The 59676-nt window shown below is 34.8% G+C and overlaps 4 protein-coding genes and 1 pseudogene across 4 annotated transcripts; 2 read left to right on the forward strand and 3 right to left on the reverse strand.

The window, feature by feature from the left end:
• Positions 1-10786: 10786 nt before the first annotated feature.
• LOC112751562 (uncharacterized) lies at positions 10787-15225 on the forward strand. The gene is made up of 5 exons (XM_025800732.2): positions 10787-11058; positions 11363-12305; positions 13076-13242; positions 13558-13818; positions 14452-15225. Exons 1-4 carry the CDS (start codon positions 10808-10810, stop codon positions 13763-13765), a joined length of 1569 nt encoding a protein of 522 aa, XP_025656517.1. The 5' UTR covers positions 10787-10807; the 3' UTR covers positions 13766-13818; positions 14452-15225.
• A 220-nt stretch (positions 15226-15445) lies between these two features.
• LOC112751563 (alcohol dehydrogenase-like 6) lies at positions 15446-18371 on the reverse strand. The gene is made up of 10 exons (XM_025800733.3): positions 18204-18371; positions 17954-18090; positions 17832-17869; positions 17293-17615; positions 16710-16792; positions 16528-16603; positions 16370-16431; positions 16116-16211; positions 15852-16013; positions 15446-15666 (listed from the first exon to the last, which is right to left on the reverse strand). Exons 1-10 carry the CDS (start codon positions 18244-18246, stop codon positions 15550-15552), a joined length of 1137 nt encoding a protein of 378 aa, XP_025656518.1. The 5' UTR covers positions 18247-18371; the 3' UTR covers positions 15446-15549.
• A 1390-nt stretch (positions 18372-19761) lies between these two features.
• On the reverse strand, positions 19762-22380 carry LOC112751564 (uncharacterized). The gene is made up of 5 exons (XM_025800736.3): positions 21862-22380; positions 21116-21258; positions 20705-20889; positions 20111-20224; positions 19762-20018 (listed from the first exon to the last, which is right to left on the reverse strand). Exons 1-5 carry the CDS (start codon positions 22123-22125, stop codon positions 19891-19893), a joined length of 834 nt encoding a protein of 277 aa, XP_025656521.1. The 5' UTR covers positions 22126-22380; the 3' UTR covers positions 19762-19890.
• A 1491-nt stretch (positions 22381-23871) lies between these two features.
• On the reverse strand, positions 23872-27593 carry LOC112751565 (uncharacterized). Its single transcript, XM_025800737.3, has 2 exons — positions 24758-27593; positions 23872-24448 (listed from the first exon to the last, which is right to left on the reverse strand). Exons 1-2 carry the CDS (start codon positions 27414-27416, stop codon positions 24036-24038), a joined length of 3072 nt encoding a protein of 1023 aa, XP_025656522.1. The 5' UTR covers positions 27417-27593; the 3' UTR covers positions 23872-24035.
• Positions 27594-53125: 25532 nt separating this feature from the next.
• Positions 53126-55457, forward strand: LOC112749328 (uncharacterized; annotated as a pseudogene).
• Positions 55458-59676: the final 4219 nt, after the last annotated feature.

The raw sequence follows: 59676 nt of genomic DNA on the forward strand, positions 1-59676 counted from the left end.
CTATGTGACCTTTTGCGGGACTCTCGGGTGTTCTTCACTCATCAATGATGTTGCGTTCATCAACAAGAGCTTCTCTGCGCTTCTTTCCGCACCAATCTCAATTTGGTACTCTTTCTCGTCCCAAACCCTTCCTTTTCCCCATTACTCTCTCTTGTACCACTGATATTGATGCCATCAAGGACAGACCCCATCTCGTAGATTCTATTAGGAATCTCCAAAACCTTGATTCTGCTTTGCATCTCTTTCACAAGATGGTTTCCGTAAACCCTTTGCCATCTGTGAAGGACTTTACCTTATTGTTTAGCTCTATTGTTAAGATGAAGCATTACACAGCTGCCATTTCGTTAATCAAACACTTGTTCTCCTTAGGACTCAAATCTGATACCCATACACTCAACATTGTTGTCAATTGTCTGTGCCGTTTGAATCACACTCCCTTTGCCTTCTCTGTGGTGGGGACGATGTTCAAAATCGGCTTGGAACCCAATGTGGTCACATTTAGCACCATTGTTAATGGTCTTTGTATTGAAGGCAAGGTGGATCTTGCTATATGGTTAGCTGACCACATGGATAACATGGGGTATCAACCCGACGCCCACACATTTGGAGCAATTATAAATGGATTGTGCAAGATGGGCAACACCCCTGCTGCCATTGCCCTTCTGAGGAAGACGGAAACAAGAAACTGCAAACCAAGTGTTGATGTTACGGGTTATAACGCAATTGTGGATAGTCTTTGCAAGGATGGGCTGGTATCCGAGGCTTTGAGTCTATTCTCCGAAATGACAACAAAAGGTCTTCAAACCGATACTATCACTTACAATTGCTTGATTCAAGGACTCTGTACTTTCAGCAGATGGCAAGAGGCTGCGTCTTTACTCAGCGAGAGAAAACAAAAGGGAATTATGCCGGATACACATACTTTTAATATTTTAGTGGATGCTCTTTGTAAAGAGGGAAAGATTTCAAGTGCTAGAGCCACACTTGGTCAAATGGTTCGAATGGGAGAGGAGCCTAACGTTGTCACCTATAACTCAATGATTGCTGGTTATTGTGGCCAAAATCAAATGGAGGAGTCCATGAAAGTATTTGATTTGATGGTACACAAGGGATGCCTACCAGACGTCAACACTTATACTTCATTAATCCATGGATGGTGCAAGATCAAAAGGATTAATAAGGCTATTTATCTCTTGGATGAAATGATCAATAAAGGTTTAAATCTGAATGTTGTGACTTGGAATACTCTTATCCACGGATTTTGCGAAGTGGGTAAACCGTTAGCTGCTAAAGAATTGTTTTTTACAATGCACAAATTTGATCAATATCCTGATCTATGCAGCTGTGCCATTATATTGGATGGCCTATTCAAATGTCATTTGTCTTCTGATGCAATATCATTATTTAGAGAAATGGAGAAGAGTAAGTTGGATCTTAATATTGAAACTTACAATGTGGTGCTCCGTGGGATGTGCCATGCCGGAAAACTAAATGATGCACTAGAACTCTTCTCTTGTCTGCCAGCAAAAGGCTTGAAACCTGATCTATATACTTATACAATAATGATCCAAGGTCGATGTAGGGAAGGACTTGTGATTGATGCTGAAGAGATGCTGATGAATATGGAAGAGCATGGGTGCTTGCCAGATAGCTGCACATATAACGTCTTCATCCAAGGATTACTACGACGAAATGCTGTTCTGAAGTCAATAAAATATTTTCAGATTATGAAAGACAAAGGTTATGCAGCAGATGCTAGAACCATGGAATTGCTTGTAGGTTGCCTCTCTATGCACAAAGGAGAGAATGCTTTTCAAGAATTTGTGCAGAAAATTGTTTGAATATATCAATATAACCTCTTAGTTCTTTATTTGAATTGAGGTTTTGATGTTTGTGTAGAAACTGATACTTTCATGCTGCTTTTTGTTTTCAAATTGGACCCAGCAGAGCAAGAATCTCCTTCTTGAGAAGATTATGCAATGTATTATTCTAGTCATCTTCATGACTGTATCTCTTTTTTTTTTTTTTTTCTCACAACTCAATAGACAGTGCATGATGCTCTCAAATTCTTTCTGACAGCAAGAGCAAAGGGAAGACATCAATGAAAATATATTATATAAAATATATTAGATTTAATATGAGATATAATAATTAAAGGAAAAAAAAAAAGACAAATAGATCATGATTTTTTTAACTCTACATAAATTAGTCTTTGAGTAAATAAAAATGTAAAACATTTCTTATTTTTTAAAATATGAAATAACTAAGTTTTTTTTGTTTAAAATATATAAAGAAAAATAAATTATCTGAAATTTAGATATTTATATTTTAAAAGATAAAAGATATTTTTATATTTTTAATTGAACAACGCTAAATAAATATTATCATTTTTAGTCCGTACTTGATCAACAATAATTTGTACTTATATTTAGTTATTTACATATGTTTTATATATACGAAATATATAATTTGTATCTATATTTTTTAGAATTTTACATACATAAATTTATATAATTTATACCTATATTTTTTAAAATTTATATATATAAATTAATAAAATTTATTTATTAAAAATAATTTAATATTTATACTGACTAAATAATAACAAAAAATATTAAAATTTAATTGTCCTAGAGAATTTTTCATTTTAATTAGCGAAAAAGTTATTTATTTTTTTTCTAAGATAATTACTTTTATTTCTTGAATAAAGTTGGTCCAAAATCGGACATCACACATAATAATGACCCACATGAAAAAGTTTCACCAATCAATTAAACAACTATGTAATTGAAGTAATGAAAGAAATTGGTAAGGTCATCTTCAAGAAGGAAAAATGGAGAGGCAACAGGCCATGCACTCTTCCATGAGCTTTCGAGCAGCATGAACAACTTTTACCGGCAGCTTCCGCTTACTTTCAAAAATTTGCTCATTTTTGGATTTTCAAATCTGCCATGCTAGGTTAGCTACAAGTTTCTTTATCTCCTTCAATTGTCTCGTCCTTTGTTCTGATTTTGCGATTCTTCCCACCATCGCCAAGACTCATCAGTAACTGTTGGGGGATAAATACCCAATAGCCTCCAAGCTTCTGCTGAATCTGGACAGACCCACAAACAATGTGAAATCGATTCATCTGCTAAGTTACACCGCGGGCATATCGGGTAAACTTGGGGGATTCGAGTGTGGAGCTTTAATTTGACTAGTAATCCATTATGCATTAGCTTTTATAAGAAATTTTTTACCTTGGGTTGGCTTTTAAGACTCCATATTCCTAACTATATGGATTTTTTTTGGCACTGGATAGGAAAAAATTCCACTTGAGGATGATAAACCTAAAATGCGATTTTATAACCAGATGAGACTGAATAACTTCCTTTATTCTCCTTCAGCCAGGTAATGTAGTCTTCTCCTTCTACAATTTCTATGCTAATAATTGCCTCTGCTATTGCTGGATTGGAATATTCTTTTATTTTTGTTTGATTTCATTATCTGTTTAGTAGCATTAGTTCTGTAAACTATTGTGGAATGTATTCTGTATTTGCATTAGTTATAGGTGTTATGGCAGTAAATTTTTTGACCCATGAGTCCTGTGTAATACTTATCATGCTGCCTCGTCCTATTCTTTAGAGGATGCTTTTTTCCAGAATTTTTTTACCCTCCAACATGCTCTTCTAACCCATGAGGGGTTGGTTCCTGTCTTAGCCCGTAGAAAACTAGAAAATCTATAGTATTTACTTTTATAAATCTTAGAAATCAGGGAATTAGGTCTAGTCAGTAGTCTCCACCCTTGCTTAGCTAATATAGCAAGGTTGAAGGCTTTTAGATCTTTGAAATTGAATTCTCCTTGTTCTTTTGGCCCACGGGTAATTCTCCAATTTATCCACTGCATCCTCCTTTTGCTTCCCTTTTGTCTCTACTAGAATTGTAGAATTGCCCTCTAAATTTCTTCGAGCAGCATTTTTGGCAGCTTGAAACAATTTAAGGTGTAAAGTGGTACAACAGTTGCAATGCTTTTATTAACACCTCCCTGCCACTTGATGAAAGTAAAGCCCTTTTCCAATGTTAAAGTTTTTGTGTAACCTTATCCTTTATGTAATTAAATGTTGCCTTTTTACACCTTTGGATGACTGACGGGAATCCTAAATATTTGTCTTGATTGTCAATATGAGGAACTTGGAGTATGTTAGCTAGGGAATCTCGCGTATGCACTAGTGTATTTCTGCTAAAGAACACTGCTGATTTATCCAAGCTGACCTTCTGATCACTTATCTCCTCATAACTCTATAAAATATGAATTAGTCTCCGACAATCCTCTTTTGTAGCCTTACTAAATAGTATTGAGTCATCTGCAAAAAATAAGTGATTAATTTTGGGACATCGGTGATTAAGTCTCAATCCAAAAAATTTCTGTCCCTGTTTTTCTCTATGGAGCAGATGGAAAGTCACTCTGCATAAAATAGAAAAAGGTAGGGAGAGAGAGGGTCGCCTTGCCGCACTACTCCTCTACATGGTTTAAAGAAACCGTGAGGTTGACCATCCACAGTAACAGAATAAGAAACTGTCGTCACACACTTCTTAATCCAGTCCACTCATTTATTACAAAATCCCAACTTTCTCATCATAGACCATATGAAAGATCATTTCACCCTATCATATGCTTTACTCATATCGATCTTCAAAGCAAAATCATGACTCCCATATTTCTTGTTTTTTAGAAAATGCATGAATTCATGTGCAATTAATACGTCATTACTAATCAGTCTTCCTTTAACAAAAGCATTTTGTGTATCACTGATCAATCTATTCATAACAAACTGCAACTTATGCACCAAGATTTTGGATATAATTTTATAAAACACACTACTAAGGCTTATAGGTTTAATCTGCTTCATATTCCTAGAATTTGAAATTTTAGGAATTAAGCAAATATTTGTATAATTAAAAGCTTTAAGTAGTTTACCTCCAGACCACCTACCAACCCAATTGGGTCCACTAAGAACATAGAATTATATCCGACTCTCCACAGCACATCCTCCACAGTCGAGGAATTGTTCTTTGTCTCGCATAAGAACAAAATCTCGGGAGAATGAAATTTAAAAATTCCTTTGATGCTGTGAACTATCCGCGACAGTTCCACACTCCAATCTTTATGTCTCTTGGGGTGCCAAATTATGGGCGGCACCCTTTCCCTTTTCAGACAAATGTAATTTTTTCGAACATAGTTTTTTATTTTGTGATCCTTCACCAACATCTTCAGATTGTCGCTTAACCCTCGAAATTGATTTGAAAGAATATTTTCTCCTTGCTAGATATTTCATATTCTTCTTCCTACTTCCCTTATTACCTACAGATTCTTTCCCTACTCCAATAGAAAATACATAATTTAAATAGCTTTTTTGTATTTGTTTAGCTCTATTTTCTTCTACCTTCTCTTTGTCTCCAAGAATATGTTGATCCTCCCATGTATCTCCATTTTTTCTCGCTGTACTATTATCATTCTTTCTGCTCCGTACTTTATCTTCTTCCTCCCGCACCTGTGAATTATTATCCTGGACAGATAGATTAGCAAAACCTTTGATTAAACACACCGGTATTGGTTTGTTTGATCTCTCTCTCCCTTCTCCAGCCATGTTCTTTCAATTCGGGTGCGGATGTTCCTTTTGGTTTTCAGTTCTCCTCCCAAGTTGTTCAGCTCGTAGCCAAGGTTCTCACTATTCCTCCTGTTGACTTTCCTTCACCGAGTCCTCCAAATATTGGCTGCAAGCTCTGATTTCATGTCCTACATAGCCACAGTAATGGCAAAAGTTTCCGATTCTTTCATACTTGATTTGAATCTCTATGACTTTGTTATTTTTGCCTGCAATTTTTAAAGAGTGAAGTACTAACCCGGTCCCTGTCCATTTTTAAGAATGACAACGCGACCCCTCAAAATAAAATCGATCCACTTCGGTCCCTGTCCCCTGATTCCGTCACACAATGCGGTCTCTGTGGGTATTTTTCCGTCAACTCTGAATGGAAAATGCTGACTTGTCAGGTTCAGAAATGGACAGGAGTCTAATTGTCTCTAAATTTAAATTGGTTAGGGGTTTATTTGTCCTTATAATTTTTTAAACAATATTTTTTTAGATTATTTTTTTATTTATTATATTAATATTCTTTTTTCAATAAATTATTGAATATATGGTTTAATAAGTACAAACTAATTAATAAATTATTCAAATTTAAAAATATTATTTATTATAAAACTAAATAAATAATTCTTAAATATAATTTTTAAATATATAAATAATTAAATAACAAACATTAAAATTCAGTTAATATATTAATAATAATAACTCTATGATATACTATTAGTATTATGATCTAGATATTTTTTTACAATAAAGTAAAAATTAATTAACACATTATTTGATATATAGTAAAATATTTTTGAGTAATAATAAATTTAATTTTTTATCTCTTTAAACTAAATTAATAATTCTATTTGATATCTTTGTACTAAAATACACTATGAGCAAGCAACTAATACTAAATGAAATAATTAAAATATATAACCTTTAATGAAATAATTAAATACTAATTGAAATAATTCTATTTTTTATCTCTTTAATTGAATTTTAATATACTTACAATTTTAATTAATCTATATTATTCTTATATTGATAAATCTTTATCAATCTATAACCTTATGACCATATGTATTATTAATAGATTGATAATATTATTTATATTTTAAATTTGTTGAGTTTATAAATGGTCTCCATAATATATATATATTAGTAGTTTACTCATAGTGTATTTTTAGTACAAAGATATCAAATAGAATTATTAATTTAGTTTAAAGAGATAAAAAATTAAATTTGTTATTACTCAAAAATATTTTACTATATATCAAATAATGTGTTCATTAGTTTTCACTTTATTGTGAAAAATTATCTAGATCATAATACTAATAGTATATCATAGGGTTATTATTATTAATATATTAACTAAATTTTAATGTTTATTATTTAATTATTTATATATTTAAAAATTATATTTGAGAATTATTTATTTAGTTTCATAATAAATGATATTTTTAAATTTGAATAATTTATTAATTAGTTTGTACTTATTATACCATATATTTAATAATTTATTAGAAAAATAATACTAATATAATAAATAAAAAAATAATCTAAAAAATATTGTTTAAAAAATTATAAGGACAAATAAACCCCTAACCAATTTAAATTTAGAGACAATTAGACCCCTGTCCATTTCTGAACCTGACACGTCAGCATTTTTCGTTCAGAGTTGACGAAAAAATACCCACAAGAACCGCGTTGTGTGACGGAATCAGGGGACAGGGACCGAAGTGGATCGATTTTATTTTGAGGGATCGCGTTATCATTCTTAAAAATGGACAGGGGTCAGGTTGGTACTTGACTCATTTTTAAAACCCTTCTCAAAAGTAAAACCTTTTCTCAAAGGCTTAGTTATGTCCAATAGTATTTGAATTTTGAGAATTGTTTTTTTTTTCCCCTCATAGTGAACACATAAGCATCTATGACCTTTCCCATCTCCTCTCCTACCTTTCTCCCTAAACGTGCCGTTTTGTGTTGTTTAGGTAGTCCTTATATCACCCATATGAGAACCAAAGTAAATTCTTTTTCATTAATCTCAATCTACTGACCACTTTTGTAAGTTTAAAATGTAATTTTTAAACAGCCACGATTGCCCCTTTCTCTATTTGAACTAGGTCAATTTTCTTTTTAAAGAAAAATTGAAATAGATTTCTTCCATGATCCACCACCTTAAAGCCCTTTGGTTGTCTCCATATAGCATATAGCGCCACTTCAAGAGTTCTAGCACTGAATTGTCAGTCTGCCATGAGTATACCCACCAAGCTCTTTGTGCATTTTTTTATTCTTTTCTTAATATCTTCATCCTCAAAGTGAAAAATCTGATGCTCCTCATTATCATGCACGAATTTGTCGTGATTCTGATTAACAGTCGAAGCTGCTATGGTTATTTTTAGGCGCTCTACGAACAAACCTTATAAATTTAGGATTTTTCTGCAAATCCTAGCAGAGCAAGAAAATAACCCTACCAGCAGGGCAATTTTTTCTGAAGAATTAAAAGGGTTTTAAAAACTTATTTATTTTCAAATTAGAAACTCAAAGGATTTATTTTTTATTTTCTCGTAATTAAATTATAGAGTATTTAACTATTTTGGTCCTCAAAGAATTTTGGACCAAACACTTTAGTTCCCAACTAAAATTAATTACTCAATTGCTCCCTAACAATTAATTCCGTCAGTCACTTAGGTCCTTGGTTCCGTCAACTCTAATAGAAGACAAAATGATCCCTGATAACTCTAACAGGGGACAAAATGATCCATGACAACTCTAATAAGGGACAAAATAATTCCTTACCCCTTTGTTTGAAAACGACACTGTTCTTTCCTAATTCATACTCTACTTCTTCACCTTCACAGTATTCTTTTCCATCTTTTCATTCCTCCGATCCTCTTCAACTCCAAGATCAAGCCATGGTGTAACTGTCACATGTATCACACCTACCTCAACATGTCATGGACCACACACTTCCTAAATTTCTGTGACTGGTATACCCACCTCTTCCGCACTTCACCCACTAGAAGCATCCACTTCCACGTTTTCGGTAACATCACCTTTAATTCTGCCACATCCTCAAGACCAAGTTCCACAACTACCTCAAGGGCACGCTTTTCTCCACTCTCTGGTAAAAAATATAGATTGTTGGACATTAGAACATCATGAGAAGATTATTCTTCTACATCATATGCAAATTCTCATTTGAAATGGACCCCGAGTGCTTCATTCCTTCTTTTCCGGAGTCCAAGTTGGCAGACAGTTTCGATCTCGCATCCAAACTATCAGTACAACGAGCAATGTTGCCGTTGCCGCTCATAGAAACTGAAGCGATTACTGAACATTGATTCGGAGAAGTTGAAGGAAGCGATTGGAGTGGTGGACAATGTGATGATGGTGATAATAGGACAGAAGAGGAGGGAGATGCGACGACGACGACGGGTCTTAACAAATCAAACTTGCTATCTAGATTCAGGGATCCATCGAAGATGACAAGTACTTGAGAGACATAGTCATTAGTTTCTTGAGTATGAATTGGTTGAGAACAACTTGATGATTTTTCTTCTTATGAACATTGAAGTTGCAGAGTGTGCATTGTCTAGCTTGAAGTTACAGTATTAGACTGTTAGTGTTATGGGAGATATGATAGAAATTGGGAGAGAACAATGTCCTTTCTGACCAAAGGAGGTCAGAGACTATTTTGTCCTCTATTAGAGTTGTCAGGGACTATTTTGTCCTCCGTTAGAGTTAATAGAACAAAGGACATAAGTGACTGACGGAGTTAATTGTGAGAGACCAATCGAGTAATTAATTTTAGTTGAAGACTAAAGTGTCTAGTTCAAAATTCTTTGGGGTCCAAAATGGGTTAATACTCTAAAAATTAATTACGTCAGTCACTTAGGTCCTTAGTTCCGTCAACTCTAACGGAAAACAAAATGGTCCTTGACAACTCTAACAGGGACAAAATGATCCTTGACTCCTTTATTCGAAAATGACATTGTTCTTTCCCAATTTTCATTATATCTCGCATAATCCTAATATTCATACTCTCCTTCTTTACCTTCATAGTCTTTTTTCCCATCTTTTTCTTCCTCCTCTTCACCTCCAAGATCAAGTCATGGTGTAACTACCACGCGTGTCGCACCTACCTCAACATGTTATGGACCACACACTTCCTAAATCTCTGTGGCTGGTACACCCACCTCCTCCGCGACCCACCAGAAGCATCCACCTCCATGTCCTCGATAACAGCATCACCTCCAACTCCGACAACGTCTACCACATCCTCAAGACCAAGTTTCACAAATACCCCAAGGGCACGCCTTTCTCTACTCACCAGCATATAGATTATTGGACATTAGAACATCATGAGAAGATTCTCTTTTGACATCATATGCAAATTCTCATTTAGAATGGACCCCGAGTGCTTCGTTCCTTCTTTCTCGAAGTCTAAGTTGGCAAACAGTTTTGACCTCGCATCCAATTTATCAGTACAACGAGCAATGTCGTCGTTGCCGCTCATATGAAAACCGAAGCAATTACTGAACATTAGTTCGAAGAAGAAGCTGAAAAAAGCCATAAGAGTAGTGGACAATGTGGTCATGGAGATGATAGGCAGAGGAGGAGGGAGATGGCGGAGACGACGACGGGTCTTAACAAATCATTCATAGGATCCATCGAAGACGACAAGTACTTGAGAGACAAAGTCGTTAGTTTTCTGAGTATGAATTGGTTGAAAACAAGTTAAGAATTTTTCTTCTTGTGAACATTGAAGTTGTAGAGTGTGTATTGTGTGACTTGAAGTTACAATGTTAGATTGTTAGTGTTATGCGAGATATGATGAAAATTGGGGGAGAACAGTGTCCTTTCCGAACAAAGGAGGTCAGGGACTATTTTGTCCCCTGTTAGAGTTTTTTGGGACTATTTTGTCCTCCGTTAGAGTTAATAGAGCAAAGGACCTAAGTGACTGACAGAGTTAATTGTTAGAGACCAATCGAGTAATTAATTTTAGTTGAGGACTAAAGTATCTAGTCCGAAATTCTTTGAGGACCAAAATGAATAAATACTCTAATTGTTAAAGACCAATTGAGTAATTAATTTTAGTTAGAGACTAAAGTGTCTGCTCCAAAATTCTTTGAGGACTAAAATGGATAAATACTCTTCTCTAAATTATATTTGACTCTGTTTTATTTACAATGCGGTGCGGTTCTGTAGTCTGTACTGTCTCCATTGACGAAGAAGCTCGAAAAACCAAAATGGAGGAGCAGAAGAGGGTTGCGCAGGTGGAAGCGGCGAAGCAGAGGTGCAGCTCCGTCATCGTCGCTATTCAGCACCTGCCACGTGGCTCCACCAACATCACCGATTCATGCAGGCGAACACTCCTCAAATCCGCACGTGCCGAGCTCTCTTTCCTCTCTCGTCCCTCTTCCTCTTCCACACCCCTCAGGTAATATTTGATTCATTCATGGTTTGATTTTCACTGGTCAATATTCACCTGGATCCTCAACGTTATGTTCATACTACAATTAATTAGAAAAAAAAAATTGTTTTTTCTTCTTTTCAGTACATAACAGTTTACTTTGTGTGGATGTGGGAACATAGGGTGAAGAATTATCGAGGTTTTGATAACTTAAAAAGTGTTTGGATCATGTTTTCATTTTTTTGGTATAAGTGGTCTTGATGAGAGTAAGTAACTGTTGTTGTATGCTTGATTGCTTCATAATTTTCTGAGTGTTTGTATGTGACAACAGTGTCAACATTGGGCACCTTGAGGCAGTTGTATATATTCTTCAGCAGCCTTTTATAACCGGAGTTTCTCGAGTTTGCAAATCGATCCCACTCGTACCTTCAGCTAGAAGTAATGAGCATTGTTGTTCCTCTCTGAAAGACATTCATGTTGATATAGTGTGTACCCTCAATAGGAAGCCAGTTTGGATTATAGTATCTGATAGAAATCCAAAGTACATTTCTTGGAACAGATGTCATAGAAGTAAAGGATTAAAATTTCGCGTTGAACAAGTCCTTGCTGCTGCCCGGTCGACCTTATCTTTAAGACCTTCTTCGGTTATTCTTTTCTTTGCCAATGGGCTTGACAACCATGTTCGCAAGAAACTTCGGGATAATTTTGCGGCATCTGAAATTGGCTTGCAGTTTTCGGTTTTCAGTTCTGTTGCATTGGAAGAAACGGAAGGTGACTGGATAAATGTTATTGCAAGATCATATAAAGATGCATGTGTCCTTGAAATCGACCCTGCTGTTGACAAAGAAGTTGCTTCAAATACAAGTTATAATGGCCATGGTTCAGGTGCTGACTCTTCTCAACTTGAGCTTTCAGTAGCAAAAGCTGAAACTCAGGTGCACCTTTTAGAAGAGAATGCCAAAAAACTAGGGCTTTCAGTACGGAAAGCTGAAATTCGATCAAAACCTTCAAAAGAGAATGCTGATACAAACTTAGGGGATACATTCTGTTCAATTGTTATGGGAATGAAACAAAACTCCTTTAACAGAAGAAATTCTGAATCGACTGAACCTGAAAACCTTTCATGTGAAGGTAATCTAGTAAATTTTGATACAACAGCTCTAATAGCTTTTGTATCGGGGATTAGTAATGGTGGTACAAAGAAACTGTTGGCCACTCCAGAATTTGAACTGAGACAACGGTTCAAGGGAAACTATGACTTTGTGCTTGGCCAAGTGAGTTATTGAGATTTCTGCTACATGCTTCTTGTTATCTAATTATTGTTGACAGTATATGTGTATAAGTTATTGGGGCAATGGGATTTTCATGTTCTTACTTTTTGCATGCTTGTTTCTATGCTCATTTGATCCTTGCAGTTGACTCCACTTATTTGTAAAATGGCTTTATTGTTTTTCTTATTGAATGTGAACTTGATGAAATATGTGATGAGCAACCTTTATTTTGTTATGAAACAGAATCATTTAAATTCCAAAAATTTTGTATTCTGAAGGCTTCAATGGTCTAGTTTTGAAGTTACAGTAATATTTTGATTCTTATTTTAGCATTGGAGCGTTACTTGTTCCTTGATATTATTTTCATGTTGACATTTTGTTTGCATTATCTAAATCCCAGGTAACTGTGTCCTACTTTTAAGATCCTATCCCTATTTATTTTTGAGGGAGTTTAGATGTACCCCTGAATTAACTTATTCGCCAGTTGTGTTATTTTCGATATTGCTGCCTTGAAATGTTGTAAGGCCTTTGTTAATTCCTCTTTGGCTTAACTAAGTATATCATCCCGTACTTTTACATATTTCATTAAATTCATTGTATTGGCTAACTTTTTATTCATTTTTTTCTTCTAATGGGTAGTTCTCTAAAGAAAGGTTATACAGTGGAATAGTTCATGGTGTTAAACATGTGCATTTTATATAGCTTCATAAACTATTCTGGCTTTTATCGGCATCAAGTGAATTGGCTAAATCATTGCCCAATTTTGTTCCCAGGTAATGTCCGAACTTGAAAGTCCAATCCATGTACAATTTGGTAAAATCTTATATGGGAAAACAGGAATAATTTGTCAGAGTGTTAATACGGAATTTAAGGAGTTGGTATTGATGTGTGGAGGCCCCAATGAGAAACTCAGAGCTGAGAAGCTAATAAATTGCGTCAGGTCAGTTTAATGAGCTATAGTATCTTCATCTCACCCAGTTTAATATTTGGAAAAGAAAAAAATTGCAATGGAAAATTATTGTTTTTAGTATGTATTAGTTTTCTGATCATGGATACATCATCTGTTTTACGAAATTATTAGGCGTGTTTGACCATACTTATGCAGTTGCACTTTTAAGGGACTTTTTTCCTAACCTTTTATTTGTTGCGAAGTTCACCCTTGAAAGTTTATTTATTGATTATCTTTTTATTTTATTTTTTAAATTGATAATCCTTAAAATAATATTTGCAATAACAAACTGGAGGATCACCACAGGGTTGTTCCTGATACACCTTCAGAACGCATGATGAGCCTCCCAACCACAAGGAAGCTGGCATTGAAAAACAAAATTGTCTTTGGCACTGGTGATCATTGGCATGCTCCCACTTTAACTGCAAATATGGCATTTGTCAGAGCAGTTTCACAAACAGGGATGTCACTTTATACTATTGAGCACAGACCAAGGGCCTTAACTGGTGACTAGTTTCATGCATTCTTGACAAGTCTTGAGGCATTCATTCTCACATAGAAAACCAGGTAACAGTGTTATCTTGTCAATGACACATAAAATGGGCAAGAGGAAAGAAACTTATGAAATTATCCTTTCTCTAAATCTATGCCATTCCATTATCAAATTGTTCTTTTGAAACCAATTTTTGGTGAAGGGTACTTTTCAATTTCAATTGGTTCAATGTAGAATGATGAGACTTCGTAATTGGCATCTGCTTGCAAGATGTTTATAACAAATACATAAGCATTGAGATAATAAAAACCTAGGCTTAGCTGAAGTGTCGCGTAGAGATACTTGAGCTCAAGTAACTATAACTACACTTTAATTTGTAAACTAAATTTTTAGCTTACCGCTATCTATACATAGTTTTACACTTTCCTTAAATGAGTATTACACAGAAAGAATAGCTTATCTGTAAATGTAAAAATAAATAATAATTAAAAACACAACCAATTTTTTAAAGAACTGTTAATATAGCTATTTATTTTTATCATTATTAGTTTGGTAATAATAAAGCTGTTTATTGTTCAGAGAAGTCTAAATCTTGGAAACAACATGAAATTTTGCAACTATAGGATAATATTCAGAGCATAATGCCAACTGAAAAGGAATTTTTCATTACCACTGATAAAAATTCAACCAATGCTTTCTTTCCTCAGTTCCAACCTCTCAAGCTTGATGTCTATTGTGGGGGGACTTCAATGGAATGTCTCCTGTCTGCTGTTGTAACCAGCAGTGGGATCTTCAAGGTGCTTGCAGACTGTACTTGTCCAGTGAAGGGCACATTAACCACTGTATTGTTCTGATGATCTTGGAAAAACTGTGGCATAGACCTTTCACATAGTCCAGTGTTTTTGTATCAATCTTGGTCCTTTCTCACTGTAAATATTTGTATCTGGGTTGTGTGCTTTGGACTTCACAACAAACTCTGCGTTGTCATGTGAAAAGTTAGTCTAAGATTACTTATCCTGTGCTGTCAGTTCAGAAGTTGGGAAGATTTGACTGAAGATTAGGTAATGGATTCAACAAGGGGAAAGTGCACTTGCAAAAGCAACCTCTTTAAGTGTATTGGCATAGATTTTTCGTAATGGAGGATGATATGAACTCATGCCGTGCCCCTTGGGAACTACCAGGGGAGCTGTTGGTGGTCATGGAATCAAGGTGCTTCCACCTCTACACTGGAGATCCTATCTTTGATTATCTATCATAAATATCAAAAAGGGTGTTTCTGTAGTTTCATCTTTTTGTGATTACATTATTACAACCTTTAGCTCAGTTCAGTTGAACAATGGATGAAAATAATGTAATGTTGCTGCTCTATGTTGAGCTTCCTTATCTGACTCTGACTTGTGAAAATACCGTTAGCGTTCTTTTTAAAGGAAACAACCTATATACTTTTTGGTTGAAATACATATAGTTATAGTTCAGTCTCCCTAATTTTTATTGTGCAATGAGTTGCTGCCATTTTACATCCTTTTGGTGCTAATGCTTAGTACCAAGTTATGCCATGCTAAAAGATTGACATGTAACTTTTTATAACCGCCAGATGAAGTTTCTATATTCCTTGGAGGAAAGATAAAATATTTCATATTCCAAAGGGTATTTTAGAAATTATCTTTTTAAAGAATTGCAATTCAATTTGAAAAAAAAAAATTAAAAGAGAATAGCTCTTATATAGTTATATTAGTTCCTTCTACAATGATTTGGATTTTGGACTGTTTTCCTTGAAAGAAAATACTAATAGAAATCCACAGGAATTATCTTGGCATATGAATAACACAACGCAGACACTTTCCTTCCTTCATGAGATCAAAAGCATTGTTAATGTCATCAAATGGCAAATTGTGTGTTATGTAGTCATCAATTTGAATTTCCTGCATATTAAACATCATATTAGTACATATTTCTTGCTGAAATATCAAATTTAAAGTAGGTTGGAGTTTGGAACTTAAAAGTTATGAGAGTGAGGCCTTGAAGTGAAGACCTGCATGTTCCACATGAAAATAAACATAGACAAAGCAATGATCAAACAAAATAATCAGGGTACTCTTGCTATTACCTTGTTCACATACTTCTCTACTAATAAAGGAAGATCTGATTTAGGTTTCCATCCTCCAAATAGAGATCCCTTGAGTGTTCTTCCCATTAAGAATAGTCCATAGTGAGCTGACATCTCAGGCTTCACCTTTGGCACACCAAGTGTTACTGTCAAACCCCATCCCTAGGAGAAAAAAGGGGAAAAAAATACAGAATGAAATTCAAGTCTATTAAATAAAAAGCCTTTAAATTTCACAAGGAGAGTTTTGGCTACAATGAGTATTACATCACAACAGGACTGCAATGCAGTGGTTATCATGTCAGTGTCGCCTACACATTCGAAAGAAAAATCTGCTCCACCATCAGTAATGCGCTTAATAACCTGAAAATTTTCAACATATAAACGATTGTTACAAATAAACTTGTTTCACAGACATGTAAGTCTTAACCTAGCAGCAGCTATTTGATATAATATATGACCGTGTATATATATTATCTGAAAGGTTAAATTGGATATTTTCTGATGAGATAAACAACAACCTGAGCAATAGGTTCTTGGTAGGAACTCGGGTCAACAACTTCTGTAAATCCAAAAGCTTTTGCTGCGGCAACAACAAACACAATAACAAATAATGAACCAAGGATTGTGCTAGGTGAGAAAACAATATTCAAATCGATTTCAGGACTGATTTTGGCACCTTTTTCACACTTCTGTGGATTGTTATCCACGCCAATTATTCGAGATGCTCCCCTTAGTTTTGCACCTTGTGCAACCTAATTAAAGGAGAATTGATAAATTATCTTGTAGTTTGGAAATGATAATTAGTAATCAATTGAGAACTGAAAAGTTAAGACAGACAGAGTTGTTCCCTGCACTTACAGAAAGGCCAACAGTTCCGAGACCAAATATCACCACAGTTGATCCTTTTGTCACATTAGCAACATTCCATGCTGCGCCTAGACCTTCCATGAGTGACATAATCAATCAGAAACCAAGAATTTATCAATGGAATTAAGAGTTATGAATTTATGATACTCTACTCTGAGAGATTGCATTATTGGGTATTATGGCCCTGACTAGTAGAACAAAGAGAAGGAAAATAAGTTCAACATTTCTGTTATGGCCTACCAATTCATCCAATGCCACTTAAGCTAAAAGTTTCTTCAATGCTATTAAACCTGCAACTCTATCAGTTTCAATCTCTCAACTCTACTAGCTTTCGCATCTGATTTTAAATATTCGCAGTATATGCAAGTTGCTTACATATATCATTCAGGAATTACTTTGGCTCTTTTTATGATTGAATAGTGCCTCAACAATACCAAAAATCTTGTTCTAAGTGTTGGATCATTAATGAGTTCCAATTAGCTCAACTTCTAAGTTAAGAAATAGGAAAAATTTTATCTATACTGGCCATTACCCCTTTCTTTCCTATAACAAAAGATTCAATTGAAACATTTACCTGCAGCAACTCCACAGCTCAGAAGGCACACTTTCTCAAGAGGTACATGTGGGCTAACTTTCACTGCACATCCGGAATGGACTACCGTATACTCACTGAAACTTGAAACAGCACAATAATGATATACAGGCTTCCCTTTGACAGAGAAGCGTGTCTTCTGATCACTATGCATCAAACCTTTTCTCTCCAATCCCAAAACTTGACAAATGTTGCTTTTACCGGACGTGCACGGCCTGCACGCCTTGCATTCTCCGATGAAGACTGTTAGCACATGGTCCCCCTCCTTGAATTCAGTCACACCTTCCCCCACACTTTCAACAATCCTGCAAAGCAAAACTATTAGAAATTCAATATCTACCTAGCAAGCAACACCTATTGCACTAACTTATTAGTTCCTAAAGTTATATCCATAATGTTAGATATCTACCATCATAAAAAAGGAAAGATTTTTATGATATCCAAAGAAAAATAACCAAACCCAAGAATCAATTTTTGACTTCAATGCATCAATCCGTAAAGGGTAGTTAGTTATAGATTACCCTGATGCTTCATGACCAAATATGCGAGGAAATATAGCCTGCAAAAACAAGAATCTTGCATTAATGTTGAACCAAATGTAGAAGCTTTTCTTAGATTCATGAAAAAAGTGAATGTTACATACATGAGATTCCCAGGCTGCAAGGTCGCTGCGACAGAGAGAGGTGGAGACAACTTTAATACGAATCTCCATTGAATTTGGAGGGCTGACTTGAACTTCCTCCATCACCAATGGCTCTCCTGCTCCCCATGCCACTGCAGCTGTTCCACAATATAGTATCCAACACAAACATTATCATATCAACACTCAATTATTATTCATGTTAATATGGGAAAAAAAAAAAAAAAAAAGAAGAATGGTAGATGAATTTTACCTTTGCAGGTTATCACTTGAGGGTTTGGTGATGATGATGACATGCTGCAGATTGAAGAAGAAGAAGATGAAGAAGAAGAAGAAGTCAGCTCTGGTCAGATCAAAAGAGAAGGTTGGTAAGCTCTGGACATATTTTTATTATTATTATTATTATTAGGATTTAATTTAGACCCAATTTAATAGTTAATACTATAAAATTTTTGCATGTAAGCTTTTATATAACTAAAATGATAATAGAAGAATGTTTAGTTTTATAATTAGTTCTAAATAATTTATATAACTTTTAAAATAAAAAATTATATCATAATAAATTCTATAATTTAATACAATGATATAGTAAATAAAAATTAATTCTGACAATCTAGTATATATATATTTGGTTAAGTAAAATTTTTGATAAAATATTAAAAAGAAAATCATTTTTTTTTCTTAACATATAAATACAAAAATAATATATTAACAATTTAACACTTAAACGAAGTTATATTTTTACTTCATTAAAAATATTTTTTATCATCGAATAAAATTCTACAAATCATTTATATAAGTTAAAGAAAATAAAATTATAAAAAATTAAAATAAATTCAAGTCTTTTTGTCACAATTCTTCTTAACATGGTTGAATATCAATTGACTTTTCAACTTATAATTTTATTTTAAAATTCAAAAATCTATTAAAAAATAATATATAGGTTATTGGACCTATATAAAATATATGAAAAAATATTTTAATAAGCAGAATTATTGACAAAGAAATAATAGGATTAATTTTTTTTAGAAAATAATGTAATAATAATATTAAATTCATTAATTAGAAGATAATATTAATAGAGGTTATTGATTTAATTTATATTAATATCAATTAGAAGATAATGTTAATGGAGGCTATTAAATGAAGAGAGATAAATAAAAAGTTAAATTAAAAAATTTATAAAAATTATATTTTAAAGAAAAAACTTATGTGATAATATAATAATAGATGAGATGTCAATTTTTAATTGTGGTAAAATTTGTGTATCAATTTTTATATAGATAAAATAAAACAGATAGATAGATAAATGTCCTAATGACATTAGTTAAAGCTTAAAAGATTATGAAGTTGGAAAATTTTGTTTTTTCTAATACATTTAATTTATAAAGAAGTACCAAAAAATCTTTACTAAAATAGTCGAATAAAATTTACTCATAATTCAACTACTTTGACAGATGTTCTCTATCTTTGTGACTAACTTTTAATTTTGAATTTCTATTGATAGATAATTAGAAAGTAAGTATGTATCTAGCTTTAGGAGTTCTTTGATCAACACTGAACTTTACTTTGTATTACAATTTACATGTTAGAATTTAAGTAGCCTTTGTTCCATATTAAATATTTTGGATTCACAGATTATCCTTTGATGATAGCCAAGCAAGAATTGGAGTTTTAGTTGTTCCATCAAGCATTACAATATTGTGTCTTCTTAACACTGGTTGTGAATGAATTCACTGAAAATGGTTCACAGATCATAGTCCACTTTTATCTGTCAAAACAAAATTGTTAGGCTTCTCAAAAAATGAGCATGATATCAAAAAAATATATATGGAAGGAGAATATCTTTTACAATGAATTCTAGCATAGGAGGGTCACACTCTAGTAGAGTATAAACTATAAAGTAAGTAAGTAACATAGTTTCATTAATTCTGAAACTTTCATTTCTTCACAAGAACATAAAGAACCACTCGGTTGCTGCGATAATCAGGATGCCACAGATTTTGATCGACGCGACCAATTCTGAAATTGTTCATTGCAGCTTCTAGGAAGTACTCAAGAATGGCATCTGAAACCAGCAAAGAAAAAAAGATCTCAGAACTCATAATACTTGTGAGGATTAGGGTCCAAAAATGAAGTTAAAAGGAACAAATCCTTCACCATTTCGAAGTTCGCCAGCCAAGAAGATAGTTGTATTAGGCCCGCAGAGCTGCCCTAGCGTCTCTAGCAGATCCTCGACGGCCCCCTCACTGTAAACAACATCGGATCCAAGCACTGAAAAGAAGACATCAAATAAGTATTGAGTTGATAATCGATTGGTATATTAACTCAAAATCTTGAAACATCTTATGGCACTCTTTATCTTTATATTCTCCAGTGCCCTAATATACCAAAATGGATCTTTCTTAATCATGTCAAAAGCCATAAATCCCTAGCATTAGGCAAAATTATATTTGTATTATGAATTTGGTAACAATTGCCTATATTCATAAGACCATGGAGGCATAAGTTGTAAAGAAATTATTACATGATAATAATACCACAAAACAGTTATATTTGTAAATAAATGTGAGTAGTGATCGATGACGGTATTTTTACCAACAAAAATTTTAAGTATCGCATGAGACACAGAACACAGATGTTGAACAATAAGGGATACTATAAGAAGGAGAAATGATGGAGATCATGCGGCAACATAAACTGACTGCTACATCCCTACAAGTTTTCTAGTGCCAATAGTTGAATCTTTATTACCATAATCAGGCATGGGCTTAACAAGTTCTGGGTCAGCATCATCTCCCCATATGAGTTCGGTTGCTGTCACAGATCCGCGTAGACAAAATTGTTTCATGTTGGTTTCAATGTTCTTTCTAAGTAGCCTCAGCCTATCGGGCAGATCAGTAAGAATGACTTCACCACCCAAAAGAGCTGCAATGCAACTAAGGAATACAAAATAAGAACAGTGCACTATTATAAACTGAGTAAGAACAATCCGAAAAATTGATACTTCACTGGTTTCTAAACAAGAGTCAACACAAGAGATCATAGTTCTACTTTTGTAGTTCATAAATCTTCGTCAAACAGGTTACAAGCTAATTTAAAAGAAAATAAATGGCAAACTATATCAATTCGGCACCAACAAATTGATAGTAAGAACGTAATTACCCGACCAACCCACAACCAGATCCCAATTCAACAATCTTCTTGCCCTGAAGAACAAGCACCCCGGAATCAACAGAATGCTCTAGAAACTTCCCCAATACAACTCCACTGTCCCACATCACTGATCCAGTTACTCCAGGCGTGCCCTTAAAATCAAAAGTTTAAATAGGTATAACTGTGAGCTTAATTCAACAATAAACAATTCATGGTACATCAATTTCACGAACTATATAAATTTTAATCAGTAGCTTGAAAAGATGAAAGCTGTTTAACGAGGCTCCAAGTTTATACACACTGAATCTCAAACCATGAAATATGAAGCAATCCACAAATTAAACTCATGCTATTTAATCTTATTTCCTGATCAATCTAAAAACTGATATTCCAACCTGGTACACAGTAACATACTAACATCTCAATATTGATTGGCTACTAAATCAAACTATCAGTAAATCACATCATAATCATAGCATAGAAGCGGGGATTATGCACGAAGACAGAACCAGAGCTTACAACTAAATTATCAATGAATGAACATCACAATCCACAATAAATTATCAGCATCACAAGCTTCAAACTTTAACCGCCAATTATCACTAACAGAGCATCATACCAAAAGGGTCATCAAATTTGAGCCAAAAATACAAAAGGGTCATCAAGTTAGAACTCATTACCACATAAAAATCAAAGATTTTTCACCAAATAAAATAAATTACAGGAAGAACACCGAGAGAGATGATTAGGGGTACCAATGAAGAAGGAGACTGAAGAATGGAGAGAGAGTGTCCACAAGAGTCGATGGAGAGTTTCAATGAAGACTGAGAAACAAAGGAGTTGGGTTTGGAAAGGGTTGGTTGTTGGATTCCCCATAAAAGCATGATCTCTTCTGCAGCTGATTCCTCTCCATCAACCACCAACCTCACTTCGCCACCATAGGAACCCAACTTCGCCATTGTTGCATCCTCTCTTTCTTCTTCTTCTTCTTTTACTTCTGCTGCTTCATTGCTGGCCATTGTAATTTGTTTGCGCTTTGCACGCACTGCATTTGTTTCCACTTTGCAGTTTCCAGTGCTCCACTTTTTTCCTTTTTTTTTTGTTTTAGTTTTGGGTCATTGAGAAAAGGCCTTTTTTAATTTGTATAAAAAATAAAACCCAGTTAGATGTACAAAATATATTTAAAAAGCCTATTGGATCCAAGGAGAAGGAACAATGGCAAATTGACACATTTCTAGAGTCTAGACTCTAGACCAAGTCAAAATAATAATTGTATAATATCCAAAAAGAAAAATAATATATATAGGATAAGGATGTATTTTCCAGAGGATGTATTTTCTAGAGGATCTGTGTCCCAAAAAAAAAAAGATAAGGATGTATTTTTGAAAAATAAAATTTAGGTGAATTCTATGATGCATTTTATTATGATGCCTAAATTGCCTAACTTACTTTTAAAAGTAAAAAATAAAATATTTAAAATTTATTAAATATTATCTATTTATCTTTTTTAATAAGTTACGCACAATAAAAAAAGCACCATAGCATTCACCTAAACTTTAATGCATCTATCCAAAGTTCCAAACTATTGCCGGAATGAAAAACTATGTACAGAAATGTATTTTGATCATTCTTTTTTTGGGATTTAACAGACACGTGTTATAGTTGTCAATTAAAATTTTTTTATAAAAATATATAAAGTTTAATTTTAAATATATTTATTAAAATAAAAATTTAAAAATTTTATAAATAATCTTAATATACAGTATTAAGATGCGCAATAGCTAAACTCATTTTCCCTTTTATATAACAAAAAAGCCATAAATAAATAAAAAATAATAAATAAAATAATAAATAAATTTTTAAAAAATTACTCAAATTAATTTCTATAATTATTTTTTTAAATTTAACCTATCTAAAATATAAATATTTAAAAATTTATTTGTCACTCTACTCTTAATTAAATAAATCCAAGCATGATAATTATTCATGATACACGCTAAAAACAAGTGATGGGCACTTTGGACAGTTAATGTGGGGAAGGAAAAAATGTCCCAGCATATTCATTGTTTATTCTTGGTCAATTCACACTTAGTGTGAATACAAGCATGGTGTGGAGTGTGGACAAAAGTTTGATCTATCAGCTTTGTTGTTTCTTTTTTGTTCCAAGTTTGCAACTATATTTCATAATTAATTTCGGCAGTCAATATTGACCATAGAATTTGCCAACAATAAAATCCACTTTTCATTTTTCAAAAACCATGGCCTTTAAACAAGTCAAGTCAAACCTCATCTACACACCCACCAAATATGTCACTTCTAGAGTCTTAGTTTATTGCTAATTCTAAGAGTATTTCTAACCCTACCTAATTCTAAGAATATCTCTATCACTATATTTAATTTTGATTTTATTTTTTTTGAAATAAAATTTAGATTTTATTCTAAGTCTTATAAAATAATACATAAATATTTATAAAACTATATATTATAAATAATAATTTAAAATTAAAAGTTAAATTTATTCTTTCAATATTTAATCTTAATTTAATTAAAATTTTATATTATTTTTAATTATTTTATCAATATAATTATACAAGTAAAAAAATTTATTAATTCTCCATTAAAATGATACTATATTTCTAAGATGATATCAATTTCATTTCATCAATTAATTTCAATACAAATTTCAATTTTAAATCAATTTATTTTTTAAAAATATCAAAAATAATACTTTAAAAACACTCTATTAGAGATACTCTAAACTATAATTTGATAAATTTCACATTCTATTATCTTATGAAGTATGAACTAGAATTGTAACTAAAACTAACATCCTTATAAGTCCACTTCTATAATTGTACTTATAACAAATTAAATTATATTTTTACATAAACATCCAATCGTGTGTATAGGTATATCATCAAAATTCTATTTATAAAGTATCAACAACATCCAACCTTGTTTCACTTTTTGAATCCTTAAGAAGAGGAACAACATCATAATGGCCTAACTTACTGTCTCCTCCATAATCAAATTGATCTCTGCAGAGTTGCAACATTTGCAGCACCTCCTTCATGGAAGGCCTAGTAGAAGCCAATGTTGAAGTACACATCACCCCAAGTTTGAAAACTGTGCACATTTCATCCAAGTAGCTTGGTTCCATGACATCTTTGTCTAGAAGCTCTTCTATGTTGCTTCCTATCTGAATGTGGCGCCACGCCCACTCGGCCAGAGACAAGTGTTGGTCTCCATCATTCGCCTCTTTGCCAGTTGTTAGCTCCAACAGAACAACACCAAAGCTAAACACATCAATCTTTTCAGTGATCCTTCTTGTTTGAGTATATTCTGCAATTTCAAACATAAGGAAACACATATATACATTAAGAAACTTAGGCCCTAAGGCACATAGAATTTAACCAAGCAATGTACTTGTTATAACAAACTAGAAGTGCAGATTATGATTACTTGCTCTTCAAGTAAGACATTTCTCTTGTGTTTGTGTCGTTGATTGTGCTACTATTTTGAAATATCAGTTCTCTTGGACAAATTAATACCAAAACAAAAGTTCAACTACATTATTCTTTTAATGTATCAATTTTTCCAAATAGACTTTTTTTTTTCGGTTCTGAACTAGAATATTGGGATTTCACTCACCAGGAGCAATGTAGCCAAATGATCCAATCACAGTTGACATGGTGTTCAATTGACCAGGCTTGAGCAACATCCTAGCCAGACCAAAATCTGCAACTTTTGCATTGAATTGAGCATCCAAGAGAATGTTGCTTGTTTTCACATCTCTATGAACAATAGGTTGTGAGCAATCATGGTGCATGTAGCTCAAACCTTGTGCAACTCCTATTGCTATTTGCAACCTCTTTGGCCAATCAAGAAAAACATGATGCACTGCTGAACTTGAGAAATTGGAGGCCTTATTATACTTCTTGTGCAGCCACTTATCTAGGCTACTATTTTCCATATACTCGTAAACAAGGAGCATAGATTCCTCATTTGAAATGCAGCACAACAACCTCACAATGTTGGTATGGCGAATATTGCTCAGCGCATTAACTTCAGCGCGAAACGAGCTCTTGAGCTTCTGATCTAACTTTCTGTCATTCCAAATCTTTTTCACAGCAACATAGCCGAAATCATCGACAGGGCAACGATAAATTGCACCATATCCACCACTGCCAATAATATTCTGCTCAGTTAATGAGGAGAGAATGTCTGATTCTGTGAAATTCAGCCTTTGAAATGAAATTAGCTTCCATGAGTTATCAAATTCTTGCTTTCTTTTTCTGTAAAGCCTCATAATCAAGAGAGTTGCCAACAAAGCCATTAAGAAGGCTGCTACAACAAGACTTGTAATCAAAGAAACAGACCAAGATGAACCCTTGCCTGATCTTTGTGGAGTAGAATTACACAATGCAAGGTTCAGTTCCGGAGTATCAGAACAAAGGCCAGGATTGTCCAAAAAGCTGGTGTCAAAGGCAGAATTTTCGAATTCATTCGGAACTCTTCCTGTCAAATGATTGGAAGAAAGATTGAGATTGGTGAGTCTTGGAAGCTGAGAAGGAACTTGGCCAGTGAATTGATTTTCTGAAAGGTCAAGCTGGCTAAGCACCGGCAACCGGCCGAGTGCATCTGGTATTTGTCCAGAGAGCTTGTTCTGTCTCAAATTCAGAGTCACTAGATTCTCCCAATGGATTATGTCCGAAGGAAGCGGCCCAGTGAGCTGGTTCTGATCAAGCAATAGGGTAGTTAACTTTGGAAGAGAAGTTAGCTCTTGTGGAATGCTTCCATTCAAGTTGTTCTTACTTGCATCAAACACTACCACATTAGTCCAAGAAGACACAGTAGCTGGAATTCTACCAGAAAGTTGATTGTAACTTATCTCGAGCCGCGAAATGCTAGAGGACAGCATCTCAGGAAGCTCACCAGTGAAATTGTTATGGCTCACCATGAAATTTGACAAATTCAAAGATGTCCAAAGACCACTAGGAATGTTACCAGAAAACTTATTGTTGTAAATTTTCAGATCAAGTAGGCTATTACAATTTCCTAGTGATTTTGGCAACTCACCACTAAGATTATTGTCATAAACAGTTAAATTAAGTAACCTGCCATTGTAACATAAATTCTCTGGTAAATTTCCACTAAGACTATTAGATGAAACCAGAAAGGTTTCAAGCCTCGAGTAGCGGCCGAATTCGGATGGAAGAGTACCTGACAAATTGTTGGAGAACATGCGAAAATCCACCATAGCTGGAAGACTACCGAAGGCTTCTGGAATCTCCCCTGACAACTTATTAAGTGACAAGTTCAACCAAGTAATGTTCATAAGCTTTCCAAGAACTTCTGGAATTTTCCCTGTGAGGTTATTCTGTGCAAGATCAAGATCAACCAAATTCAATGCTTCAACAACTTTAGGTATCTCTCCGGAGAGATTGTTCTGGAAAAGGTACAATATGGTCAGATTCTTCAGCAGGAACAAGCCACTGGGAATTCCACCAGTTAAACCATTCTGTGACATATCCAAATTCTCCAAATCCACCATTTCTCCAATGTTCTCTGGAATTTCACCAACCAAGTTTGTAGCATACACATGAAAGAGTTTCAATTTGGTCAATTTGGTAAAGTTTGATGGCAATTTCCAACTTGGGAACATGGTGTTGTAAGACAAATCCAAGTACTCAAGATTGGACAAGTTTCCAATCTCAGCAGGAACTGTTCCATTGAATAAACAATAATGAAGCTTAAGCTCTCTCAGTTCCTTTAACCTTCCAATACTAGAAGGAATATCACCAGTGAAATTGGTAGAACCAAGATTAAGGTACCTCAATTCAGATAAATAACTGTGCATATCATCAGGAATGTTGCCAACAAAATTGTTCATTGAAAGATCAAGGTACTGAAGCTTTGAACAATTGTATAGTGATGTTGGGAACTCACCAGGGATGAAGTTGAAGCTGAAGTCAAGAAAAGTGAGGTTCTTGAGTTCACAAATGAAGGTTGGTATGGCTTTTGTGATGTTGGAGTTGGAGAGAGTGAGTGAAATGACAGAATTGCCATTGGTGGTGCAGTTTATTTCAGGCCAAGAACAGTGGTTGTTATTGGAAGTTGATGATTGCTGTGTCCAGTGGCTTAAAAATGGTGGGTTTTGAAGGTACTGTTTTATCTTCATAAGAACTGCATGTTCTTCATCATAGAGCTGATGAGACTGAGAGTTTGCAACATGACTCATCATAATCATGATGATGAAGAAGAACAAAGTCAGAGTATGAGAGTAGAATGAAGGTTTTGAGATTTTCATTTTGGAATTTTTTTTTTTCCTGGTTTTGTGTGAAATATTGAATATGTCTTACATTTGCAAGGAAGAAACGAAGAAAGAAGATGAAGAAGATCTGAATGCTGATGAGTGATGACAACTTTATCGTTTGCTTTGCTTCCAAAATTGGGCTTTTATATATTTATTATATACACCATCAATTTGAATACGCCTATTATTATAGTCAATGTATATTGAATTTTAGTATATCTGTCATTATAATAGTTATTGTGATCATGTAAATATTATTAAAATTATAACTATAATTTTTTATATTTTATTAAAAATATTATTAAATAATTAAAAAGTATTATTTTAGTTTTAATAATATTTTTTAAAATATTATATAAATCGTAGTCACCGTAATAATAATAATAATATATTGAAAAAATGTATTTATGAAGATACCGTTTGGGTGGGTTTTATTGGGGAATTTTTTTTTAAGTATTTATTAAAATTATTTTTATATACTTTTAAAGTGTGTGGATATAACTTTAAGAAGGTATTTTTATTTTAAAATAAAGTAAAAAAATTCTTTTAAGCAGTAGGTTTTCTTCAAGTATATAGTATTTGATGATTTTGGTTTGATAATTAATCTTAGCATAATTTAAATGTATGTTTGTCTTTTTAAATTTACTTTAGTCTTTTGTAAAATTTAAAATACTTTATTTTGATCCTTATTATTAATTTTTAATTTTTAATTTTTCTTCATTAAAAGTTTATGTATGTGTCATTTTGTTACATCAGGTTAATTAATCATAGGAAGCCAACAAATTAAAGTTAAAAACATTAAAAACCAAAACCACATAAAATATTACAAGAAAATAAATATGCATTTTACAAGGAGTAAAAACTTATTTAGACTTTTAAAAATTAATTATTTAAAGATAACAGTCCAGCTACATATCTAAATATTTTTGGCAACTAAATCTAATTAAGTTAGTTTAAATTCAATAAAAACCACTTTTATCACACTAGTGTGTATCACACGCGCGTTTCAATAACGCAACTTCTTCATTTTCGTCTTCTCATTCTCCTTCTCCGTTTCCTCCTCCTCCTCCTCCTCCTTCGTTATCGTTATTACCAACAATACCAATATTTTGCTAACACCTTTATTGATTCTGATTTTCTCTATTGCCATCATTAAATAATTTCGGTTCATTTTTTAGTTTATTTCAATTCATTTGTGAATTAATTTCGATTCATTTGTGTCTTAATTGGGGTTCACCTGATGTTACTGATAAGTATTGACCAAACTTTTTATTCCTTAAGTAATTTCGATTCATTTCTTAGTTTATTTGAGGTTGATTTGGATCCAAATTTAAATTCTATGTGTTTGTGTTAATTGAGATTCACTTGATGCTACAGATAAGCATTGACTAAATTTTTTAGCAAAGAAGAATAAAATTATTCATTATCACTTTATTCAATTGTATTAGATTCCACTCTATTCCATTCAATTAGTTCAGATTTGAACAAGCAATAAAAAAACTCAATCATTAACAAAAACACATCAAATTCATTTCTAGATCTAAATGAACCTCAATTAAACTAAAAAATAAACCGACATTACTTAAAGAATAAATAATTTGGTCAATACTTATCACCAACATCAAGTGAACCTCAATTAGCACACAAATGAATCGAAGTTAGTTCAGATTTGAACAAACAGTAAAAAAGATTCAATCATTAATAAAAACATATCGAATTCATTTCTGGATCCAAATGAACCTCAATTAAACTAAAAAATAAACCAAAATTATTTAAGGAATAAAAAAATTGGTCAATACTTATCAGTAACATTAAGTAAACCTCAATTAACACACAAATGAATCGAAATAAATTAAGAAATGAATAGAAATTATTTAATGATGGCAGTAGAAAAAATCAGAACTAATAAAGATGTTTGCAAAATGTTAGTGTTATTGGTGATGACAATAACAAAAAAAGAAAAAGAAAAAGAAGAAGATTCAACATCTGCGTTTGCGAATTTGGAATAAAAAGAAGAAGAAAAAAGAGGATGAGAAGAAGAAAAGAAGAAAAACCTATGTGCGCAAATTTAAAATAAGAAGAAGCAGGAGGAGGAGAAAACAAAAAGGAAAAAGGAAAAGAAAACGAGAAGGAAAAAGAGACGCATAATTTAAAAAGTTGTTATAATAATTTGGTTAAGCTTGGTTAAGCATTTTATTCTAATGTAGAACTTTTCACTAAGGATAATAGGACATTTGATTCATTTTTAACTAAAAAATTGCTAGTAAGTTTCGGTACCCTCAAATTTTATGCAGATAAACCTTCTTAAATTTGTATATTATATGTTAAAATTTGATGGTTAAAATGGTTAAACTGTATAATTCGATCAAAATCCCAAAATCAAAAGTTACATCGGTTTGGTCAACCAGACATCAAACTACCAAATCCAAAGTGATGAACAAGGAAATTAATAAATAGCTATAATTTTTTTTTCAATAGTTATTTATCCAGAGAATTAAAGGGTTAAGCTTGACTATTCAATTACTACAAAAAGTAATTCGACCCCAACTACTAATAAGGTTGGTGGTGCATAAAGTTTACAAATGTTAGAATCAATTTATATATAATTGAGATTTGAGGATTAGCGATAAACCTTCATATAGTATTAATATTACTGTCGCTGAAAACGATTTGTTGCGAATATTTTTTTTTTTTTTTCACGTTGTGTCCGAATCTGTCACGAAATCTTTAGCTTCTAGAAATTGATTAAAAGTTTAAAATGCATGTAGTTCAACCAAAACCAAATATATATATAAGTTCAAGCACAATATATAATAGACATGATGTTCTAGATGCTGATAGCCTCGTCTTTTATATTGAGCGGGAATAACTATATAATATAATATATTTCGTTAATCCATGGCTGGTGTCAGATCAAAAGGATTGATAATGCTATTTATTTCATGGATGAAATGATCAACAAAGGATTAAATCAAAAGGAGATAATGATTTTCAAGAGAAAATTGTTTGAATATAACTTCTTAGTTCATTATTTGAATTGAGGATTTGATGTTCTAGTGTGGAAAACGATACTTCTATACCGCTTTTTTGTTTTTCAAATTAATTATAGCAGAGTATGAATTTTATTCTTGAGAAAGTTATGTATTGTGTTATGTTAGTCATCTATTTCGTTTTAAGTTTTATTCATGTGGGTTATAGAGTAAGATAAAATTTATGATATAAAAATGAGTTTAATTTTAATGTAGTTTAATATATTTTGTATCATCATTTAATTATATCTGTTTTTTTGAATGCTATTATTTTTATAGTTAATAAAAAAAGATATAATATTATATAATTGAATGTATATAAAATAATAAAATATTAAATTTAATTCACATGGATAACGTATTTGTATATAATATAGTATTTATTAATATATTTTAAATTAAACTAAATAATTTTATTAAAAAATATTATATTAAATAATTTAAATTACTTTATCTTTTAACACGAGAGAGTATTCAGTTATATTGTATTTTTTGTGCGTCGAGTAAATTTTAAATTTAGTTTTTAATATTTCTTGAACATAGATTTTTAATTAAGCATAATAAGTACTTTGTTTCTATTTGTAAAGCAATGAGTAATAATATGTGTCATGGACGTGATAACATTGAAATTATAATTTTAAGTTATTTTGTTAAAATTAATTTGAATTATAACTATTTGATTAATAAAAAAATAACATATCATGTGTTGTTCACTTTTTCTTAATCTAGTGTTAAGTATATCAATTCTAATGTAATTATTAATCGTTTTTATTAATCTATTTTAATGGCGAGCATGTAACAGCCCACCTGTTAGCACGATATTATCCGCTTTGGCACACAAGGCCTTACGGTTTTGCCTTTGACGATAGGGATGATAGCCGAAACCCCCCACACTCACTCGTCAAAACACGTCATGCTAGGGAGAGGTATCCACATCCTTATAAGGCATACTTCGTTCCCCTTTTCAACCGATGTGGGACCTTATAGAGCACGTCTGCACGTGACAGCGTGACAGGTTTGTTCTTTATATCATTTATTTGGGTTTAGAGTTGTTTGTGGGTTTGGTTATAACAGGTAGCAGTTAGACCTCAATTATGATGAGTTTCGTGATCCTGGTCAGGGAAAGAGAGAAATTGCTAGGTAAATTTATGAAAGTAGGTGAGGTAGTTAAATGAGTAGGTTAGAGAGTTTTTTGTTGTGATTGTATTTGGAGTTGGGTTAAATGGGTTGTACCTGTATTTGTGTTCGTAATATCTATTTAGTTTAATTTTTATTTTTATCATAATGTATAATTAATTTTAAAATATTTATCTAATACACCATGTGCTAATACTAAGAGTATTTTTTTTTAAAAGATATAGACGTAAAAATAGATATAATATGATTACAGATATAACATAAACAAATATATTAAATAAAAAGTTAAACCAATATGCTTACCAATGCATTTGTTAAGTTCTGCAAATTGGAGAATAAGTATGTATTTGGTTGATTGGTGATCACGTAGATAATTGAATAATTAGGTTGCAAATTGATCATAGAGTGTGCACCTTATTTTTTTCTCATTTTTAAATAAAAGTAGGAATTAAGAGAAATAAGTAATAATATATCGTGAAAAAGATAAAAGATTCTACATATGAATAGATAATTCTTACAAAAAAAAATCTTGTTGTGAAATATTAAAATTTCACCTACTACAAATCATGAATATCAACCTGTTTTGTCGATTTTTAGCAAATCGAAAAGTGGTTCGATATCTAATGGTTTGGGAGCGAAACTTACTCCCCTTTGCGAGTACCAATTTTTCAAAATGCATCAAAGACCTTTCGATCGGACAAAAACTTAAGAAAATCTGAAAACAGTAAATAAAGGTTTTGAAAATAAATTGACTGGATTTGAAATGATTTACATTAAATTTAAATAAAGTAATAAAATGCCTTCAATTAGATCAAAGGACTTTTGAAATGGAAAAATAAAAGTACTGGAATGTAAATTGAACAGAAAATGTTAAATGTTGCTAGAAAAATAAACTTGCACGAAAAAGTAAAGTTTACAGAAAATGTATATGGAAAGATAAAAATAGTAGAAAGAACCCTACAGAAAAGTAACTTGAATGCAGACTCAGAAAGTCATTAGGATATAAGTGTGCTTGAGTATTTTCTGAAGCAAAGTTCCAACCTCTGTGCCTTCGAGCCTTCTTCTATTTATAAAAATCCTCAACCAATCAAATTGAAGTGTAACTCCTACGTTCATCGATTCATAGGTAACCGTTCCCGCTTCTTTTGCTGGACAAAAAGTAGCGTAAAAAACAACCCTCAAACATTTGGTCCTCGGATTCAACATATCGATCAGCTTGTTGACTGGTTACGACAAACTCTTGCTCGAACTTCCTTGCCATTTTACACTCAAATTTGCTGCAAATACAGAAATGAGTTATGCTACGTGTACACTAAAATCAGCCACCAAATTCAACCGCTAGTATAAAATATATACTGGAATACAAATATACATTGAAAATAAATTAAACCACACATGTATTTATACACAAATATATTGGTGGTTGATTTTAGTTTACAAATAGCATTTTTGTACAGAAAAATATTTTCTCTAATGTTGCATTTTTTTCTTCTAAATTAAATCACACCTCAGCCACTTGATTGGATTCAAAATAATAAAAGGAGGAGAAGACTTGTATGAGAAAAATATTTGTATGTGGAGAACAAACTGCTCACAAACACCACAGAGGAGCTGCAAAATACACCAAAAATACACCATATTAAACACAAGCATAAACTATAGAATGCAAATACAACTATAAAATCATCGTCAAAAATAACAAAAATCAGATTCATGAATCATCATTAAACAGAAACTAAAACAAATCAACTAAAACAATAAGACAATTCACCCTCAGTGAGATGAAAAGTCATAAACTATAAATACACCCAAACTTTTCTGAAATACACTAAAATATTCTTGATTTACACCCGAACGTCTGATATAAAATGCAGAAAATTCATTAGAACTAGTATATTAGATTTAATTCAAACAAGAAATAATGAACAGCAAATTTCACAGACAAGGTTCACACATTATTCAGCTACACAATCATAAACTACTAACTGTATTTAAATTCAGATTCAATTATTAACTGGAACTAAACCACACCTTAGGAACTTCATTGGATTCAAATTCAAAATCCACTTCGCTCTGGTTCAGCTGACAATCCGAAGTTGAATCATCCATTATCTTCAAAACAGTTTCAGAGCTTGATTTCAGAAATAATGGAAAACGAGAAAAACAAAGAAAGAGAGCAGAGAGAGAAACTTACGTAAACGGTGAAGGAGAAGGGAAAAAAAACGTACGAAAGAGATCGAAGAGAGAAGGCAAGAAAACACAGAAGAAATTCAAAAAAGGAAACGAAATCCTTTCGAAAAAGGAAGTTATATATTCACGCGTTGATTAATTGAAAAATCTATTAAGGAAGCGTGTGAAACATACATGCCATAAGAGGCGCGTTTTAGGGATAAAGAATATTAAGGACTTGTAAAATTTGTATAGTAAAAATACTTGTACATAAAGATTAATTCTTTTTAATATTTTTTTAGCATAGATTTTTGGTCAAAGTTCAAATTAAGCATAATAACTGTCACCAAAAAAAAAAAATTAAGCATAATAACTGCTTTGTTTCCATTTGCAAAACAAATAACAAAAGTAACCATTTATTATGCTAATGCTTTTTTTTTTCTTTGCAAAAACCTTTACAGGAGATATTAAAAATATTAAAAATAATATATTGTTATTAATATATACATAAAAATATAAAAATAATACTAGAAAGAAAAATAAAATTGTATTTGTATTTGTAACAACTAAAGGTCCAAAAATTAAAAGCGTATAATATATCAATTATGATATTACCTATGACACAACTAATTCGTTCATTTAAATATAGCTTAAAGTAAATATAAATATGTTAATAAAGATTACTTTTCAAACACATATTAAGTATATTATAAAATTATGTAATAATTTTATATAATATTTATGTTCCTATAAAAATATAATTGATACGATAAAATAATTATTTAGAATTTAATTTAAATTATAATATTCTAAGTTTAAATAATACTTTAGGTTTATGTCTTTTGTGACTGTTCGGTTGCGACTAGGGTAAGAAATGGGTCGAGTCGAGTCGTTTTGACATTGACCTATGTTAAAAATAGATGATCCAAGTCTAGGCCTATTATCTTTCATAGAATTTTTTTTAGATTCAAGTCTGATGTGTTTAACGTTAACAAGCCCACGAATCTATTTAAAAAATCTATTTGATGAATAAAAACTTAAAATAATACACTTAAAAAATATAAATTGACATTAAATTTATTCAAAAATTTATAATTCATAATTTATGAAGAATAATTCATTTATATATTAATCATTAGTCACATATCATAACTATATTTATAATTCATAAATTTTTTTTAACAAAAATACTATCATCTTAACTAGTTTTGATTATTGATTTTTTTCTGTTTTATTTTGTGTTTAATATAAATTAAACTAAAAAAATGATTTACAAAAAACATTTTGACGAGATAACCCAACAAATTTTATAGACTTTTTTTAAAATTTATGATCTAATTTTTTTTAACTAATAGACTTACTAAAAAATTTAAACCTAACATATTTGATAAAACAAACCAAATCGAATTAAACTAAAACAGCGAACCCGTCCGTAACCCGGCCCACTTTCACCCCTTATTTCGGGCCCAAAAGTGGAAGAGCATTGACACTAAATTTGGCTTAGAATTCTTTCATAAATATCTCTTTTCCCTAGTTGATGAAGATTTTGACATCCTAATCCCTTTTGAAAGAGGTGTCATAGAATCTTCTCTTTACTACGAGTACTCTTTGGTTCTCGAGTAAAAAAAAATTTGGGATCTTTTCGAAAATGCTTATACGATGGTATTCTCTGATTCATCTCTTCATAAAAATTCATTTCGGATGGTTCAGTTAACAAAGAAGGGAAAAGATTTATTACATATTTTAGTGCTAACCTAGAATATTGCAATGTGAGTTTTGCGGAACTCTAGGGTGTTCTTCGCACCGCGTTCTTCACTCATCAATGATGTTGCGTTCATCAACAAGAGCTTCTCTGCGCTTCTTTCTGCAGCAATCTCAATCTCAATTTGGTACTCTTTCTCATCCCAATCCCTTTCTTGATGCCATCAAGGACAGACCCCATCTCGTAAATTCTATTAGGAATCTCCAGAACCTTGATTCTGCTCTGCATCTGTTTGACAAAATGCTTTCCATGAACTCTTTGCCATCTGTCAAGGACTTTAACCTTTTGTTTAGCTCTATTGTTAAGATGAAGCATTACACAGCTGCCATTTCCTTAATCAAACACTTGTTCTCCTTACGACTCAAATCTGATATCATTACGCTCAATATTGTTGTCAACTGTCTGTGCCGTTTGAATCACACTCCCTTTGCCTTCTCTGTCGTGGGGATGATGTTCAAAATCGGCTTGGAGCCCGATGTGGTCACATTTAACACCATTGTTAATGGTCTTTGCATTGAAGGCAATGTGGATTATGCTCTTTGGTTTCTTGACCACATGGATTACTTGGGATATCAACCCGACTCCCACACGTTTGGAGCAATTATAAATGGATTGTGCAAGATGGGCAACACCCCTGCTGCCATTGCCATTCTAAGGAAGACGGAAACAAGAAACTGCAAACCAAGTTTTGATGTTATGGATTATAACACAATTGTGGATAGTCTTTGCAAGGATGGGCTGGTATCTGAGGCTTTGAGTCTATTCTCCGAAATGACAACAAAAGGTATACAACCCGATACTATCACTTACAATCGCTTGATTCAAGGACTGTGTACTTTCAGCAGATGGCAGGAGGCTGCGTCTTTACTGAGCGAGAGAAAACAAAAGGGAGTTATGCCGGATACGCATACTTTTACTATTTTAATGGATGCTCTTTGTAAAGAGGGAAAGATTTCGAGTGCTAGAGCCATACTTGGTCAAATGGTTCGAATGGGAGAGGAGCCTACTGTTGTCACCTATAACTCAATGATTGCTGGTTATTGTTTCCAAAATCAAATGGAGGAAGCCATGAAAGTATTTGATTTGATGGTTCACAAGGGATGCGTACCAAACGTCTGCACTTATACTTCATTAATCCATGGTTGGTGCAAGATGAAACGGATTAATAAGGCTATTTATCTCTTGGGTGAAATGATCAATAAAGGTTTAAATCTGGATGTTGTGACTTGGAATACTCTTATCTATGGATTTTGCAAAGCGGGTAAACCGTTAGCTGCTAAAGAATTGTTTTTTACAATGCACAAATTTGGTCAATATCCTAATCTATCAAGCTGTGCCATTATATTGGATGGCCTATTCAAATGTCATTTGTTTTCTGATGCAATATCATTATTTAGAGAAATGGAGAAGAGTAATTTGGATCTTAATATTGAAACTTACAGTGTGGTGCTCCGTGAGATGTGCCATGCTGGAAAACTAAATGATGCACGAGAACTCTTCTCTTGTCTGCCAGCAAAAGGCTTGAAACCTGATCTATATACTTATACAATAATGATCCAAGGTCTATGTGGGGAAGGACTTCTGATTGATGCTGAAGAAATGCTGATGAATATGGAAGAGCATGGCTGCTTGCCAGATAGCTGCACATATAACGTCTTCATCCAAGGATTACTACGACGAAATGCTGTTCTGAAGTCAATTAAATATTTTCAGATTATGAAAGACAAAGGTTTTGCAGCACATGCTACAACCATGGAATTGCTTGTAGACTACCTCTCTACGCACAAAGGAGAGAATGCTTTTCAAGAATTTGTGCAGAAAATTGTTTGAATATATCAATATAACCTCTTAGTTCTTTATTTGAATCGAGGATTTGATGTTTGTGCAGAAACTGATACTTCCATGCTGCTTTTTGTTTTCAAATTGGCCACAGATCAAAATTTTCCTTCTTGAGAAGGTTATGCATTACGTTACTCTAATCATATGTTTAGTTATAAACTTCATTCATATGGAATTTTACGGAACAAGGTAAAATTTTATGATATAAGAATATTTATATTTAATATAGTATTTATTAATATATTTTTAAATTTAGATTAAATAATTCTATTAAAAGATATTATATTAAATAATTTAAAATTACTTTATAATTTAACATATATTATTTTCATTTAATTTTTTCATTTAAAAACATTAAAAACCAAAACCGTAGAAAATATTACAAGAAAATAAATATGTATTTTACAAGGAGTAAAAACTTATTTAAACTGTTAAAAATTTCGTTATTTAAGTTAAGGCTAATAATAGGGCATTTTGATTCATTTTTAACCAAAAAATTCCTAATAAGTTTCGGTATCCTCAAATTTTATTTATTTATTTATTTATTACTAAAGATAGGAGATTCGAACTCGAAACCTCTTAATTGAGTATGGAAAAATTATGCCATTTGAACTATAACTTTTTGGCAGATAAACCTTTTAAAATTTTTATATTATATGTTAAATTTTGATGGTCAAATTATATAATTCGATCAAAGTCCCAAAATCAAAAGTTGCATCGGTTTGGTCAACCAGACATCAAACTACCAATTTTAAAGTGATGAACAAGGAAATTATCAAATTTATAAGTAGCTATAATTTTTGTTTCAATATTTATTTATAAATCCAGAGAATTAAAGTGTTAGGCTTGACTATTCAATTGCTAGAAAAAGTAATTCGACCCCAACTTCTAATAAGGTTGGTGGTGCATAAAGTTTACAAATGTTAGAATCAATTTATATATAATTGGGGATTAGCCATAAACCTTCATATAGTATTAATTTTATTGTCGCTGAAAACGATTTGTTGCAAATATTTTTTGAGAAAAAGATAAATAAGTCCCTAACTTTTTGTCCTGCAGACATTTTTGTCCCTGACCATTGAAAAATACTTTTAAGTCCCTAACCTTCACAAAACTTGGACGGATCAGTCCCTCCATCCAAATGCCTCCATCAGGGACTGATCCGTCCAAATTTTGTGAAGGTCGGAGACTTAAAAGTATTTTTCAATGGTCAGGGACGAAAATGTCCGCGAGTCAAAAGGTTAGGGATCTATTTGTCCTTTTCTCTATTTTTTTATTTCACATTGTGTCCGAATCTGTCACGAAACCTTTAGCTTCTAGAAATTGGTCAAAAATATGAAATGCATGTATTTCAACCAAAACCAAATATATATAATAAAAATGTATCTTAGATAAGTTCAAGCTCAATGTATAATAGACATGATATTCTAGATGTTGATGGCTTCGTCTTCTATATTGAGTGGGAATAACTATATACTATAATATATTTTGTTAATCCATGGGAGGTGCAAGATCAAAAGGATTAATAAGGCTATTTATATCTTGGATGAAATGATCAACAAAGGATTAAATCAAAAGGAGATCATGCTTTTCAAGAGAAAATTGTTTGAATATAACTTCTTAGTTCATTATTTGAATTGAGGAAATGATGTTCTAGTGTAGAAACTGATACTTCTATGTTGCTTTTTTGTTTTTCAAATTAGCCACAGCAAAGCAAGAATCTCATTCTTGAGAAGGTTATGCATTGTGTTATGCCAGTCATCTATTTCGTTTTAATTAAGCTTTATCCATGTGGGTTATGATAGGATTAGTATTGGGCTAATCCAATTAGAGAATTATACTATAAATAAGAGTATGATGTAATAATGTGAAATATCCATGATATAATAAGAAATTCTATTTTTTCTCTTTGATCTTAATTTTAGGGACTCTTATATATTCTTTCTCAATATCTCTAATTCTCTCTATTCTTGATACAAATTCGTATCAAATGGTGTTTTTATTGAACACCTTGCCAAATTTCTATCGTGATTCACCAAACTCAACTTGGGATCAGATTCAAACTAATTTACAATGTTTGAATTCAAATTATCAAAAACGGACACAGTTACTTGAAGATATTAAAGTAACTTGTGCCAAAATTTGTGCAACCTTGACCGATAATTAACAAATCCAACAGCAACCAATCTCTAGATTCAAGCCAAATCAAGACTAAATTCATGAGGAGACAATCTAAATCCAAACATTCATGCCATTTTAGAGGCAGATTTTTAACTATTTAACAACAATTCACCAAATCTCCAAGCAGAAAAGTTATTAATCACATATCTACAATTACAAAATCTGAATTCTGAATATGAAGATACAACATTCGAGAATGTAGAAACAAGAATTCCAGAGTTCAACAACAATGCAAAACAAGCAGAGGAGCCAGCAAAATTAGATTTCAATTTTGAATTTCTATTGGAAGAATCAACAGAACTTACACTTAAAGTAGAATGTCAACCAATAGAATACATATTTGAAAACTCAATTCCAGGGATTCCAATCACAGCAAGTTATGGAGCAAGATAAAATCTATGATATAAAAATGAGTTTAATTTTAATGCAATGTAAAATATTTTATACCGTCATCTAATTATATCTATTTTTTTATTACTATTATTTTTATAGTTAATAAAAAAAGATGTGATATTATATAATTGAATACACGTGTAAAATTATTTTACAATAATAAAATATCAAATTTAATTCACATGGATAGAGTATTTTTTTTTTTTTGGTGACCATGGATAGAGTATTTGTATATAATATAGTATTTATTAATATATTTTTAAATTAAACTAAATAATTCTATTAAAAATATTATATTAAATAATTTAAAATTGCTTTATCTTTTAACACAAGGGACTGAAGGGAATATTCTCAGTTATATTGTATTTTTTTTGCGTCGAGTAAATTTTAAATCTAGTTTTTAATATTTCTTAAACAGATTTTTGGCCAAATTTAATTAGGCATAATAAGTACTTTGTTTTCATTTGTAAAGCAAAGGTAACCGCTAAGAATACATTTTTTTCGCAAGAGCTTTTCAGGAGATAGCTAGATTTTATTGACATTTGTTATTTATATATGCAAAAAAAAAAAATTAAAAATAATATGAACGCAATTAGAAGAAAAATAGAATTGTATTTATATTTGTAACAAACTAACAACTAAAGATTCAAAAATTAAAAGAGTATAATATATCAACTATGATAGCAGAAGAACTGATTTGTTGATTCAAATATAGTTCAAAGTAAATAAAATGTGTTAACATTAATTAACAATGATTACTTTAAAAAAGGAATACACAATTTTTGAATTTCAAAACCAAACATTTACTAAAAGAAGAATATTATTATAAAGACATTTTCACATGAAAATTACATTGCAAATCGTTAGATAATTCAATTAAATATATTCAATTAAATATATTAAATTATTTAAAAGAAAAATTATTAAATAAAAAAAATCATCCAGCAGTGGATCCTGATTGCCCTTTACTAAATGACTACAAAATTGTATGACAAGAAACAAAATTGGCACAATAAAAAATTTATTTAAAATTGTATCTTTCGTCTAATTCTACACTTAAATAGTAGCAGTTCATCTTGTTCTCTTTCAGCCTTAATACTAATACTTCATGAATGAAACTTATCATGCCATCTTCATTACGCAATATAATAGCAAAATGTTCTAAACGAAATATAACTTTATAGATTGATATTTTAGTGTAAAAACTGATATTTTCATGCTGCTTTTTGTTTTCAAATTGGCCACAGCAAATGTATTATTCTAGTTATCTAATTAGTTTTAAGCTTCATTCATGTGGATTTTTAAAAAATATTTTTGTTTTGAAAACAAAAGAGCTCGACACAACAAACTGGAGCAATACAGACAGTCGTCCAAACAAAAACACTTCAAGGAAGAAAGACAATCACAAAGAAGAAGCTCCTATGTCATTTCCGACAAAACCATCAATAACATTAGAGATGCACACCTCTCCACTCATGGTAGCTAAGCACAGTCATGTTGATGATTTCTTCAACATCTTTGCTTTTATCTTGAATTCAACCAAATGTTTCATATGATCGCTTTAATGAATGTTTTCGGCCCTCTTTTCTACGCGGCTCTTCTGTCCAACTTAGAAAGTGAGCCTTCATCGAACCCGGAGCCGACCATAGACGGCCACTCACAGATATCCACGCACACCACACCTGCCAGGCAAAATCACAACCCAAAAACAAATGATAGACCTACTTAACATCCTTGTTACATAAAACACAACTCTTATTCTCCTGACTAATAATCCCTAGCCGACTTAGCATTTCCTTAGTATTCACCTTCCCTATCAAGACAAACCAAGCAAACGGCTCTACTATAAGTGGAACGAGACCTTTTCAGATAGTCTTAATAAAGCTGTAACTGGTTACATCCTCTGAAAGTTGTGCCTCCTGCTGCACAAAAGAGTTAGTCGAGAAAACATCTAGTCTATCATATTTTTACACTACTCTATCCTCTCTATTAATAGCTAGCCTCACAGGTCTCAAAGTCTCATGTAATTGATTCAAATGTTTCAATTGATTTAAAAAATATTTGTATATAATATAATATTTATTAATATATTTTTAAAATTAGATCAAATAATTTAAAATTATTTTATATTTTAACAAAAAAGAGTATTTTATCTTAAAAAAAAAGACACACAAACACAAAAGAGTGAGTATTATCATTGACATTATATGTTTTTGTGTTTTTCAAGTTTTAATCTAATTTTTAATATTTTTTTAACATAGATTTTTGGTCAAATTCAAATTAGGCATAATAACTGTTTTGTTTTCATTTGTAAAACAAATAACAGATGTAACCACTTATTATGCTAATGTTGTTTTGTAGTTTTTCTTTTAATTGCAATGTACATTTTCTTTGCAAAAGAACTTTACAGGAAATATTAAAAATATTAAAATAATATATTGTTGTTCATATATACATAAAAATATAAGAATAATACTAGAAAGAGAAATAAAATTGTATTTGTATTTATAACAACTAAAGATTCAAAAATTAAAAGAGTATAATATATATTTATATTCCATAGTATCACACAATTAATTCGTTCATTTAAATATAATTTAAAATAAATATAAATATGTTAATAAAGATTACTTTTCAAACACATATTAAGTATATTATAAAATTATGTAATGATTTCATAATCTTTATGTTCCTATAAAAATATAATTGATACGATAAAATAATTATTTAGAATTTAATTTAAATGATAATATTTTAGATTTAAATAATACTTTTAGTTCATGTCTATTGTTTTTCATGACTGTCCGATTGTGATTAGGGTTAGAAATTGGTCGAACCGAATCAAATTTTAATTTTAACGAATCTGGCCCAAACCTAGATCTATTATTTCTCATAGTTTTTTTCTCAGGCTTGAGTCTGGCTTGTTTAACGCCGACAAGCCCACAAATTTATTTGAAAAGCCTATTTTATGAATTAAAACTCAAAACAATACACTTAAAAAATATAAATTGACATTAAATACATTCTAAAATTTATAATTCATAATTTGTAAAGAATAATTTATTTATATATTAATCATTAGTCACATATCATAACCATATTTACAATTCATAAATTTTTTCTTTTAACAAAAAAACTACAACCTTAACTAGTCTTGATTATTGATTTTTTTTTTGTTTTATTTTGTGTTTAATATAAGTGAAACTAAAAAAAAATTACAAAAAATATTTTGACGAGTCGACCTAATGAGTATCGCAGATTTTTTTAAAGCTTATGACCAAATATTTTTTAACTAATAGACTTTTTAAAAAATTTAAAATTAACCTATTTAATAAAATAAATCGAACCAAACCAAATCAAATCAAACCTAAAATGGAATTTTTTTTTCAGAAATAAAATAAAAAAATTTATATTTTCCCGAACACTGTTTTTGAACTTTAATTCTCTAAATACGATTTGTTATGACCTGGCCCAAACCCTCCACGGGTCGGCCCGACCCGGACGATCAAGGGTGAGGCGCCCCACAACCGACCCGGACATGCGTCCCAGACAGCTCACTTACAGCTGTGGGAGAATGTCTCGGAAAAAGTGGGCCTGTCCTTGTAGGGCCCACCTCTGACACAGTATATAAGGGGAAAATTTTACCCTTCCTCCAAGGTACGTTACACATCACTCTCCCCCCTTTTTGCCTGCACATTACTCACTAGAGCGTCGGAGTGTCTTTGCAGGTGACACCCCCCCTCTCTACAAGAAGTGCTCGAGACCCCGCCTACACCAGATCGGCAGTTCACGACGAGGCGAGACCCCCATTACCAACCAGTATACCAACCCGATCCGTCCGGTACCCAACCTACCGAACATTGGCGCCGTCTGTGGGGACCTCGTCCATGGACTTCGTGCTAGTCCAAACTGGGACAGGCTGCGAGCCCGAGCCCGGAGGGGATGCCGCCGCGACAGAAACCCGGCAACATCCAAGGTCACCTCCGAGGAACGCAACACAGTCTCACGAGAGACGCCCCTTCGGGGGGACTGGCGACAACCTCGCCAGAATAATGCAAAAGCTGCGCCATAGAATGCAAGACTTGGAACGCCGGCTAGCAGATAGGGAACACGGCCAACATACCCCAGAGCAAAGTCACTCCCGCTCTCATTCTAGGAGCCACTCCAGACGCACGCCTAGCCCCCTAGCTGAGTCCGAAAGCGCTGGGGAGAGAGGGCGCGCGAGAAGACGTCATGACCCTGTCATTTACGCCAGACATGAGAGTCGGCGCACCACGAACCGCGTGGCCGAGGACACCCGTCGGGAGAACGACGAGGGAAGAACGACGGGAACACGGGGACCTGTAATAATGGGAGCTACCCCATTCCATCGTTCCATACTCGAGGTCCGGCTGCCAAAACACTTTGACAAGCTAACGGACATGAGGTACGATGGAACGCAAGACCCGCTGGAACACCTCACGGCCTTTGAGGCCAGGATGAACCTAGAAGGAGTAGGAGACGAGGTAAGGTGCCGCGCCTTCCCGGTCACTTTGGCGGGACCCGCAATACGGTGGTTCAATAACCTCCCGCAGGGCTCAGTGACCGGTTTCGCAGACATCAGCCATGCCTTTTTAGCCCAATTCATGACCAGGATCGCCAAAGCAAAGCACCCAATCAATCTGCTGGGGGTGACTCAGAGACCCGGCGAGACGACCAGGAATTACCTGGTTCGGTTCAATAATGAATGCTTGGAGATTGACAGACTGACGGACTCAGTAGCAAGTTTGTGCCTGACAAACGGACTCCTGAACGAGGACTTCAGAAAGCACCTTACCACGAAACCAGTCTGGACAATGCAGGAGATCCAGTATGTAGCGAGAGAGTACATCAATGACGAAGAAGTCAGCCGGGTCGTGGCTGCCAACAAACGGCAGCCCCCTCACAACCAAACCCGACATCAGGAGAGTGGTGAAAGACCAAGGGAACACGCCAAAGACGGCGGTGCAAACAAGATGCCAAGGCCATTCCCCCGAGTCGGGAAGTTCACAAACTACACCCCCCTCACGGCACCGATCATGGAGGTCTACCAACAGATAGCCGAGAAGGGAATACTATCGAAGCCACGACCTCTGAAGGACCGAACAGGGGGAAACAAAAGCCTTTACTGTGAATATCACAAGGGACACGGGCACAAGACCCAAGACTGTTTCGACCTAAAGGATGCACTGGAGCAAGCAATAAGGGACGGGAAGTTCGCCGAATTCTCCCACCTCATAAGAGAGCCGAGGAGACGAAATCGCGACAGAGAGGATGAGGACAGGTCCCGGGCGACAAAGCAACGTCAAGAACCGGAAGGAGACGACCACGGTCTCACGGTGGTGAACGTGGTAACGGCGAGGAATTCGGCCCCGAGGTCGAAATCGGCACAGAAGAAAGACGCCAAAGTCCGGCCGTCTCCTCTTCATCTACAAGAAGTTCCCGGAGGCTCCCGTCCATCTCCTTTGGTCCCGAGGACCAATGGTTTGACGAGGTACCGGAGAGTCCCCCATGGTCATCACGGCCAGGGTCGGAACCGGCCTCGTCAAACGGATCCTCGTCGATACAGGGGCGGATTCGAACATCATGTTCCGCAACGTATTTGACGCCCTGGGGCTGCGTGACACCGACCTAGCGACCCACCAGCACGGTGTGGTAGGGTTGGGAGACCATTTCATCAAGCCGGATGGGATCATCTCCCTCCCGACCTCGGTGGGACAAGGATAGGGACGGAGGACGGTAATGGCAAAATTTGTGGTCTTGCGAGATTCCACACCTTACAACATCATTCTGGGGAGAAAAACCATCAACGACCTTGGCGCGGCGATCAGCACGAAACTGCTTGTAATGAAGTTTGTTACTGATGACGGATCTATAGGATCCATCAAAGGAGACCTGGAAACGGCAGTCGCCTGCGACCACGCCAGCCTCTCCTTGAGAAAAAAGTCTAAAGAAGCATCAGGGGTTTTTCTAGCCGACCTGGACGCCAGAATAGATGACAAACCCAGACCCGAGCCATAGGGGGACCTGGAAAAATTTAAGTTCGGGGACACGGAGGAGAAGTTCATGTTCATAAACAGAAATCTCCCCCATGGATTGAAGGGACCTTTGATAGAGATGATCAGAGCCAATGCCGATTTGTTCGCTTGGACACCGGCCGACATGCCGGGAATAGATCCCCAACTCATGTTGCACTGTCTGGCCGTCAAGCCGGAAGCCCAACCAGTGGCCCAAAGAAGGAGGAAGATGTCGCAGGAAAGGGCAGAGGAGGTGGCCAGGCAGACGGCCAGCCTCCTCGAAGCGGGGTTCATCCGAGAGCTAGACTACTCGACTTGGCTATCGAACGTGGTCTTGGTGAAAAAGCACAATGGGAGGTGGAGAATGTGTGTGGACTACTCCGACCTCAACAAGGCATGCCCCAAGGACTGCTATCTCCTCCCCAACATCGACGCACTTGTCGACGTGGCGGCGGGATACCGGTATCTGAGCTTCATGGATGCTTACTCTGAGTACAATCAGATATCGATGCACCAACCCGACGAAGACAAAATGGCGTTCATAACGCCTGGAGGGATCTATTGCTACAAGGTGATGCCGTTTGGCTTGAAAAACACTGGCGCCACGTACCAGAGGCTGATGAACAAGATATTCAGCGAGCTCATAGGCAAGACAGTGGAAGTCTACGTGGATGACATCCTTGCGAAAACCACACGACCCGACGATCTCCTAAGCGACCTAGGGGGCGTGTTCGCGTCCCTCCGACAAAACGGCATGAGGCTCAACCCGCTCAAATGCGCCTTTGCCATGGAAGTCGGAAAGTTCCTAGGGTTCATGATAACCCAAAGAGGGGTAGAAGCCAACCCTGAGAAATGCCAAGCGATTCTCCAGATGAAGAGCTCGGGTTGTATCAAAGACGTACAGCGATTGGCAGGAAGGCTGACGGCGTTTTCCCGTTTTCTCGGTGCATCGGCAGCAAAAGCCCTGCCCTTTTTCAATCTGATGAAAAAAGGGATAGCATTCGAATGGACTCCTGCGTGTGAGAAAGCGTTCAACCACTTCAAAGAGATCCTAGCATCACCTCCGGTGCTCGGGAAGCCAATGGCCGGAGAACCACTCTACCTCTACTTGGCCGTAACGGAGGAAGCGCTTGCAGCAGTGCTGGTACGAGAGGAAGGGAAGGCTCAGCAACCAATCTACTTTGTAAGCAGGGCGTTACAAGGAGCAGAGCTGAGGTATAGCAAATTGGAGAAACTGGCGCTAGCACTCCTAACCTCCTCCCGAAGGCTGAGGCAATACTTCCAGAGCCACCGTGTTGTCGTGAAAACGGACCAAGCAATTCGCCAAGTACTCCAAAAGCCTAATTTGGCAGGAAAGATGATGACTTGGGCCATCGAGCTCTCCCAATATGATTTGCAGTACGAGCCCCGACATGCAATCAAGGCCCAGGCAATGGCAGATTTCCTAGTGGAGGTAACAGGCGATCCCCCAGAGGGAACGGGCACACGGTTGAGGCTCCATATGGACGGGGCCTCCAACCAGATGTCCGGGGGCACCGGGGTCATCTTAGAAAGCCCAGCCGGGGTCGTATACTAGCAATCGACCAAGTTCGAATTCCCCGAATCAAACAACCAAGCGGAATATGAAGCCCTCTTAGGAGGACTGACCCTAGCCCAGGAAGTCGGGGCGACAAGGTTGGAAGTGTGCAGCGACTCACAGGTCGTCACCTCACAAGTGAACGGAAGCTATCAAGCAAGAGACCCGTTGCTGCAAAGGTATTTGGAAAAGGTTAGAGAATTGACCAGGCAATTCCAGGAAGTCACGGTCCAACACATTCCAAGGGAAAAGAACACACGGGCGGACCTCCTATCTAAACTAGCAAGCACAAAACCGGGAGCGGGCAACCGGTCCCTCATCCAGGGCATGGTAAAGGAGCCAACGGTTGCCCTCCATTTGACGGAATCAAGCCCCTCCTGGTTGGACCCATCACAAACTTCCTGGAATATGGCAAACTACCTGATGACGAGAAGACAACCAAAGCGTTGAGAAGGGAGGCAGCCAAATATGCAATCATACAAGGACAACTGTTCAGAAAGGAATTTAGCCAACCCCTTTTGAAGTGCTTGCACCCCGACCAGACGGACTACGTACTTAGAGAAGTCCACGAGGGTTGCTACGGCCACCACATCGGAGGCAAAGCCCTAGCAAGGAAGCTCATCCGAGCTGGGTATTACTGGCCATCAATGATGAAAGACTCCAGGGAATTTGTCAGAAAATGCGTCAAGAAGTTCACGGAATTCCTCACCGGCCTGGGGATAAAACAAAAATTTTCCTCAGTTGAACATCCCCAGACGAATGGACAAGTGGAGTCCGCAAACAAAGTCATCCTACTAGGCCTCAAGAAGCGCTTAGACAACAAGAAAGGCGCATGAGCCGACGAGCTCGCTTCGGTCCTCTGGTCCTACCGGACAACCGAGCAAAGCTCCACGGGAGAAACCCCCATTCGCCTAACATACGGGGTCGACACGGTGATACCTGTGGAAATCGGCGAACCGAGTCCACGACTTCTTCACGCAGGAGTAGACGAAGCAGTGGAAAAAGACCTGGTGGACGAGACCAGAGAGATGGCCCACTTGTCAGAAACAGCACTGAAACAAAGAATAGCTCTGCGCTACAATACTAAAGTCCTCAGGAGGGAATTTGAGGAAAGAGACCTCGTCCTGCGACGCAACGACGTCGGTTTACCGATCCCAAGAGAAGGAAAGCTGGTGGCAAAATGGGAAGGTCCCTACAGGATCAAAGAAGTGCTCGGCAAAGGTGCCTACAAGCTGGAGAGACTCGACGGCAAAGGAATTCCAAGAACATGGAATGTAGGTAACCTAAGGAGATTCTATTCGTAGCTTGGGCACACAGGCCAAGCGGCCTGACGAGCCAATAGATGCTTACTCTATTTACGTGTTAATTCTTAGCTATTTATCTTTATCAAGTACCTGCCATGTTCACGAATTTGTCTGGCTAACGACTAATTTTTACTTGTTTAAATTCTTTTATCTACTATTCTCCAATACGTATTCCACACAATCGCGTTCCTCAACGGCAACCCGGGACTGATCACCCCGGGAGCCAGTCGGATCATAGCCATGACTAACGGCCGCGATAACACGACCAAGACGGTTCCAACTGTTACCAACATAAACAGCAAAACAGACACAAACAATAAGTCCACACCAGAAAAACAGTAACAAAACATAGGTGCTACTAAATAAACAGAATAAAGGCGATAATAAGGGCCGACCAGGCGACCACTAAAAAGTAGCAAAGGTCTCAACAGTTATAACAAGTATCTTACAAAGCCACACAAAAACACAAAGTTGCAAGAGCTCATTTTCGAGGCATATCGACAATCTTGCCGTCCTGAATCGTCTTGAAAACCCCAATCGCGGAGGTGTCAAAATCGGGAGCTATGATCTTCACCTGAGCGTTGAGAGCCTCCTCAGTCATGAAGATCGCATTCCTTCCCTGTTCCTTAGTCGCCTTATGCTTCCTCTTGAGCTCTTCGACCTCAGCCTGAGCGGCTCTAGCCGACGACACGGCCTGGTCACGCTCCTCCTCCAAGGCCGCCAACCGACCCTGAACGGCATTCATCTGGCTCTCAAGAGTCATCTCCCGCTCGACCAAATGGGACAAGGACTCATCGAAAACTTTCAACTTTTTCTCAGCAGAGGCAGCTTTCTCCTCAGCAGCCTTGAGCTTCTCCCCTGCCTCGGACAGCTGCCCCTGGAGCGACTCGACTTGAACTTTGAAGTCGTTATTGGTCTTGGCAGAAGATTCAAGTCTCCTTCGAAGTGCCTGCATCCCCGACAACTCGAACTCGGCTTTCCGAGCTATCACAGCTCCGTGGAGCAGAGTACGATACATCCACCTCGCCTGGCCCGTCAAATCGGTACCATGGAAGTGGTCCTCCGTGCCAGGGATCAGCTGGGAGTCAAGGAAGATGGCAGCATCAAAATTCTTCTCCATAACGGTAAGGGTTCCTTCTGGGCTGGAGGATGCCCTTCGCCTCTTAGGAGTAGGGATGAACGTCAAATCATCATCCTCCTGACGAGAAGAGGACGAGTGCCCAACGACGGCTGCCTCCTCGAGAACGGGAGAAGTTCGTGCCCCGACTGGATCCTTGACAGACGTCTCGGCATCCCGAGGAGAAGGCACGGCTCGTTTCTCCTCCTCGGTAGGGCCCTCCGACTTTCCGACATCCTCCTCGTCAGCCTTCTCCTCATCGCTATCCTCCAAGAAGGTCTTGACTAAATTTTCGAGTCCGGTCACCAAAGCAGACATTTCCACTATAATAGAGAAACAAATACGTTAGTCGTGAAGTCGGGAAGAGCAAATTAAATAACAAGTAATACAAAAGTACAAGACAAAATAGCTCACAAATATAACTCCTGGCGGACTCCCGTTCGCCCATAAGGAGGTGGGGGTTCACGGGGTTCTTTCCAAAAAGAGCAAACAGCACATCAGCAATCCTCTTATTTACATGGGACATTCCCTTGTAGGTCACCTTAATGAAAGAATTAGACCCCGCCCCGAAGCTCCAATAAGTCGGGATGAGGCGTTCCCCCTCTAACGATAACCAAAAAGGATGGCGACCTTCAACGGGACGAACTTTGAAGAATTTGTCCTTGAACCCATGATAAGAGTCCTCGAACAGGCCAAATATCCTCCGGCCTTGGGCAGACCGGAAGGACAGGAACCCTTTCCTCACCTTCCCTTGTTTGGAGGGGTTGGTAAGGTTGAAGAAGAAGAGGAAGACATCTACTGACACCGGCAGCTCGAGATATTCACAAACCATCTCGAAACAGCGGATAGAAGCCCAGCTGTTCAGATGGAGCTGCGACCGCGACACGGATATCCGATTAAGAAGCGACATCTGAAAATCGGAAAATGGTAGACGAACGCCAACCTGGGTGAACATGGCTTTGTAAAACCAAATCCAGTCGGCGACCCAGGGAGAACGAAAATTAATCTCATACAATCACTCGTTGGGGGCAAGAACGAAGGTCTCATAATTGGCCTCCTCATCTATCCCCCCGCACAGGTACCCGGCTTGCCGAAACTCCGTCAACTCCTCCAGATCCATCTGGTTCGGCGAGTCCTTCACATCTGAGGTCACCCAGGCGTAGGGGTCATAGTTCGCGGCGGAAACAGAAGCCCGGGAGATGACGCGAGGCATACCTACAGTAGGGGTACCACTCCATTAGTCTATAAGGTCGGGAGTCCGAAAAAAACCCAGAAACTATGTCCATCATATTCAACGGTTAAGATCAAGCATGGCCAAAGCTACACCTATTACGCAAGCCACCTAAAAACCTACCCTGGAATGGTACCCCTCCCCTAACACATCTACTTAGCACTAAAAGGTCATCTAGCAACAAAAACCAAACAAGACAGCAAGAACACAGCAAATACAAACAACAAGCGTACAACAACGAGGCAGAAAAGAGAGAGGTCCAAGGATTATCTGAATCTGTTGCGAAAACTAAGAAGGATGAAGGGAAGATGCACGAGGATACTGCAACAACGCTCTGAAATTTTCGAAAGAAGAAGAGGGAGATAGCAGGGAGATGGAAGAAACAGGAGTGTAAAGGGGAAAAAGTTGAGGCAAACTATTTAAAACTGCCACTCAGGAAGCGCGAAAGACTTGGGGGCAAAATAGTATTTGCGCATGGGGTTTTGCAACCCATTATGAGCATTTAATGCTCAACGCAAAGAACGAAGCGACGAACGGTTGCCTCAACAACCAAGAGACATGCGCGTAGGGGGCATGTCCCTTCCACGGGCGGCCGACCTGACGACGATGCATGGAACATGAAGTAACACGCCACTAATAGCTCCCACGACTATTAGTGGCGCGTGGGGGCACTGTTATGACCTGGCCCAAACCCTCCATGGGTCGGCCCGACCCGAGCGCCACCCGACCCGGACGATCAAGGGTGAGGCGCCCCGCAACCGACCCGGACACGCGTCCCAGACAGCTCACTTACAGCTGTGGGAGAACGTCTCGAAAAAAGTGGGTCTGTCCTTGTAGGGCCCACCTCTGACACAGTATATAAGGGGAAGGTTTTACCCTTCTCCCAAGGTACGTCACACATCACTCTCCCCCCCCCCTTTTCGCCTGCACATTACTGACTAGAGCGTCGGAGTGTCTTTGCAGGTGACACCCCCTCTCTACAAGAAGTGCTCGAGATCCCGCCTACACCAGACCGGCAGTTCACGACGAGGCGAGACCCCATTACCAACCAGTATACCAACCCGATCCGTCCGGTACCCGACCTACCGAACACGATTTTTTTTTGTTTAAAGCAAGTTCGCTGCACCCCCGGCGAACTCTATAAAAATTATAGAGTTGGCTTTACCCAGTGAACTCTCTTCAAATTTTTTGAATCCTACGTTTTTTAATCCATTTTAATCTATTGTCATCATCTCCAAATAGTATATAGATCTACAAACAATATATAGGAGTACACACAAAAATACACAGACAACAAGCATAATTTTTTCAAGAATTTTTTTAATTATAAATTAAAAAAATAAGCCATATTTAATAATGACAACTATTATCATCGTCTTCAGAAATACACAGCTACACCGAGGATATTTAACAAGGATTTTTTTAATTATAAATTGTATTTTATTTTGAAAAAATTTATTTATATTTATTTAAATTTTTTCAAAATAAAATACGACTTATAATTAAAAAATTCTTGTTAAATATAACTTATTCCAGTATATCTGTGTATTTCTGGAGACGATGATAATGTTTTTCATTGTTAAATATGACTTATTTTTTAATTTATAATTAAAATTTTTTTTGAAAAAGCCTGCTTGTTATTTGTATATTTTTGTGTACTCCTATATACTATTTATAGATCTATATACTATTTGGAGATGATAATAATAGATTAAAAATGTGAAATTAAAAAAAAATTTTAAAAAGAGTTCGTCGGAGTAAGATGAACTCTATAATTTTTATAGACTTTGTCAGGGTGTGAAGAACTTGCTTTAAATAAAAAAAAAAATTGTATCTGGCAAATTAAAGTTAAGAAATATGATTTTTTTTTTTATGACTGACAAAAATCCACCTAAAACGAGCCAAATTACAAACCCATCAATAGCCCACTCCACTCCCACCCCTTTTTGCCACCCAAAGGAGGAAGAGCATTGACACTAAATTTGGCTTAGACTTCTTCTATAAATCTCTCTTCTCACTGGTTAATGGAGATTTTGTCATCCTAATCCCTCTTAAAAGAGGTATTATAGTTTTTTTCTCTTTGCTAGTATTATGAGTACTCTCTGGGTATGGAAAACAAGTTTTATGTTAGAAAGAAATAAGACTCTTTAAGAAGAGAAAATCCCTAAATTTGTTCGAGTAAAAAAAAAGTTGGGATCTTTTCGAAAATGCTTATCCGATGGTATTTTCTGATTCATCCCTTCATAAAAATTGAATTCGGATGGTTCAGTCAACAAAGAAGGGAGAAGATTTATTACATGTTTTAGTGCTAACCTAGAATATTCTTATGTGAGTTTTGCGGAACTCTAGGGTGTTCTTCGCACTGCGTTCTTCACTCATCAATGATGTTGCGTTCATCAACAAAAGCTTCTCTGCGCTTCTTTCGGCAGCAATCTGAATCTCAATTTCGTACTCTTTCTCATCCCAAACCTTTCCTTTTTCCCATTACTCTCTCTTATACCACTGATATTGATGCCATCAAGGACAGACACCATCTCCTATATTCTATTAGGAATCTCCAAAACCTTGACTCTGCTTTGCATCTCTTTCACAAGATGGTTTCCATGAACCCTTTGCCATCTGTGAAGGACTTTACCTTTTTGTTTAGCTCTATTGTTAAGATGAAGCATTACACAGCTGCCATTTCGGTAATCAAATACTTGTTCTCCTTAGGACTCAAATCTGATATCTATATACTCAATATTGTTGTCAATTGTCTGTGCCGTTTGAATCACACTCCCTTTGCTTTCTCTGCGGTGGGGATGATGTTCAAATTCGGGTTGGAGCCCGATGTGGTCACATTTAACACCATTGTTAATGGTCTTTGTATTGAAGGCAATGTGGTTTATGCTATTTGGTTTGTTGATCACATGGATAACTTGGGATATCAACCCAACGGCCACACATTTGGAGCAATTATAAATGGATTGTGCAAGATGGGCAACATCCCTGCTGCCATTGCCATTCTAAGGAACACGGAAACAGGAAAGTGCAAACAAAGTGTTGATGTTGCGGGTTATACCGCAATTGTGGATAGTCTTTGCAAGGATGGGCTGCTATCTGAGGCTTTGAGTCTATTCTCCGAAATGACAACGAAAGGTCTTCAACCCGATACTATCACTTACAATTGCTTGATTCATGGACTATGTACTTTCAGCATATGGCAGGAGGCTGCGTCTTTACTGAGCGAGAGGAAACAAAAGGGAATTATGCCGGATACGCATACTTTTAATATTTTAATGGATGCAGGGAAAGATTTCAAGTGCTAGAGCCATACTCGGTCAAATGGTTCGAATGGGAGAGGAGCCTACTGTTGTCACCTATAACTCAATGATTGCTGGTTATTGTTCCCAAAATCAAATGGAGGAGGCCATGAAAGTATTTGATTTGATGGTACACAAGGGATGCCTACCAGACGTCAACACTTATACTTCATTAATCCATGGATGGTGCAAGATCAAAAGGATTTATAAGGCTATTTATCTCTTGGATGAAATGATCAATAATGGTTTAAATCTGGACGTTGTGACTTGGAATACTCTTATCTATGGATTTTGCAAAGTGGGTAAACCATTAACTGCTAAAGAATTGTTTTTTACAATGCACAAATTTGGTCAATATCCTAATCTATTCAGCTGTGCCATTATATTGGATGGCCTATTCAAATGTCATTTGTTTTCTGATGCAATATCATTATTGAGAGAAATGGAGAAGAATAATTTGGATCTTAATATTGTAACTTACAGTGTGGTGCTCCGTGGGATGTGCCATGCCGGAAAACTAAATGATGCACTAGAACTCTTCTCTTGTCTGCCAGCAAAAGTCTTGAAACCTGATGTATATACTTATACAATAATGATCCAAGGTCTATGTGGGGAAGGACTCCTGATTGATGCTGAAGAGATGCTGATGAACATGGAAGAGCATGACTGCTTGCCAGATAGCTGCACATATAACGTCTTCATCCAAGGATTACTACGAAGAAATCATCCAAGGATTACTACGAAGAAATGCTGTTCTGAAGTCAATAAAATATTTCCAGATTATGAAAGACAAAGGTTTTGCAGCAGATGCTAGAACCATGGAATTGCTTGTAGGTTGCCTCTCTACGCACAAAGGAGAGAATCATTTTCAAAAATTTGTGCAGAAAATTGTTTGAATATATCAAGATAACCTAAAATTGTTTAAATATATCAATATAACCTCTTAGTTCTTTATTTGAATTGAGAATTTGATGTTGTGTAGAAATTGATACTTCCATGCTGCTTTTTGTTTTCAAATTAGACCCAGTAAGAATCTCCTTCTTGAGAAAGGTTATGCAATTCTAGTCATCTACTAAAATAAATCTCATTTTGGACATCAAATAATAATAATAATAATAATAATAATAATAATAATATATAACAAAACCAACATATTATAAATAAAATTGTAAATATAATAATAAAATAATAATATTATAGTATATTGTGCGATTTGGATTGATTAGATCCATTTTGAAAAGTTGATCTGAATTTCAATCCATTTCTTACGTTTTGCAAAAATAGAATAAAATCAAATCTAAATTAATGCAGTTTCAGTTTTTTGTTTGGATTAAATTAGATGAGTGATTTAATTTAAATCGATTTAAATTTGAACACTAAAAAAAATATTTTTGTCTAAAAAACACACAAACAGACACAAAAAAGTATTCTCATTGATATCATATGTTTTTGTGCTACCCAAGTTTTAATCTAATTTTTAATATTTCTTGAACATAAATATTTGGCCAAGTTCAATTAGGCATAATAACTACTTTGTTTCCATTTGTAAAACAAATAATAAATGTAACCACTTATTTATGCTAATGTTATTTTGTAGTTTTCTTCTAATTGCAAGAATATATTTTCTTTGCAAAAGAGCTTTTCAGGGGATATTAAAAATATTAAAAACAATATATTGTTATTCATATATACATAAAAATATCAAAATAATACTAAAAAGAGAAATAAAATTGTATTTATATTTGTAACAACTAAAAGTTCAAAAATTAAAAGAGTATAATATATCAATTATGGTATCACGCAATTAATTTATTCATTTAAATATAGTTTAAAATAAATACAAACATGTTAACAAAGATTACTTTTTAAGCACATATTAAATATATTATGAAATTATATAATGATTTCACAATATTTATGTTCCTATAAAAATATAATTGATACAATAAAATAATTATTTAAAATTTAATTCAAATTATAATATTCTCGATTTAAATAATATTTTAAGTAACCTCTTAGACTAAATTTAGCTTAGACTTGTTCCATAAACCTCTCTTTCATTTGTTGATGGAGATTTTGACCTCCTAATCCCTTTTAAAAGCGGTGTCGTGGACTCTTCTCTTTGCTAGAATTATGAGTACTCTTTGTTGATGGAAACAAGATTTAGAATTTGTTCGGACACCATTAAATAATAAAAAAGAGAATTTTTTTAATAATTTTTTTTAATTTTTTATTATGTTTAATAAATTTTTAATAATAAAAGTAAAAACACTAAAAAAATTATTTTTTTTAAAAATTATAATTTATATCTTTTTTTAAAAGATTTTTTTTAAAAAAAAATATTTTCATATAATAAATAAACAAAAAATGTCACCAAAAAGTTAAAAAGTTACAAAAAAAAAAACAAAAAAATACTTTTTTTTTTATCAAAGATAAGAAACTCGAACCCGCAACCTCTTAATTGAGTATGAAGAGATTATGTCATTTAAACTATAACTCATTGACAATAAAAAAGTATTTTTATCTTATTTTATTTAAACATAATTAATAAATAAAAAAAAATTTGTATAAAATATCCAAACATAAAATTATTTGTATTTTTATAAAAAAATTTAAAAAAAATATTATTTAAAAAAATCTTTTTCGGCCAAGCGCTTAGCCGGATCTGAATTTGCTCGAGTAAAAAAAAAGTTGGGACCTTTGAGAAAATTCCTATTCGATGTGGTATTCTCTGATTCATGCTTCATAAAAATTCAATTCGAATGGTTCGGTCAACAAAAAAGGGAGAAGATTTAGTGCTAACCTAAGATATTGCTGTGAGTTTTGCGGATGTATGGTTGCGTTTGTTTCTAAGAACAAGATAAAATAAGCATTGAGAATAAAATATAAAGAATAGATTTATCCTGTTTAGTAATAAATTAGAACAAATTATAAAAATTTAATTTATTTTTATTTTTTTTATTAAAAAATTTGAGATAAAAAATATAATTATAAAAAATTAATAAGAATAATAATAAAAAAATAAGTTATGTTCTTTGTCAATATTTTCGTGTCCTTTCTGTCAGGATGAATACAAAATACATTAATTCAGTGTTTCTGAATACATTGTCTCTGTTCATATCTCCTCTGACAAACATGATTTTATGTTTTCGTGTCCCTATCTCTATAAACAAACGTAGCCTATAAGATCATAGGATGTTCTTCTCGGCTTGGATCTGATACACAATCTAGGCTCTGCAAATGTGAAGATTGAAGTGGATTCAGTGGTGGCTGTCAAGCTATGCTCACAAGACTCGAATGAATTTCATACCCTTGCGGCGAGTGTGGTTGCTGCATTCTTCACTCATCAATCATGTTGCGTTCATCAACAAAAGCTTCTCTGATATCTATACACTCAACATTTCGTTAATCAAACACTTGTTCTCCTTACGACTCAAATTTGATATCTATACACTCAATATTGTTGTCAATTGTCTGTGCCGTCTGAATCACACTCCCTTTGCCTTCTCTGTGGTAGGGATGATGTTCAAAATTGGCTTGGAGCCGATGTAGTCACATTTAACAGGAGTTAAACCCCAAAATGGTTCCTGAGATTAGCGTTATGCACTAAAATCGTTCCTGAGATTCTAATTGCATCAATTACGTCCCTGAGATTGAAAAAAATGCACCATATTAGTCCCTGACCCATTTTCCATTAGCGACGTGATGACATGGTATGATGACGTGGACTGTAAGTGACACATGTCACTTCATGATTTGGCCACATGTAATGGTATAATGATGTGGTGATCAGTGACACGTGGCATGCTGACGTGAATGGTTGTGCCACGTGTCACAATGTTATTTGGCCATGTGTTCGTTTGTGTCACGTGTCGCAACAGTATTTGTCCACGTGTCATCCATTATATCGTCACTCTATATGCACCAAATTAGTCCCTCACTTTGCATTAAGTGACTCATTTTAATCCCTGGAATTGAATGTCGTGCACCAAACTAGTCCATTCACCAATTTTTTCTCATTTTTTTTAAATTTAAAATTTTAATATCTTGGATATTCAATTCTATTTTTTCATATATCGTTTAAATACAAGTGCTTTCATAAAAATTTTTAAGATTTTTGTTTTAATTATATAATTTTTTTAATAATTTAACATTAGTAAATTTTGTAATATATAAGTATGTTATTATAAAAAAATAATTATATGATTAATTAGACACATTTTTTTCATAAAAAAACATATTTTTAACAAGAAATTAATAATTAAAATAAACATTTTTTTTCTTATGAAATACACGTTTTCGTTATGTGTAAATGAGTTAGATTGAAGGCACTTCAAGCACCCTTACTACCATCTTTGACTTCTGCAATTTAGACGAAAGAGGCCGGAGATGGTAATGAGGGAAGCTTGAAATGCCTTCACGTCAACTCCAAGACGGCGGTTATTAGGGGTATCCGCAAGAAAAAAAATATTTTATAAAAGTACTGAAAGAGGTCGGAGATGGTAGTGAAGGTGCTTGAAAAACCTTCACGTCAACTCCAAATCGGCGGTTAGGGTATTCGCAAGAGGAAAAATATTTTATAAAAACGCTTTTATTTGAAGAACATGTGAAAAAATAGAATTGAAATTAATGCATTAAAAAATATTGAGAATTTTGAATAAAAAAAATGAGAAAAAACTGGTGAAGGGACTAGTTTGGTGCACGACATTTAATTTCAGGGACTAAAATGAGTCACTTAATGCAAAGTCAGGGACTAATTTAGTGCATATAGAATGATGACATAATGGATGACACGTGGACGAATACTGTTGCGACACATAGCACAGACGGACACGTGGCCAAATAACATTGTGACACGTAGCACAACCATCCACATCAGCATGCCACGTGTCACTGGTCACCACATCATCATACCATTACACGTGGCTAAATCATGAAGTGACACGTGTCACTTATAGTCCACGTCATCATGTCATGTCATCACGTCGTTAATGAAAAATGGATCAGGGACTAATATGGTGTATTTTTTTCAATCTCAGGGACGTAATTAGTGCAATTGGAATTTCAGGGACGATTTTAGTGCATAACGTCAATTTCAGGAACCATTTTGGAGTTTAACTCCATTTAACAGCATTGTTAATGGTCTTTGTATTGAAGGCACTGTGGATTATGCTACTTG

This window comes from Arachis hypogaea, chromosome 15 (genome assembly GCF_003086295.3).
Source record: "Arachis hypogaea cultivar Tifrunner chromosome 15, arahy.Tifrunner.gnm2.J5K5, whole genome shotgun sequence".
NCBI lineage: Eukaryota > Viridiplantae > Streptophyta > Magnoliopsida > Fabales > Fabaceae > Arachis > Arachis hypogaea.

Coding starts and splice junctions, on each gene's coding strand:
- LOC112751563 (XM_025800733.3), bottom strand. CDS start 18,246: ATGTCATCATCATCACCAAACCCTCAAGTGATAACCTGCAAAG. Junction 18,091..18,203: donor TCAAGTGATAACCTGCAAAG/GTAAAATTCATC, acceptor ATTGTGGAACAG/CTGCAGTGGCATGGGGAGCA. Junction 16,212..16,369: donor ACCAAGAACCTATTGCTCAG/GTTGTTGTTTAT, acceptor GAAAATTTTCAG/GTTATTAAGCGCATTACTGA.
- LOC112751565 (XM_025800737.3), bottom strand. CDS start 27,416: ATGAAAATCTCAAAACCTTCATTCTACTCTCATACTCTGACTTTGTTC. Junction 24,449..24,757: donor ATTTGGCTACATTGCTCCTG/GTGAGTGAAATC, acceptor TTGAAATTGCAG/AATATACTCAAACAAGAAGG.
- LOC112751564 (XM_025800736.3), bottom strand. CDS start 22,125: ATGGCCAGCAATGAAGCAGCAGAAGTAAAAGAAGAAGAAGAAGAAAGA. Junction 20,225..20,704: donor TAAGCCCATGCCTGATTATG/GTAATAAAGATT, acceptor TCTTCTTTTCAG/TGCTTGGATCCGATGTTGTT. Junction 20,019..20,110: donor GGCTGGCGAACTTCGAAATG/GTGAAGGATTTG, acceptor TGCTGGTTTCAG/ATGCCATTCTTGAGTACTTC.
- LOC112751562 (XM_025800732.2), top strand. CDS start 10,808: ATGCGGTGCGGTTCTGTAGTCTGTACTGTCTCCATTGACGAAGAAGCT. Junction 11,059..11,362: donor TCCTCTTCCACACCCCTCAG/GTAATATTTGAT, acceptor ATGTGACAACAG/TGTCAACATTGGGCACCTTG. Junction 13,243..13,557: donor AAGCTAATAAATTGCGTCAG/GTCAGTTTAATG, acceptor GGATCACCACAG/GGTTGTTCCTGATACACCTT.